This window comes from Rhinatrema bivittatum, unplaced genomic scaffold, assembly GCF_901001135.1.
Source record: "Rhinatrema bivittatum unplaced genomic scaffold, aRhiBiv1.1, whole genome shotgun sequence".
Classification (NCBI taxonomy): domain Eukaryota; kingdom Metazoa; phylum Chordata; class Amphibia; order Gymnophiona; family Rhinatrematidae; genus Rhinatrema; species Rhinatrema bivittatum.
In genome coordinates, this window is record NW_021820488.1 from 12,743 (window position 1) to 84,831 (window position 72,089).

The 72,089-nt window shown below is 42.7% G+C and overlaps 1 protein-coding gene across 2 annotated transcripts; it reads left to right on the top strand.

The window, feature by feature from the left end:
• Window positions 1–4,050: 4,050 nt before the first annotated feature.
• PTGFR (prostaglandin F receptor) lies at window positions 4,051–44,452 on the top strand. Of its 2 annotated transcripts, none has more exons than XM_029586096.1 (3): window positions 4,051–4,171; window positions 5,381–6,237; window positions 42,742–44,452. In XM_029586096.1, exons 2-3 carry the CDS (start codon window positions 5,413–5,415, stop codon window positions 43,006–43,008), a joined length of 1,092 nt encoding a protein of 363 aa, XP_029441956.1. In that variant the 5' UTR covers window positions 4,051–4,171; window positions 5,381–5,412; the 3' UTR covers window positions 43,009–44,452. The 2 variants fall into 2 exon arrangements, with proteins under 2 accessions (XP_029441956.1, XP_029441957.1); XM_029586097.1 differs by lacking the exon at window positions 42,742–44,452 and adding an exon at window positions 9,136–9,551.
• Window positions 44,453–72,089: the final 27,637 nt, after the last annotated feature.

Genomic DNA, 72,089 nt, shown 5'->3' on the forward strand with positions numbered 1-72,089 from the left:
GGCACAAGCGATCTGAAGACCTTCCACTTAAAATGAGAAAGGGCATCAGCTATAATATTCTCCACTCCAGGAACAAGCTTAGTTGTAATCTGCACATTCAACTTCAAGCACATACCTACCAATTGCGATGGAGAAGGTACAGAGAAGGGCAACCAAAATGATAAAGGGGATGGAACAGCTCCCCTATGAGGAAAGGCTGAAGAGGTTAGGGCTGTTCAGCTTGGAGAAGAGACAGCTGAGGGGGGATATGATAGAGGTCTTTAAGATCATGAGAGGTCTTGAACGAGTAGATGTGACTCGGTTATTTACACTTTCGAATAACAGAAGGTCTAGGGGGCATTCTATGAAGTTAGCAAGTAGCATATTTAAGACTAATTGGAGAAAATTCTTTTTCACTCAACGCACAATAAAGCTCTGGAATTTGTTGCCAGAGGATGTGGTTAGTGCAATTAGTGTAGCTGGGTTCAAAAAAGGTTTGGATAAGTTCTTGGAGGAGAAGTCCATTAACTGCTATTAATCAAGCTGACTTAGGGAATAGCCACTGCTATTAATTGCATCAGTAGCATGGGATCTTCTTAGTGTTTGGGTAATTACCAGGTTCTTGTGGCCTGGTTTGGCCTCTGTTGGAAACAGGATGCTGGGCTTGATGGACTCTTGGTCTGACCCAGCATGGCAATTTCTTATGTTCTTATGTAATTCCTGTAGCAAGGCCGAAACCATTAAACATTTTGCTGACAACCTATTTATCACCTGCACCACTCCCAAGTTAGTGCACCAAAACACAACTCGCTTATTGCTAAGCTCTGTACCCCAAATCACCAGTGCCGCAACTATGGGAAATAACTCCAGGAATGTGATATTCTTTGTAATACCTTCTACCACCCAGTCCTTGGGCCACGGCTCCTTGAAAGTACACTCCGAATCCTGAAGACCCTGCCACATCCAAAAACAATTCCAATTCTCTATTGCCCACTTCCTTATCTGGCATGATTCACACTCCATTAAATCTTTCCAAAAATACTTCCCACACTTTCAACTCCTCCTTGATGGCTCGCGTTATTCTGATGTAATGATGTGCTGCTTTGACTCCTGCTGTAGCCATAGACAGCCTCCCCATTGGAACGACTCTACCCGCAAAACGTAAAATCCCTATCAAGGACTGCATTTCCTGCAGGGTAATCTTCTTTGCCTGCCCCGCTTCACAGTCTAATGTCCTTAATTTACTAACCTTATCCTGAGGCAGTCTGGACACTGCCTCAGGATAAGGTTAGAAAAGTTAACTTTGTGGCCGGCCGTTCTGTTTTTTTCCAGTGCTATGGGCCCACCGATTTTGCGCGCTACATCTAAAAACCCTTCAAACTGTAATTTACACTGCTCCGACTTTCCCTTCCCAATAAACAGGAAATCATCTAAGTAGTGTAACATATTACTATCCCCTGTCCTATTCTCTACCTCCCACTGCAAGAAGGTACTAAAGGCTTCAAAGTATGTGCAAGATATAGCGCACCCCATCGGCAAACACCTATCCACGAAATACTTCCCTTCAAAAGAAAATCCCAACAATGGCAGGCTATCCGGATGAATTGGAAGTAGTCCAAACACTGACTCAATGTCTGCTTTAGCCAAGCGCGCCCCTTTTCCCGCTGTTTGAACTAATTCTAATGCATAATCAAAGGATGTATAACATACAGAACACTTACTCCTGGGAATAAAATCATTAACGGATTCACCTTTAGAGTATGACAAGTTCAAAATCAACCTGAATTTTCCTGGAACCTTTTTAGGTATAACCGCTAATGGGGATAAATGCATTTTTTGAAACGGAGGCTTGCTAAATGGTCCCGCTGCACGCCCTAGCTCTATCTCCTCCTGTAATTTCCTAGCTGCCACCTCCCTCAACCTTGCTACTGACCTAGCATTCCTAGCTCTACCCCCCTCCCCTGGTCCCGTATAAGGTATTTGAAAACCTTCTGAAAAACCCTTAGCCAATAAAGCTGCTGCCTTTTTGTTTGGCTATGCTCTTAACCCCTTAAGCACCTCCCCTAACACTATAGGCGAAAATGCCTTTTAAACCTCACCTCATTGCTTTCCACCTCTCCGAGGGGAAACCCCCTGACTAGCGGGGCATTTGATTGCTGGGTGCGCACCGTTGCAAGCTGCACAAGCGTGCCTAAACTTGCAATCCGGGCACATACAGGTAGTTTTATTATAATGCCAGCACACGTCTGTTCCGCTTCCTCCAGGTTTACCTGTCTTCCCTCCCCTTGATGTAGTTCTGGAGCTCCGAAAGGAGTTAGATCCTGTACTCATGCTGCTCGCCCCACCTCTGCTACCTACACTTTTTGGGGCACCCGTACCCTTGTTCGTCATCTGTGTAAGCCACAAGTTAATATCTTGCGTGCCCCATGACATGAGCCTGTTACTCTCCATCTTATCTCGGAACCTCTCATCATAGTTGAGCCGAGCTCAACCTTCATAATCCCTGAATGCCCCCAAAATACTGTCGGCGTACGTCAACAAAGGCCCGTACTGATGAGGTTCGTAATGACCTACCGCGCTGGCCAAGCGTAGAAACCCCCTCACCCAATTCAAAATCTTTTTGGTGAATTTCCTCCTTATCCTTCTTTTTGCTCTTCTTCTTATCCTTTCTCCCTCCCCTTCTCCCTTCTAACAATTTAAAAATATTCACATATTTACGGTTTTTAATCCTCCTATGCAATCTTTTTGGCACTTCCTCCCACAATTCTGTTAAGGAGGCTAGCGCTGGGTGACCCATATCCCGCCTAGGCCCCAAACTGACACCTGGCCTCCCTTCCGAGTCTAACTCACAAGAAGTCGATGACGCTGAAGAACTACTGTCTGTCTCTGTGCTGGATGTTTTGACCCTCTTCCTTCTCTTTCTTTTTTCCTTCCTCAACTTCCCTCCTAATGGTTGTAACTCACCCGCTTCCCCGCCATGATACAGAGCTTCCGGCCCTGCTGCTTCCTGGTAGCTTGGCTTCTGACTGCCCCTCTCTCGTCCTACCTCTGGCCACGAAAATGCTCTGTTTCCTCCATGCTTCAGTCTGCGAAGTTCCTGGGAACTCTCCTGAATCTTCATCTGCAGAAACAGCAGAAAAACCAGCAGAGCCCATGCACCGAAACCCCGAATTCCCTGACCATCCTTCCTCCCATGGCTGGGGCATAACATTTCTCCCTGCTATCTTCAGTGCCCTGACCCCTGTTTCCCTCCCATAACTTAAATTATCACGCGAATGGGCCTCTTCATCCTCTATCACTCCCGTCCGTCCAGTCCTTTTTCCTGCTCAACCCTCTGCTTCACGCACTACTCCAGTCCTCCTGCTGACCCTCTGGGGTAAACGTTTGCTGCTCCTTTCTTATCTCCCTCCCAGCGCAAGCACGCGTGGAACCACCTCTCCCCTTCCCTCCTAAAGCTGTTTTGCGTGAAGCGCCTCTAACACTGCTTACTATTAATCCACCCCTACTCAATGCGTCCTTCTCAGCTGTCACCATCCTACTTTTTCCCCTCTGAGGGGATTTACCGAGGCTTTTCCTTACCGATACTCCACGACCAGTGACCGGGAGCTCAGCTTGTACCTGAAAGCTCACCCGCCTTTCGCTATCAGCAAAAAACAGTCCCCGGTCTTCCCCGTCTGAAAGCAGGGGCTTTAATGGAACTCCGCCCCTGGGCAGGGGTAGACCTTAAATTGCTGCCCTTCGCAAACCCTGACGCTTCAAGCCCCCCCCCCCTCGTATCACTGGCACAGTATGGGCAGGCACCGAGGGGGGGGGGGGGAAATTGAGCATGTCCCCAGAGACGTTCAAAGAAATCTCTGGGATATCCATATCCTCATGGCTAACTGACTGGGAGAAGGGGGAGGGAGCTGCCTCAGCCGCTCTCACCAGAGACAGAGAAGGGTGGGGGGGGGGGGGGGGGGCGGGAAGGAACGAACTGACTTGCCTGCTGTGAGTCACTTAAGCCGTCAGGACTCCTCCCCTGAACTTGCTTTCCTGCTCCCTGCACGCAGCTGTCCGGCACTCGCTGATGGAGGCATTCTCTCCTTTGCCTTTCTTACTCATTTTCGACCCAGCGACTGCATGCGGAGGGAGGGGGGAGGGGGGGATCCAGGCTCCACTCTCTGCTCTCAACAACAGCCCTAAAGAGTCTCAGGTACCGGTCAAGTTAATTATATTTCTTTATAAGCCCGTTGCAAAGTACTGTTTCCAATAAGTGAAATGATGCCAAATTTGCATACCATGGCGTTTTGACTAGAGTACAATACATTTTGCTTGCACAATACTCCGAAAAGTAATTTTTACTGTTGAACGCCACAACTGCTGATTGAAAAAAAAAATGCAATTTTTCAAATAGAAATATCTTTTATCATACTTATGACTTGTTTTATTCAGTTCTAAATTATGTGGGCTTTATTTTTAAAGCAGGTTAAACCAATTGTTCAAGAGACAAGCAGTTGTATACACTTGAACATTTGTGCCCATGTGTTTCAAGTGCTACCTATTTTTAGTGCTGTGTGTACCCGTTTAAATGTAGAAATTGAGTACTTATCAACATTTCGTCAAATAGCTGCCGTAAGCATTCAACAAAGCCAGTTACTTCTAACAATAAAACCTGTATGATTCTTTGTGTTTTGCCAATCATCGCCTTAATCTTTTAGCCTTTGAAATTGGCAGCGTTCTCAGCACTTGCAATTCGAATGAAAAACTTTGATTCTGGATGTACAGAGATGCTTTGCTTTAGGCAAGTTAGTGAGGTACATGAAAATATTGCAACATTATCAGCTTAATAGAGTGCTAAACATAGAGATTACGACTACTATATAAATACTCAGACTGCTTGCTTTGCACAATTATTAACTAAGCAACACATAGTAACCTAGTAATGACTATCCAATCTGCCCAGCAAGTTTACACTGCACATTTATTTTTGTTATACTGATAATTGTTTTTCAGCACTGTTCTGAGAGAAATATTAATGTTGCTGTGTGTGATGGCTACTTTGCAAAGAAAAATATGTCTGTCTGAGCAGCTGAGTGATCTATAGTATTGATAAAAGAGAAAACAATTAAGTAATATCACAGTTTTTGTGCTAAGTATGATATTCATAACAGATACTTGCATTTTAAAAAGGTTGATATAAAACAGTACGATGCACTTTCAACCACCTGTATGTTCTTGTAATTTTTTTTTTTTAATCTTAAAGTGAAATATAAATGTGCAACTAGTAAATATTTATGGTCTTTGTGCACTTGGACTAGTGTTTTGCAGTGTTAATGCCTTTTTGCATATCTAAAATTGTTTCCAATACAGTATACAAATAGCTTCCAATTTTAATCTTTAAATTATTGTTGCTGTGTTACAGATGCTGTTGGTCTCCTAGACTGGTGAAATGTGATGAGTGGCCTATGTACCTTCCCAGCAATGTCGAGGAATACCACTGAATCACCAGAACTGCCTGGAACTGGGATTCTTTTCAATGCAACGTGCCACACAGAGCAGAAGGTTTCTGTAATTTTTACAGTTATCTTTATGACGGTGGGGACTCTGTCTAATAGTCTTGCAATTGCAATTCTTATGAAGGCGTATCAGAGATTTAGAAAAAAATCAAAGGGATCATTTCTGCTTTTTGCCAGTGGCTTGGTCATTACCGATCTCTTTGGCCATCTCATCAATGGGACCATAGCCGTGTTTGTGTATGCATCCGATAAAGACTGGATCCGATTTGATCAATCCAGAATTCTTTGCAGCATTTTTGGTACATGCATGGTATTCTTTGGTCTGTGTCCACTTTTTCTTGGCAGTGTGATGGCTGTTGAACGTTGCATTGGAGTCACCAAACCAATCTTTCATTCTACAAAAATGACATCAAAACATGTGAAGATAATGTTGGCATTGGTGTGGCTTTTTGCAGTTTTGATAGCTTTGCTGCCAATTCTTAGTCTTAGAGCTTATGAAATTCAAGCATCAAGGACGTGGTGCTTCCTTAAAACGGAAAAAATTGAAGACTGGACAGATCGTTTTTATCTGCTGCTTTTCTCCTTTCTTGGTTTATTAGCCCTCGCCACGTCTTTTGTGTGCAATGCAGTGACTGGGATTACCCTCTTCAGAGTCAAAATTAAAAATCAGCAACACAGACAAGGCAGATCTCATCACTTAGAAATGATCATTCAACTCTTGGCCATAATGTCGGTCTCTTGTATTTGTTGGAGTCCATTCCTGGTAAGATCATCTTGACATTTTTAAGGGCTGCCATTGCCTTGTTTTATTTTTGTGAAACTTCAAAAAGTTGTATTTTGTCACATTTATACTTATAGTTCAAATTATCAGTGCTACACATTGAGAGGAAAAAATCTGCACATTACTTGCAAGGTCATGAGCTTTACCTACTTTTATTTCCTAGCACATCCTTTCAAGCAACATCACTGTCAAAATGTTGGTCAAGATTAGAAGATAATTCAACCGGCAGTTAAAATCAATATCATCAAGAAACCATTTATTTTTGTGTGGATCCTGAGGAGATATTAATATTTAAAGTATTTGAAAGCTTCTCCTACTTAGCTATTCCCACCATTAGAAATTCAAGTAAGACAGACTGCTGCCATGCAGACCTTCGTTAGAATTAATATATAGGAGCACTGATAGATATCTGCTGCAAGCATGGGCACAGAAGGCTGAGAAGTGGCCAAGGCAAAGACACATTTTAAATATTAGGGGTGTGGTCATAATAAAAGGGACACATTTCTTTATTTCAAAAAGTATGAAAACCTATCAGGCTAAAAAACAAGAAGAAAAATACCACCTAAAAATGAGGGTAGGTAGGAAGGGGAGCCATTAACAGTTAAGTTAAGATCTATATGTGCAGATAAATCATTAGGCAGCAGCTTCCTAGTGAAAAGCAAATAGAAAACCAAGCGGCAATATTAAAAAAAAAAAAAAAAAGCGCTCCTAAATTTAGGCTTCTAAATTAGGTACTTAGCTGAATTTTCAGCTGAAAACTTAAATTTTGGCTCCTAAAAGTTAGTAGTCCTAAATGTAGGAGCCTATTTATTTTCCTAGATTTAGACTCCTAAATTTAGGTGCCTAATTCTGAAAATCAATGCTAAGCTCCTAATGTTTCCCTGCCCTAACTCTGCCCCTGCAGCTACCCACATTTTAGGTGCCTAATGCAACTAGGAGCCTACATTTAGGCACTCAGTTCCAGTACATTTTCAAAAGGGCTAATTTAGGACCCTAACTCCAAAGGTTAGGAGGTTAAACTCTTTGAAAATTGGCCCCCAAGCTACCTGTCAGGAAGACAGATACAGGAGAGGGTTCATGTGTTTGTTCTTTGTATGAAGAATTTTATAAGAGTTTTATTCACTAAAGGTCTGTGGGGCTGGTATATCAAATCCTAGTGCTGGCTATTCAAGATCTGCACCCAATAACGCTGGTGTTGACATTTGAGAACCAACATCTGACTGCAAAGCTACTTACTGACACTACACAGTGCTAGAATGGAGATAGCGTGCCCGCATTTTCATTATAGAACATATAAGAAGAGAGAGCAAGATTGGTACAATACATGTAAAAATTTTAAAAAGGGAGCTTTAAGTAGTAAACATTGCCCAGTAATATATATATATATATATATATATATATATATATATATATATATTTATATATATTTAGCACTGCAGGGGTACCTCTGCACTTTAAATTTTACCACTGTTTATAATCTTTGTGCTGAATTTGTAAAGCTTCCTCAACTTGGCCCTAAAAAAGCAAAACCGTTTTGCAGCTCTCAAGGGCTGCGTGACAAAACTGGCCACATTGGGGTAATAGTTGTATGTTCCCTAACTTCCTGTCCTCTCTGGTGGGGAAAATTCTCATTTTCCTTTCGAGGGACGAGCGCTACCATGAATAGAGCTTGAGCTGGGCTGATACCACAGACTACTCCAGGTCTGTGGAGTCCTTTAACTTCCGTAAAGAATAGCAGCAACTGCTACTAACTTTTTTTTTTCCCCTCTAGTACATAAGATTCATTCTTTTAATTTTTTTTCTTTGCCTTTATTTTCTAGAAGACCACTAAATGTATTTATTACAAATCATGTATGTTCTGCTGACTTGTAACGTTCTTAGGCCTGGATTTATCAAAATGCACTAAATATCGCATATAATAGGAAAAGGGGTGTGTTTTATGGTAATAGGCTGTTTATTGCAATTTGTGCTAATATGGACCATGTTTAATAGTTTTAAGCTCCTGGAGAGCCAGCCTAGCTATCAGGGCCCTCCTACAACCACTGGGAGAGCGAGAGCGAATGCCCTCATACTAGATAGGTGTTTATATCTCTATGGGAGGCCCACCTAGTTACTCGAGGTGAGGTTTAGGTATTAGTGTAGGGGTTAGGGACACTTTGACATTCAAAGTGAGACGTATGAACAGAACAGTGCTCTTTTCTGAAGATTTGATGACCTTCGCAGTGAGGAAACTCACCCAAAATGAGATTTGTGCAATGTTCTCTCAACCTAGCTTGATGGACTCTCTATCTGGGTAACAGCTGGCTCTCCAGGAGTTTAAAAAAAAGGAGCTTCACAAAACTGTGAGCCTTGGCCACAAATCCTCTCATTTGCATCGCACCATGCATTATGGTGCTTTTGCATGCGTTAAAGGCAATTTTTGCATGCGAAAACGCCATATAGCACTATGATAAATGACCCCCTTAGTGATTTACAAGTAAAAAAACCAAGCCCCTCAAAATACAACAATGTAACAAAAATTTCTCAGTTCATGCAGCATCGTATATTTCTTGAATGTAATGTTCCAAAACAGTGGGTCTTTGCTACAGTCTATACTAGCATTGACCCATCTTTTTTGGAGGATATTTCATTATGTGACCGGTTGGATTTGTTATCCATTTGATTATTTCTTGAATATACAATGCTTCTGGATTTGCAATCCCCAGATTTGCTGCTATTTTTTTTGTACTGTACATACTCCATTTTATATAATCTGATATCACACAATTGATAAGAGATCTAATGCTCAGGAAAGACATTTGTGCACTTTTAAACTAGTATTGCGGCTTTTTTTTGACTATTCTAGATGTTTGGAAGTTTTTATTTTTTTTATTTCTGCAGGGTCGGAGTGGAAATGACTGAGAAGGAGGAGTAACACAGTACAACCATTAATTTTCAGAGGATAGAATTTTATAGAGTAAAAATTGGACAGCGATACTCTGTAGGCTTCTACATGTTTCTCAGTGAAAAAATTTGTTAACTTCATGCAGAAATTCATCTTGCTTGCTGCTAATGTATATAATATGCTTAGAACCTTGTATGGTAGTCTTCTATCCACTGGCACTGTTTCTGCAGTGGCCACGAGGGAGAACACTCCTTTTTAGTGCGTGCCATTCACTGTACAGTGTGCGTATTTTACAAAATGTAAGCCGTTGTGCACAATCTTTATAAAACCATGAAGGGGCCGAAAACCATAGTTGCGGAGACAGAGGAGGCAGTGGGGCAGGCGGTCAATAAGGAGGCATATGCCATGGTTGCTGGAGATGGGGGTGTGGGAGGGGATGAGTGCTGGGGTCAGACTGGGGAGATGGGGAAGACACTGCTGGGTCAGGCTGGAGAGAGAATGGGGCGGGGACGGGATGCGTCAAATATCTACCATTGAATCTTCAAAAGTAATCGGCTAGTTTTTTTTATATTGTTTGTCGTGATGGTCTGCTCATTTAGAGCTAGCACTTTTCCAGGAAGGAGTGGGGGGGGGGGGGGGGGAGTTAGGGTTCAAATTTTGGCTGTGCTCCCTGGGACGGTTGAAGCTGGATCTCCAGAGTGCTTTGAAGGTGGCCTTCTCAGTTCCACGCCTGAGGCTATTGGAAGATAAAGAGGGAAGGTGGGTGGTACGAAATACTGCTCTTGCATGACTGTCTCAGATGCTGCTTATCACCCGTACGAATGATACATTTCTCAGAATCAGAGCAACTCAGGTCCTCGGAGAGAAGGCTTTAGAGCTCCACATAATTTTTATTTTTTTTTTAAGGCAGTGTTTATAACAATATATGTCCTTACACTTTGGGGTAGATTTTAAAAGCCCTGCGCGCGTAAATCCTGCTGGATTTACGCGCGCAGGGGCTATGCGCGCATCTTATAAAATCCGGTGTACTTTTTTAATATCTACCCCTTTGTGAATTCAGGCACAGGGATATGATAAATGCCAGTTGCAGGTTATGCAGGCTAGAAATCTAAGGTCTACAGAACTTCATTTAGCATTCATTTACAGTGGTACAGAATTTATGATAGACATTGGGCCTAGATCTCTCTTAATTTAATTGATCTAGAGCATAACTCATTTCTGCTTAAAATATTTAAAGAGATTCCTGTGCACTGAGACTTGTAACATTCTTTGTATCTTATGACCTCTTTTCCAGCCTTGGATTACCTGCTTAGAAGGGCAGGAAATGCCAGAATAGCCTTGATTAGCCAGTGTGGGTTTTTCTAAAGCAGACTCATAAAAAAGAGCTCGAAAAATCCATCAAAAATATACGCTAGTCATAGGAAAAGATGGAAATGTTATTTGAATTTTGAAAAAATGCTCCAATAAAACTAATTTTATAGCCTTTGTTGTCTATTTTTTATATTTCCAGACCACCTCTATGTCCTAAATGCACAGAAAAGAGATTTGAACTGAGCCATTCATGAGTAATGTTTTTTTTAGGAAACACTGCAGAAATAAGCACACTTACCTTTTTTGTCTAACTCAGTTTGAAACCAACTTTTAAAATTTGAAAAGTGAGGTGTCTTCAGTTATCTTAGTTTTATTTAAATTTGTGCTTGGCTAGTGTGAAATGAATTTGTGAGGCAAGGAATGTATTAGATGTGAAAATTTTCCAAGCTTCCACTTTGCCGGCATTAACCTTGCTTTGTTCGAATCCGATGCTATGGGTCACAGTTTGCCTTCCAGTTGCCACTTCCACCACCTTCTCTCTTTTCCTTCTTTTCCTTCTTTATGTTCTGGCTGTTTTATGGATCTGTTTCTTTATATTGCCTTCAGTTACTCTCCCTTTTGTTTTTGATGAGTGCTTTTTATTTGCGTGGCTTCTGTATAGCAGGTTGGTGTCTTATGATTGCAGTCTCTATTCTGAGCTGAGACTGCAGTGCTGTTAATGTCGCTCCACTGCCATTTGATGTCCTTTCCCTCTTTGCACCCCCCACCAAAAAAACAACCCCATGCACCACCTTTTGCCTAAACCCCCCCCCCCCCCCCCCCCCAGTCAACTGGGCCTCAGGGACCCAAGCATTTTATTTTATTTTTATTTTCATTTTTTTAAAAGATTGGGGTTGGCTCAGTCGTAATTGCCAGCATTTGGTTTACAACTGCTGGAAGTGCTCCAGTGCACAGAGCAGTCCTATTTTATGGCGTGATTTTTTTTCCCCCACAGGAACCCAATACATTTTTAAAAGCATTGACTCTGAGCAGGGGTTGTAAAATTCTCCAAGACCTATTCATCAGGGATGAAATGCACTTGTCGTGCACTCCTGCCTTCTGCTTTTCTCTCCCAACACACAGGCCGATATAGTAAGGGCGCGTAAGAAAAAGTGCGGCAGTGCCGGGCGCCCGCTCGTTTGCCGCGCGCACAGTTCGGATCACATACCGCTCGATACAGTATTTAAAAGGCATGCAAATGCAAGCCGCGTCCAACGCGCGTCCATGAAGCACAACAATCTATTTTACTGTATAGAGCGCTACACAGCCCCTATACAGTATCCTGGCTGCGCTGGTACCTATCATTTCAAATGTCATTTCAAATGACTAGAAGAAAATCTGATCCTAAGGGCAAAGCAAGAATATCTTGAGAGCCATCAGAGGAGCCTTAATTTAAGGTTATTGAATTTCCCCAAATCTGCTGTAGTATCTTCAAATCAAGTTCTAAGAAATACCTGTGAAAGTTATGGAATATCCTATGGAGAGTTTACTCCCTGTTATGAAATTTTATTTGACAAAAAAAAGTCTAAAGAGAAGAATGAAGATGATCCTTTGGGTTTACAGTTAGCTCTGAACACTTTGGTTATTGGATGTTGGCAACTTTTTTGGATGTTGATATTGTTCCAGCTATTTAATTAGTTTCTTAAGATTCTTGTATCTGATGAGAGCTAATCCCTTAAAAACCTTTCTTCATCGTAAAGGGTGAAAATAGAGGTCAGATAATATCAGGCGATGCCTATTTATGGTACTAACAATACATTTCTTGACAAGCTTTTAGGAAGTTCACTCCTTCACTGGATAGAAACAGAATGAGTTCTGAACTACTCCTTGTGTTCTGATCTGATCTGCTGAAGGTAGTATATTTCCCGAATACTAGTCAAATCTCTCTCTATATATATATATCTATATAGTGTGTGTGTATGTGTATATATAGTATATGTGTGTGTGTCTGTGTACACACACACACACACACAGTCCTTTGCTTAAGTATCTGGGCTCGCCTCAGCTTCCTGCAGGTGTTCCCAACAGGAATCGGGATGGCATTGATGATGTTGAGCCTCATTCCCTAGAAGATGGGGAAATTCCTCCAGGGCTAGAACCGCACGGAACCATGTTGCGGTTCTTTCCTAGAGATGAACTGCTGGCCCTGATTTACCAGACCTTGAAACAGCTGGGTATCTCTGGTTTGGATGCTATATCAGAGCCGAGGAAGAATCTCATTTCGGTTTCCTTAGGTAAAGCCTCTTGTTTTTTCCCTGTGATGGATGCCATTCAGGAATTGAGCTGGAATGGGATGCTCCAGAAGCAAATTTTAAAGGGGGTCAGACATTGGAAGTCCTGTACACCCTGGAGCCGGCTGTGAGAGAACATGTGGGAAAACACAAAGGGCTAGATTTTAAAAGCCCTGCGCTCGTAAATCCTCCCGGATTTACGCGCGCAGGGCAATCGCGCGCTGGCGCGCCTATTTTGCATAGGCCGCCGGCACACGCAAAGCCCCGGGACGCGTGTAAGTCCCTGGGCTTCGTAAAAGGGGCGGGAGGGGGCGTGTCAGGGGGGCGTGGTGACGGTTCGGGGGCAGGCCGGGAGGGCGGTCCCGAGTCCCCCGGCACTGCGGCCTGTGCCGGGGGATGTGAGGCGGCGCGGGCAAGTTACGCCTGCCCAACAAAGGTAGGGGGGGGATTTAGGTAGGGCCGGGGGGTGGGTTAGGTAGGGGAAAGGAGGGGAAGGTGGGGGGAAGCGGAAGGAAAGTTCCCTCCGAGGCCAGCTGCGCGGCTCAGCACACGCAGGCTGCCGATTTTGCGCAGCCTTCCGCACGCCGACCCCGGATTTTATAAGATACGCGTGGCTACGCGCATATCTTATAAAATCCGGCGTACTTTTGTTCGCACACGCGTACTTTTTAAAGATCTACTTCTGTGTGTATGCTCAGATATGTGCCGTTTCTAAGCGGATGGCTATCCCTGTAGAGGGAGGAGCAGCCTTGAAGGATGTACATGATAGAAGGATTGAGGCTATTCTTAAGCAAGCCTTTGAGGCAGAGGTGATGAATTTACAGATTGCCTCCCATTGCACCCTAGTAGTGAGATCTTGTTTGCCTCTCTTTCAGGAGTTTGAGTCTGGAGGAAATTCCAGATGATTATGGAACCTGCTGCCACCTTTTTAGCAGATGCAGGCTGTGATTTGGTCCGTACCTTGGCCAGAGGAGTGGCTTCGGTGATAGCAGCCAGACATCAACTCTGGTTGTGAAACTGGTCAGCTGACGCAGCTTCCAAAGCCAGTCTTATTAAGATGCCCTTTAAAGACTCACTGCTGTTTGGGAGTGAGTTGGAGAAAGTGGCCAGTAAGTGGGGCAAGTCTCTGGTTCTTCGGCTGCTGGAGGATAAGAAGAATTACAGCGCCCCTTTGGAATGAGGGGGTCGTCTCTGGGTTCCAGGTGGTTTCATCCCTACAGAGGGTTGACCTTTCAGCGGACTCAGCCTTTCAGTAGTTCCTTCGTCCCCGACTGCCCAAGAGAGGAGTGGGCTTGGGTGGCGAACCTTCCTGAGCTTCCCAATGAAGGTTTGCTGACCCACCTTCCACAACGAGAGAGGGGGACGTCACTCTCTTTTATCGGAGGTGGGTTGAGATCACGTCGGAGCAGTGGGCCCTGAAGGTGATACACGAAGGGTATGCACTGGAACTTTGCAGTATTCCTCGAGACGTGTTTATGGTGTCCCCTTGCCACTCCCCGCAGAAGAAGCAGGCAGTGGAATTCATGTTTCAAAGGCTCATCAGACTGAGGGCTGTGGTTCCGGTGCCTACGTCTCAAAGTAGGGGGCGATATTTCATTAATTTTGTTGTACCCAAAAAGGAGGGCTCCTTTCGTCCCATCCTGGATCTCAAGAGGGTCAACTGTCACTTGAAGGTGACTCCATTTCAAATGAAGACCTTACGCTGTGTAATTATGGTGGTGTAGTCAGGGGAGTTTCTGACTTCCTTGGATCTGTCAGAGGCTTACCTTCATAGTCCCATCCAATTGGAACACCAACGCTTTCTATGATTTTCAGTGATGGGGTGCCAGTATCAGTTTGAGTGCTGCCTCTTGGTCTAGCCACTGCTCCCAGAATATTTTCCAAGATTTTGGTGGTGGTAGCGTCAGCCTTGTGAAAAGAAGGAATCCTTGTGCACCTGTATTTGGATGACTGGCTGATTCACCCACCCACCCTTTTTTATATACCAACATTCGATCTCAATTGAGATATCACACCGGTTTTACATTCAGGTACTGTAGGTATTTCTCTATCCCCAGAGGGCTTACAATCTAAGTTTTTGTACCTGAGGCAATGTAGGGTTAAAGTGACTTGCCCAAGGTCACAAGGAGTGACAGTGGGACTTGAACCTTGGTCTCCTGGTTCATAGTCCACTGCTCTAACCACTAGGCTATTCCTCCTTGATTCAAGCCAAGTCTCAGGAAGAGAGTGGCCTGGTTACACACAAGGTGATCTCCTTATTGCAGGAGCTCAGTTGGGTGTTGAACCTGACCAAGAGCAATCTTCAACCATCCCAGTTATTGGCGTATCTGGTGGTTTGGTTTGACATAGGACAGGGCAGAGTTTTCCTACCGGAAGTTCTGATCCAGAGATTGATGTCTTAAGTTCGTCAGTTGATAAACACCATACGCCCAATGGTATGGTCCTACCTACAGGTACTCAGCTTGATGGCAGCTACCCTGAAAATAGTACCATGGGCAAGGGCGCATATGCATTCTCTTCATTGCTCCCTGCTATCTCGTTGGAACCCGCAGTCTCAGGATTATGCGGTTTGGATCCACTTGCCAATGGAAATCTGCTTCCCCCTCCAGTGGTGGTTGCAGGAGGAACATCTGAGAAAGGGAGTTCTCTTGTCCTCTTCGGCCTAGTTGGTACTCACGACAGATGCAAGTCTCTACGGTTGGGGGACTCACTGTCTGGAGTTAATGGCCCAGAGGTGCTGGAATGCCGAAGTGTCCCACTGGAACATCAATTGTCTGGAGGCCCGGGTGGTAGGGCTGGCATGCTTGCAATTCAGCCACAGGCTGCAAAATTGAGCAGGTCCTGTGATGTCTCACAACGCGACGACTGTGGCCTATATCGATTACCAGGGAGGAACAAGAGCCAGCAAGTGTTGCAGGAAATAGACCAGCTGATGGAATGAGTGGATGATTATTGGCAGATGATCTCGGCCTCTCACGTTGCAGGAAAAGACAATGTAAGAGCAGACTTTCTCAGCAGGGAGAGTCTGGACCCAGGAGAGAGGGTGTTGTCAGCCGAGGTGTTTCAGCTGATTGTGGATCACTGGGGCCTTCCGTTCCTAGGCTTGATGGCGATTTCTCGAAATGCAAAGGTTCCTTCATTCTACAGATGCAGGAGAGATCCGTGATCCCTGGGAATAGACGCTCTTGTATAGATCTGTCCAGAAGACAGATTGCTTTATGCCTTTCCTCTGTGGCCCTTGCTGGGCAGGATAATTTGCAAGATTGAAGGCCACAGGGGGCTAGTACTCCTGGTGGCACCAGACTGGCCCAGGTGTCCGATGTATGCGGATTTACGATGACTCCTGGTGGAGGCCCCCTTTCATCTTTTGCCGCTCATGGATCTGCTACAGCAAGGACCGGTTCTTCATGAGGATCCAACTCTATTCTGTCTTATGGTTTGGCCCTTGAGAAGAGTCGCCTGTTAAAGCGTGGTTATTCCTCTGCAATAATTGACACTTTTCTTCACACTCGCAAGTTCTCATTTTCTTGGCTTATGTGCGGGTTTGGAGAGTTTTGAGGCCAGGTATGAGGAGCAGAGTGTTCTTCCTCGTTCAGTTAAGATCCCTCTCATTCTGAAATTTTTGCAGGATGGATTGAATAAAGGCTTGGCCCTTAATTCCTTGAAGGTGCAGGTTTATGCACATGCCTGTTTCAGAGGCCTGGTGAATGGTGCTTCTTTATCACCTCAGCCTGATGTGGGCTGTTTTTTTTGAAGGGAGTGAAGCATCTTAGGCCTCCCTTGAGGTTACCAGTTCCATTGTAGAGTCTTAATTTGGTGCTGGACATTTTGGCGGGCCCTACGTTCCAACTACTGTATAGCTTTTCCTTAAGGTTGTTGACCTTGAAGACTGTTCCTGGTGGCTATATGTTCTGCACGTCGGATTTCTGAGCTGCAGGCCTTATCTTGCCAGGAGCCGTTCCTTTGGGTGACTCCAGGGGCATTACAGCTGTGTACTGTTCCATCCTTCTTGCCCAAAGTCATCTCGGACTTTCATTTGAATCAGTCCATCTTCTTGTCGTCCCTGGATAAGGTCGGGATGCGGAAGAGTTTCGCCTTCTGCGCTGCTTGGATGTTAAGCATCTTGTCGTGCAGTATCTGAAGGTCTCTTAGTTTTTTCGAAAGATGGATCACCTGTTTGTTCTCCATGGTGGGAGAAAGCAGGGCACTCCAGCTTCGTGGGCTACCATAGCTTGTTGGATTAAGGAGGTGGTCACGGCCACGTATGTGGATGCTGGAAAGCCATTATGGTTGGTTGAGTTACAGTTTTGTTTACCTGTTTTAATCATTTTTTGTTAGTCCACAGTTGCTTTTGAAGAGAATATTGGCAGGCTGATCTCATTGCAGGGCTATATATATACTGTGACGTCAGCTTGCTCTGTCTCCATCTGCTGGCAGGGGAGTATAAACCCACTGGTCTTGAGACCATCTGTCTACACTAACGAAAACAAAATTATCAGATAATTTCTCCATTATTTTTTTCCATGGACCATTTGTATATTTGGAAATTTAATAGATGGCAGAAACTGTATATATTTATCTACTCTCTTCTGCTTTTTGTATGCGAGCAGGCTAGGAAAGTTAAATTCAATTAAAATGAGCTCGTTTCCAAGATTATTATATAGAAATATAAGAAGTGCCTTGCTGGGTAAGACCAATGGTCCATTGAACCTAGCATCCTGTCATGAAAAGTGGCCAAACCAGGTCATTTGATCTATTAGATCAATACCCTGTGCCTAGGACTTTAAGAAAGCTTCGAAAAGCTACCTGTTCACTCAGGTGTATACCAAGACATTAGTAATTCCTAATTTTTTCCAGCCCTGCTACAGCCACTTCTGTCCAGTTTTATTACCCTTTTAATTTTTTTAGATTTTGCCCAGTTCAGTTTGTTTGTGTAATGTTTATAGTTCGCAGTGCTCAGATTGTATTTTGTCCTTTGTCGTATGTTTCTTATATGAATATGTTCTTGTCTTTATTGTGAATGTTTTATTGTAACCCGCCCCAAACATTGGAAGGCGCGGGCAACAAGTTCTTTTAAATAATCGGCTAATCCCTTCCCTGTTGCTTGGCTATTTGGTAATGGATCTGTCCTCCAGAAACTTGTCCAGACTTTTTTTTTTTTTTAAATCTAGCAAGACTACTAACGGAATCATATCCTCCGGCAACAAATACTGCAGCTTGCTTACATTTTGGCTGAAATATACTTTAAACTTATTTTTATTTTCTTTTGTTTTTTATGAATTGTTTTGCATTAATTGCATTGCAATCTGCTTTATATCGAAAAAGGCATAATAGAAATGTTTACGTTTTAAATCTGCTAGCAGTAAGTTTCATGCAGTGTCCTCTAATCCTAGTACTGTTTTAAAATGGCAACTGTTCCCTACCACTCATGATTTTTCATCTTTTGGTCCAAGGGCCATATTGGGGAGCGTGACTGAGGGAGGGGGGCACTGAGGGTTCTGAGGACCTCTGCTAAGGTCTAAGAAGTTTGTGGGGGGGGGGGGGGAGAGAGGAAAGTATAGAGTCAATAAAATGCTTCTCTCCACCAGTCTCGCGCTTTCTCTCAAAGTCCCCCCTCTTGTCCCTACTGTCACCCTCTCTCATCCTCTCTTCAGCTTCTGCCAGGTACTCCATCTGTCTGCTTCAGCTCGTCACCACCTCCCTCTAACCCAGACAGCTTCAGTCAGGCTCTTCATTGGCAGCTGTGGGGGGAGTCCACAGATACTGAAGTACCCACAGCACTACCGGCCCCAAATTTTCAAAGCAGAACTCTACAAGGGAGCTTCCCTTTTGAAACTTCGTTTGCAGACCTGGTGCAAAGAACCCGCAGGCCTGAAAGTCTCAAGGAGATTCTAAAAGTTGCCTCCCACCACCCCCAGAACTGAATACTTAAGGTGTGCTTGCACCAGAGATCTAGGAATAATGAATGAAACTGATAGTCTCCATTTTTTATATTCTTAACATTCTATTTGCTTTTTTGACCGCTGCTGCACACTGAGCTGAGGATTTCAATGGATTGTTGACAGTGATTCCAAAGTTCTTTTCTCAGGTGGAACCTAGCACTTTGTACATATAGGCCTGATTTTTTAAATCATTTATGTGCATAAACCTGGTTTTGTGCACATACATGGCTATTATGAAGTAGCCTATGACTCAGTGCATGTAAAAAAATACGTGCACAATACACAGACACTCAAAGAGGTTGAATTAACACTGATTTGGAACGTGACCATTAGCACCAGTCAGCAAAGTTTGAGCTCTGGCTGCCTTTTGCACATCTTTCATATACATTCCTACTTCGGTGATCTGCTCCTGTGCTCTTCAACATCACTTTCCATCCTCATAAATCTGACTAGTCTGTCTCTTTTCAGGTACATAGCTCCACACCTGATTTGACTGAGCTAGGTCCAGCCCTTCAAAAGTGTTTTGTTTTGGTTTTTTTTTAAATAAGGGAGGTGGGCAGTGACACACACTAAAACCAGCAATGCAACACACACACACACACACACACACACACAGAGATCTGGTGCAATCTAATAAGCCTCTCGGAAGTATATCTCACATTTATTTACCTCCTGCTTGGATCAGAAATGGCTGTAAACTCTTAAGGTGCTTCCTTGGGAAATTTTAAATATCAATAGGGAAATAGGTTTCTAGAAGGATGTGATTGTCCGAGAAGGGTAGGGGGCTGAGAGAGAATGTAAATGTAGCTGCAATGTTGTCCTAAGGATTGAGGCTAAAGTCGTCAAAAAAAAAAAAAAATAGCAAGAATCGTAAATTACTAATATAGAATCGGAAAAGCTTGCTTCTCTTTTTAAAAATAATCTAAACATGCGAGAAATATTAAATATCTTTGAGTTCTTTAAACATCCTAATCAGAGTGACAAAAGTACATAGACATGACCATCATACCCTTTCTGTGGTATATTTACACTGTTTTCGACATATGAGAGACATTGTGTCTCTTTGGGGACACTTCAGTATTTTATTGTATGTAAAAGACTTCTAGATCTGTTTTGGTTGCATAATGTTTATTGAAGAGTTTAGCAACAATATCAAGGTATTTTTGCTTTTTTAAATTTATGCTGCTTTCCACACCTTTTTACCTGTTCTTTTAAAGATAAATGGATGTTTGTTTTATAGTAGAGGGTTGTGTTTAACATTTTTCTTTCCGAGGATCTGTTACATTGCCCGAAGTAATTTATAAATACCAAATACCACATATGGTAAATGTAAAATCTCATGCAGATTCCCAGCAACAGTGAGAATTCTAATGTTGTTTACTGCTAGCAGGATTGCTAAACTTGTCTACTTGTACTATCAAGATTATAAAGATATAGACACAGAGAAAAGACTTCAGTTTAAGAGTAAACTCCTCCACAATGGTTTTGTACTCTGAACAATCATTTTTAACCAATAATAGGATTTCATTCGGCCTGACTCTCATTCTGATGTATTTTCTTGATGATCTTGATACCGTATCATTTCATTGAAAATACTCATTTTTGAAAACTTCCTAGGGTTTGTGGTGATATAAAAAGAAACCATGCATAATGTAGCACAGACAGATGAATTTTCACTGTAGATATCCTGAAAACCTATGATACAAATTTTTATACACTGGGTAATTTGCATATGTACATTTCATTTCATGCATAATCACTGTTGATCTGAAAACCCAAGTTCCTGTGAAGTCTCCAGGGCAAGTTTGGGAAGCCCTGATGTACCAGGCTATAACTTGTTAAGGAAGGACAGAGAGGACAGAAAAGCGGGAGGAGTAGCTCTTTATGTCAAAAACAGTATCCAAACAACTGAGCTGAAAGGAAGATGAGGTAAAGAAGAAGCACTATGGGCCATCCTAAAAAAAAAGATGGTGCATCCATTTTTACTGGAGTGGTTTACAGGCCTCGGAATCAAATGGAAGAACTAGACAGAGATCTGGTTGAAGACATCCAAAAGATAGGAAAGAAGGGAGAAGTGATGAGTGTTGGAGATTTTAATCTGCCAGACCTAGACTGGAGAATCCCTTCTGCAGAATCTAACAGAGGCAGAGAGATAGTGGATGGCCTGCAAGGGGCTCTGTTCAAACAAACCAGTAAGAAAAAGAAAGTGATAATCCTCTTGTACAGGTCCTTGATGAAGCTTCACCTGGAGTATTGTGTTCAGTTCTGGAGACCGTATCTCAAAAGGATCAGAGAAGGGTGACAAAAATGGTGGTGGTGGGTGGTCTCCATCAAATGAATTATGAGAAGAGGTTGAAGGACCTAAATATGGATACCCTGGAGGAAAGGAGATGCAGGGGAGATATGATAGAGACCTTCAGATACCTGAAAGGTTTTAATGATGTACAAACAACAAACCTTTTTCATTGGAAAGAAATCCAGTAGAACTAGGGGTCATGTAATAAAACTCCAGGTAGGACAACTCAGAACCAACATCAGGAAATATTTCTTCACAGAGAGGGTGGTGGATGCCTGGAATGCTTTTCTGGAGAAGGCGGTGAAGACAAAAACGGTGAAAGATTTCAAAGGGGCATGGGACAAACACTGTGGATCCCTAAAGGCTAAAGGATGAAAATGAAGAAAAGAGTGCATGGGGGTAACTTGTTGGTGTGGCGGTTACTACCCTTAACCAATAAGTCTTCATACTGTTGATTCAACTCTGTTATTGATCTCTGCTTTGATGGCAGGGGGAAAAGAGGAAAAAGGGAATTAGATTCAGACAGCAACCAACAAGGACATTGGATTTTATGGTCTGGGAAAACAAATAAGCATGGGGGTAGCTTGCTGATGCAGCTGTTACTACCCTTAATAAGCCTGATACTTTAGATGTAACTCCAACATTGCTCTGTGCTTCAAAGGCAAGAGGTAACGGGGAATTGAAGTCAGACAGCAACCAACAAGAGCCCTGACTTTGATGGTTGGGAAAACTGTTAAGTATGGGGGCGACCTGTATGGCACAGCAGATGCTACCATAAGCTTGCTGGGAAGACTGGATGGACCATTTGGTCCTTTTCTGCCGTCCTTTTCTCTGTTTCTATTAAGGGGGCAGGAACCCTGTGTGCATGGTGCCAGTGGAGTTTCAGTGGTGGTAGGAAAGGATTTAAATGACTCGCTGCTGTCTTTTGGATACTACATAATAGAGATGTGAATCGGATCCGATATCGGATCCGATTCACATCCGATATTGGATCCGATTCACATCTATAGAGATGTGAATCGGAACCAGAATCGGATCCGATATCGGATCCGATTCACATCCCTACTACATAAAAGGGGAGCCTACCTCCCTTTTAATCTCACCCCTTGATGGTGGTGTTTTAAAAGGATGCAAACTTGCAATGATAAAGGCTGGAAGGAAGGGCTGAGATGAAGTTGATGTTAAGGCATTATAGATCCCAGGACGAGGGACTTGTAAGGTAGGTTCTAATTCTAGCTTGGCTGAACGTATCTTTTAACAATTCAAGGAATGGAGAGTTTAAAATAAGTTTTTATTTATACTCGGGAACATTTATTGCTTTAGTTGGATGGGATGGTTATTTTCAGAACGGTGAAAACTTGTAAGTATAAAATTTCAATGTTACAAATAACTAATTCTCTATAAAGTCTTATTTTACAGAAAAGGCCTTCAAAGGACTTGCTACACAGGTAAGTTGGAAACAATTTCTGGGCAGCTCTAATAGCTCTCCTAAAATTGCCCTCTTGTTTGCTTTTTTTTTTCCCCCCAACTAAATATTCCTTTTCTTTTTACAGGAATATCTCAGGACTCAAGGAATCAAGGTAAGTATAGTTCTCCTTTTTTTTCTAAAAGTTATACACTATTATAATTGACTATTTTTCTTCTCTTTTTTTTTTTCAGTTTCCCCAATCATGGAGAGATTTTGTGTAATTCTGTAATCTGAAATCAATTACAAACATCTGTGTGTCACAGCTCAGGTAACACTTTGAAGCGATGACATTTTATGAAACTCTGAAGCCACAAAGCCTCAATCAGAAGTGCACGAAGGATGTGGCGCGCTCTGGGAATGTAAAAATGAAGAATGCTCGCTTGTTGCAGCTCTTCTCTAGCCCTCTTGCCTCTCCGTGCACCTGCTCGCCCTCCTCGCTACCTTTTAAGTTAAACAAAATCCTCCCTCTTGCCCTGCGCACAAATGATCTTTCACAACAGGGCACACAAATGCCTATTATAGAGTGTTTGTGTGTGTGTGTGTGTGTGTTACTCTTGTTACTGTGTGGTTAACTGAAATGAAATAAATAATTTTTCTGACCATGGCTATGGGCTGTTTCTTTATTTAATTCACTATTCATGTACTCTGTATGACACCTTTCAAGCGGGATAGTGTGACCAGTTGTACACTTGATTTTAAATGCAGGAATACTTTTTAGACTGATGAGCCATTACTTACCCTAATCAAGTGACTTTAGGGGCCAAAGAAAGAGCTAAAATTATTCAAAGCTTCCAAAAATTGTTTCCACATGAAATAATACAGTTGACCTCTCTGAATATTTTAATATGTAATTTACTTCAAAACTCACTCTAAAAGGATGGAGTAAAGGTTTTTCTCAGGTAAATAGGCATTGTAGCCAAGTGTCATTAAAAATTATGACGCATTGTACAAATGTCTGTTGAATTCAGAATCTGTGTGCTCTTGGTCTGAAAGTTATTCATTCTGAACAGCTGCAGCGGAAAAAAGAAGAGCGATCATATCACCCCAACACTGATTAATTTACACTGGCTACCAATAGATTTCAGGGTCAAATTCAAATCTATCTGCATCCTACACAAGTTGATCTATGGAGACCAGGCAGACTGGCTGAATGCTGCCATTAAACTACACGTTCCACAGAGAAACTTGCATTCCGCTAATAAAGGTTTACTCACTATACCATCGGTTCAATCAGCACGGTTGAACCAGGTAAGAGAGAGAGCCCTCTCATTGGCAGGTCCTAAACTCTGGATTATGCTCCCAACTGACATCAGAATGGAGGTTCATTTTAAACAGTTTAAGGAAGTATTGAAAACATGTTTTTTTAAGGAGGCTTATTCTAGCCAGTCTTAAGAAATTGTTTTTTATGCTTTGCTTTTACTGTTTTATGTACTTTTAGAGTCTGTGTTTATGTTTTTTAGGGGATGGTAGGAGGAGCCAGTAGCAGCTTGATGGGTTTTTTTCCCTCAGCCCCTCACTCCTCAGAACAGGCTCCGCTGGTTCATTCTCTCCCCATTATTCCTCCCCCCCCCCCAAACCACCAGAGAATCTGATGACCTCATGGCAAGCTCTTTCTGCAGGAAGGAGAAAGAGAGAACAAATCACAGCCAGTAAAAAGCAGGAGCTGCAGCATGATCACCTTCTGACAGACTGATAGCAGCAGAAGAACAGAAGACAAAGGAGAGGGTTATGTTTTATCCTCAGTCGTTTGGTTTTTTTTTTGTTTTCGGAGTGATGCTGGTAGTCAGGGGAAGTTCTCTGCCATGCTAATTGTGTCTCTGGGTGGGTTGGTCTCAGAGAAGGGGACCATGGACCCAGGGAGTGTATTGGAGGAGGAAGTGTAATGTTGGCTGCAGAACTTAACAGGATGATGCTCTACTGCTCTTGTGGGCCGATACAGTAAAGTGCGCTCCGGAAGAGCGCACTGTTAGCCCGCGTTTAGCTGCGCGTTTTTGACGCGCTATTTTTACCCCTTATACAGTAAGGGGAAATAGCATGTCGAAAACGCGCGGCTAACCCCCCTGAAACTAATAGCGCCCGCAAGATGCAAATGCATGTTGATGGGCCTATCAGTCATTCCCGCACGATACAGAAAGCAAAATGTGCAGCAAAGCCGCACATTTTAATTTCGGCCAGCACCGGAAAAGTGTACAGAAAAGCAGAAAAAACTGCTTTTCTGTACACCCTCCGACTTAATATCATAGCGATATTAAGTCGGAGGCCCCAAAAATAAATTTTTTAAAAAAAATTAAACAAAATGTAAAAATCTGCTCACGGCCCGGAAGACGGATGCTCAATGTTGCTGGCGTGCATTTTCTGAACCCGTGGCTGTCAGCGGGTTCGAGAACCGACACTGGTAAAATTGAGCATCGGCTGTCAAACCCGCTGATATCCGCCGCTTCTGTCAAAAAGGAGGCGCTAGGGACGCGCTAGTGTCCCTTGCGCCTCCTTTTACCGTGGGCCCTCATTTGCATGCGGGCCGATACTGAATCGCGCGCCCAGGACACTGGCCTGAGCGCACGTCGGGAGAGTGGGTGCTCGCCGGCTCTCCCACGCTTCTTTCTGTATCGGCCTGCTACTTGGTTAGCCAGTGCAGGAGAGAAGAAACTTGCTAAATGAACACATGAGCAGTAGTAGAAGTGCGTGTGTATGTGTCAGTTTCTACTACTGATGCCACTGCACAGCAACACGCTTTTAGCTATGTTTTACCCACATTGGAGACGTTTCACAGAGGATCGAGTGACTCTCTTTCCCATATGAGTTGGTAATATTGCAGTGGTAGCTCCAGGCTTCTCTCTCCTTCGGCAGCAAACTTAGGGGTCATTTATCAAAATACGATAAGGCATTTTTGCATGTGTTAAGGGTTTATTGCATGCGAAAAGCCCCGTTAACACATGCGATAGGCCCTTACCGCATGCGAAAATGTGTTTAACGCATGTGATAGCACCATATCGTATGGTGCGATGCAAATTCAGAAAATAGGAGAAGTTAGGGGTGGAGAGTGGGCTGGGTTAGCCTCTCTGTGAAGAGCTATTGCACAGCTGTAATGCTGATTTTAACAACACCTCTTTGCCTGGCTGTAATGTCATTCCCATAGGTAGGTATTTGTATCCCTATGGTAGGCCCACCTAGTAACTCGAGGTGGGGTTTAGGTAAGAGTGTAGGGGATTAGGGGCAACTTTGACATTCTACGTGACACCTACGAACAGAACAGCGGTCTCTTGTGAAGATTTGATGACCTTCGGAGTGAGGAAACTCACTCCAAAATGAGATTTGGGCAATGTTCTCTCAACCTAGCTTGATGTTACCCAGGTAGAGAGTCCATCAAGCTAGGTTGAGAGAACATTGCCCAAATCTCATCTTGGAGTGAGTTTCCTCACTCCGAAGGCCATCAAATCTTCACAAGAGACCGCTGTTCTGTTCGTATGTGTCATGTAGAATGTCAAAGTGGCCCCTAACCCCCTACACTCTTACCTAAACCCCACCTCGAGTTACTAGGTGGGCCTACCATAGGGATACAAATACCTACCTATGGGAAAGACATTATGGCCAGTCTCTCTCTCTCTCTCTCTCAAAAATGGTCCACCCAGTGGTCATATGCAGGAAATACAACAGGTCTGACACCTATCACAAATTCTGATAATGTTATTGCAATGTGCACTAACTTAGCTCTTCACATAGGTAATTAGTGCAGATTGCAATAAACTGAATTTTTGCATAAACCACGCCCCTTTTGCAATCGCATGCGGTACTTACCGCATTTTGATAAATGCAGGCCTTAGGCTCCTGTGCTCTGCAGCGTTGTATGTCTGCTTTTGTGCAGGGCCAGGAAGCTTGCTAGGAACTGCTTCCAGTGGACAGGGCCTGCTTCAATTGTATTTGCTAATATGGTGAACCAGTATATAAAATTTATTAAGTATACTGTCAAGAATCCCTATAACAAATTTTTAAGAGAGGAAGGTGATAGTTTCATATATGATAAAATAATACTATCACCTTCCTCTCCTAAAAATTTGTTATAGGGATTTTTGACAGTATAATTAATACATTTTATATACTGGTTCACCATGTTAGATAATGGGTTGTAGGTTTTGATTTTTGTGTTATATTTTGATTCACCTGCATTAGTGGTTTGGTTTGATTGATTTGGTATGTGAAATGCATTTGCAGCACCAGATAACATTTGGCTGCTGAAGGGGGGTGAGGAGGTGGGGATTAAACCTGGCAGTGGCTGGAGGTCTTGAAATGCTGCGCTTGCATCTCTTGAGCAGCTTTTAATCAGCCTAAAATTAGGGTGAATATCGGTTTTAACAGATTGCCATCTTTGGGGAAAAATCCAGGAATTTATGGGTAAAAATTGGGTTTAAACTGAAAACAAAGGACTCTAGATGTGCTTCATGCTGGCCCAGCGTAAGAGCTGCAGAAGCAGCCAGGAAGGGCATCTCGCTCCTGTTTGGTCCTGGGGACTGCACCGGAGACAGGATAGCTACAGGCTCCTCCCCTCGGGGCTGGGGGTGGCTTCAGAAGGCTGAGGCGCTCCACCAGACTTTTTGTTATATTTGTTAATGATAACGTCTTGCAAAGTGATATAATGGACTGCGTATAAGTCTTGAGTGTTCATGACTGGGGGTTGCGGGGTGGGTAGGTCCCGAGTACGCCTGTTAATTGCTACATCTTCTTGGGATTTTTTGTCCTAATGTATATTATTAATAATGAGTACAATAAAATTAAAATACTTCTTGTTATGGCCCCTTCTTTGTTAAAAATCTCTTTATATTCTGTAGTTTACACAGTATTCATGCTTGCAAGTAGCTTTGAGAAAGGTTAGCACAGCAGTGCCTTTAACAGATTCACGATGGCAAGATTGGCTAAGAAATTTTAATTATAATTTTACATATATATATCGCTTTTGAAAAGCTCATGGTGGAGCTCAGGTAGGAGGTGTGCTCTTCAGAAATTAGATTTTTTTTTAATACTATATATATATATATATATATTTCAAACAATGCAAAGCAAAATACTTTGTGTACAGCAACAAACTAGGGTAAAAACAGATTATAAAAGAAACTAATACAAAACTAATTCCCCTGTATCAATCAAAACAAAAACGTAAGAGGGAAAGAGAGAAGAAAAGGAGCAGATAGCGCATCAAAGAACCATCAATAGCACCACAAGCCTGCTCATATCTATATAGATCACACAAGGATTCTGAATGGAAGCTGGTGATGGGAGTCCAAAAAAGATTTCAATTGCTCTGGCATAAAAAAAATACATAACAATCATTATTATGTAACCCTTACCCATGGTGTTTAGTCTTATTTATTACCTGCTCTGGCTCACTGCTTCCTCCCAGCTCGACTCCTGATCCCTGGGGGAGGGGGATTCTTTCTAAGGGGGAGGGAGATTCTCATCTGTGGCCCAGACAATGCAAGAAATTCTGTGTCCCTTTTGTGTATTTGCAGCTGTGGCATGGTCTGGAGGGAGATGCTGTGAGAATAACCAAACAGGACCAGCAGCTGGGTGTTAAATAATAATGTACTGCTTGGGTTAAGGCAAATAAAAGTCCATCTTTAAATACTCGTGTGGTTATAGATGATGTCTTCACAGATAGTGTTTCCCTGTGGGTAGGTGTCCTTGCTGGTTGAGATTCCCATGGCGGTATAAACTGTGCACTAAAGCTCTCACAGCGGCCTAACCGGGATTCCTAGGTCAGGGGTCCCCTTCTAGCATAGAAAAAGCCCAACCGTATAGTCCAGCGTCTTCCCGAACACCCAGCCCTGTGTCCTGGTCCCAAATTAGTGGAGATCAGCATGGGGTCTCCTCACTCTTCCTTGACTCTATTAAGTTGCTCTGGAAGGGTGACTCCTTGGGTTGAAAAGCCTTTGGGTGGGAACCTGCTGATCCGGAGTGGCTTAAAACAAAAAAAAGTGTAGTTTGCTTCTTAGAAAACAGGATACATTTCGGCCATCAAAAATCTGTCACCGGTCTTGCCCACCCAGGGAGTAGAGTGGCACTCACGGATCTTCAGTCCTCTGGATTGAGAACCCTTTTGCCCCAAAGAGAAATCCAGCAAAAATCAACCTTACTTATTGAACTTCTGGCAAGTTGTGCACAGAGGCCAATCCCCTACAAAAAAAGGGGAAACCTGATGAGGCAGGAGGCCCCAGCAGGGAGGGAAAAAAATCCTACTTCTTGCTTCTCTGGTGTTTGCTCTAAAATGCAACTAGCCACACCTTAAACCACAAAATGTCTGGTTATAAAAGGCCTGAGTAACCAATCCCTGCTCTCCTAGGTGGGAGGAGGGCAAGAGGGCACGGATAGCCCAAATTGTTTTAGAAAAAGGGAAATGGAACTAAGGCATATAGTAACGGACTGGAGGGACCGATCACACAACACACTTGCAAGGGTATCTTAACAAAAAAGAACTACTGAAATCGAGCACACCCTGCCTCAAGAGTTAAAAAAAACAAAACCCTTCTCTACTGCAATATGCTAGATAGATCTAGATAGATCCTTATAGTTTCACCCAAAAAAGTAGTATTGATATGCCTAAAATAGTTTCCTGACAGTACTAAAGCCACCAGAGACAATTATTTCAGGTCAGAACATTCCAAGAATGAGGTTAAATTGTGCTCCAGATCGTAAGTTTGATAATAGAGGGAATGTCTGCGAAGAAATATTTCCTGGACATTTTGCATATTTCCTCTAAAGCTGATATAGGAAGTTCACTCATAATTTTAGGAAAATTTTACATTGTACATACTGTAAATAATGGTTATATAACCTTAAACAATTGTTAAACTTTCTATTTGTTACCATACCTTCTTGGTACCTGACTCTACTACTCTAGCCCTTTCCCCCAGTTTAGCTCCCTTACGTTACACGTAATTTCTATTTCTCCAAAGTTACCCCTGTTCAATGTAAACCGATGTGATATTCCCATGAATGTCGGTATAGAAAAGTTTTAAATAAACAAATAAATAAATAAAAATTGAGCGATCGCTAATCTAAATACCCGGAATGATTCTTGAGAGGTTCTAACCTTCCAGAAAGAACACATTGGTCCAGCATCATTCCAGCTCTGACTATATGGATAGTTTTGATCTCAGTTTCCAAATTACTAATCTTGTCAGTATTGCTGCGCCAACAAACTTCCGTACTCTGAAATCACAGGATCCAAACGTGTTGATAACAGCATTGGTCTTATTAACACAGGGCATTCAAGGGCTTGGCAAGACCAGCCCCCCAGTTCCCAAAGTGATTCCGAAAAAACTCGCCACCGAGCTGTTCTAAACTTCCAAGGATGACAATCCTGCACTTCCCCCTCTCCTCGTTTCCTCTATCAGGAGTCGGGTCATCACAGGCCTGAACACCAAGAGACCCCCAGGGAGTTCTCCAATGCCACCAAGGAATGCTGACTCGACAGAGACTCCAAGCTGATCCATCCCCCCTTCCTTCGGAGTTGCAAGCGTCAGAAGCAAAACAGCATAGGAGCTGTATCTTTCCCCCAGTGGCTCAAAGTGATTGCGAGAGCTGAAAGAAATCGTGTCTCTTGGTGAGCCCCACCCTCCGCTGGCGCTCACAATGGGGAGCTGCTCCCTCACAACAGCAGGCCCTGGAGACATGAACGAAGTTATAGATGGCTGACCTGGAAGGTGAGTGGTTATGGAGGGAAAATCCCTCACCTTCCCCTTTCATTTTGAAGGCACATTCAGGAAAATTGAAATTGCAGGAACAGGAGAGAAGCTCAGCCACAACGCATACCACCTCACCCAGCCATAGCTCCGCCCCCTCCAGAAATTAGATTTAAAAAAATAAAAAAGAAAAAAGAACAGCTTTTTTTGTGTTGGTTTTAACTTCCAACTGATTTATGCATTAAAAAAAAAAGTTTTCAGGGGCCAGCCTGGGCTGGTCATCTGACCCAGTCACTCAAGCTGGGGATGCTTCAGAGGTAGTTCGGGGAGTCCCTGTAATTGCAAAATGGTGATACTTAGAGTCAGATTTAAAGCCAAGAACTGCAGGATTAAAAAAAAAAAAAAAAAAGGGTAGCTGAGGACCGCAGAGTCTTGGCTGAGAGAGCTGTGAGGGAGATGTAAAATCCTCCAATAGTGGGCTATGGCTCATGGTACCAGTACAATAGAGGCTAGTTCCAACTGAATTGTAAACCCAAAGGAGCAGGCGAATCTGCTGGTGGGAAAACCTATTTCCTAGCACTGCTGTTTAAATGGGACAAAAATATATATGCCCCATTGGCTTGCTAGTACCTAAAATAGACATAATTACAAAAATGTATATAGTTTATAAGCAGAACAGTAGTTTCTAGTGCGATGGACTGTAAAATAAAACTGACTACGCAGCGCGAGAATTGTCAGAAAGGTAGAGGTTATGTTTTCATATCAAAAAAAGCAAAAGCTAGAGAAAAGGTCATGTCTCTAAATCAAGAAATCAAAACAAAGAAAATGCATATAGGAGTTTTCCTTCAATTTGAAATGTACATTCTTGGCTTAAATGTAGATTATGCAATAGATGAGCTTGAGTGTAAATATTATCCTTCTGGGAATAAAAATAGTCTGATGCTGGCTCAGTTAGTCAGTGTACACAAAACAGAAGTCAGGGTGTGGCAGGGAGGGAAATATTCGTGCCCAGCTGGCTGACATCTGTAAGGAGTTTGCGTCAGTGTGTTATGGAACCCCGAGAAACTAAATATCATTCCTAGGTATGAAGCTTTGTTTCAGGAAATTGAGTTTTCCTTAAGTTTCAACAGAATAATTTGGTATTAACTGAACTTATTTTTGTGGGTGAGGTGTTGGAGGCAATTAATCTTCTAAATTTTAAATCTCCGGGGAGGATTCATTGCCTATGAAGTTTTTTATTAAGAAAAAAAGAGTACTTTTATATCCACCCTTCTAGATTGGCTTCTGTGTATAGTGAATGCCTTTTTTATTCAAGAATGCTCTCGTTCTATGTATCAAGGTACGATTACATTAATACATAAGGAGGGCTATTTTCTAAGCCATTGACCAAGGTAAAATAGCCTGGCTAAAATGCCGCTCTTTCTCAGTCCAACCAAAAATATGAAAAGCGTAATTATAAATAAAAATACGTACATTTATTATCTGCCTCTGCTTACAGCTTGAGCTGATTAACACGTACAATAACCATGCAATCTCAAATAATCCAGAAAATGCACGCATGGTTAAAAAGAGGCGTTCCTGGGGTCGTGTTTCAGATTGGAGGAGAAAAGCTCTGCACATATATTTTCGATTTTCAAATGCATGCTTGCTGTTTTGGCTCTGATTGGCTTCCTGAACCAACAGCAGGTGCTGAGGATGTGTGTCATTTCTCTGCGCATGCTTTGTCTCGGTCAGTTTTTGAAAGGAAACTACATGGCCAGTTTCCTTTTTAAGGGCCGGATTTCTAAGCTACCGCGGCTTCCTGAACCCCGGCGCTAACGGGGGGGGGGGGGGGAGGGGAGAGAGCGGGCCGGCGAAAGCCGGCAGCGATCGCACCACCGCGGTGTTATCGCTGCCGTCTTTCGCACCCAATAGCGCCATCGTAAAAGGGGGTGCTATTGGGCGCGCTACTGGCAGCGATAAGGGTTCCTATCTTTTCGCCGCCGGGGATGTTTCCGCCACGTTCCGCCCCGACTCCTCCTCTTCCGGTGCCAACGCCGCCCCCGACTCCGCCTCTACGAAGCTATCGCGTGCGATATCAATAGAAAATGACCCCTACATTAGCTACAAAATGTTTGTTAAAAGCACAGTACGTTCTCATTTTGTGCCCTCCCCCACAAATGAGGCAGGAACCACAGCTACCTTTCTACCAGATAGTTACTTTTCCCTTTTGAAAATTAGTCACCAGGTATTCAGGTCCCAAAGCACCCACTATTTCTGCAGGGAACGTTTTCCATCCATTATCCAGCTAAATTTTAGCTAGATAAGAGGCTGAAATAGACAAATACCAAGAAATCGGGGGAGGCCTGGAATTGCCTCCTAAAACCTTTTATCACTGGGCTTTTCAACCACCCCAATGTACAATGGCAACTCTCGGGGGGGGGGGGGGGGGGGAGCGTGCAGTCCAAATTGGGTAGATATTGAAAGAGCTCTTTTTATCACTATTATAAGTATCTCAGAAAACTAGAGTGGAAGGCATAGTCTAGTGGTTCAGGGCTCTTGGCAGATTTGGAGTGAGGGATGTAATTACAGGGAAATGTTCCCAGGGAATTTAAAACAAAACAAAACAAAACAAAAAAAAAAAAACAAAACAGCTGTGATATGGAGGAATCAGGAAATAATTATACCAGAGAGTGCATTTTACTGGAAGGTACGGCATGAACTCTGTATTAGATATCTAAAACAAACATTTTAAGATGGAAAGTGGAAATTCTTCTCAAGTCTGCCGAAGGAATTTGGTCTGCCAAGACAATTTTGGAGATATATATAACGGAGGGGCTGTCTGCAGAAACAGAGATCTAGAGCAGTGGTTCTCAACAGGTGTGTTGGGACACACTAGTATGTCGCGAGGTCACGGAAGGTGTGTCGCAGACCCAGCAAAAGGCTGCTCTTTCCTCATCAGTCTGGACAGGAGTTGGCTGATTTCTCCTTTATTGGGTATGAGAGGAAGCTGCTTTTGCTTCTTTCTCCCTTTTCCTGACCCAGTGGGAGGTTATTCCCTTCTCTTTCACTCATATCAGAGCGAGATATCACCAACTCCTGTTCCTATGAGCCTGGTAGGACACCAACTTTATCTTGCTCTGCTTGACCTGGCAGTGAGGTTTCTGATGCTCTCTTTACCCCATGGGGCCTGTACATAAAAACAGAAGCAAGAGGAAGAGAGGTGTATGCTCTATAGATCCACTGCTGCCTTCCACTGCTGCTGCCTCATCTTCTTCCTCTCCTCAGCGTTTCTTGCTCTCATCTTCTGCTGGTAAAGTGGGAGGGAGACTCTCTGCATTGGACTGAAGGCTTATGCTGGCTGGGAACCAGGAGGAGGGGGGAAATGTGCTGGGCAGGAAGGCCTCTTGGGAGATAGGGAGTCAGGAGTCTGCTGGGTAAGAAAGGGTGGGGAAAAGGAGGTTGGGGTTGCTGGATAAAAGGTGGAAAAAAGAATGGCTGGGGGCTGCTGGGCAGGGAGGAGAGATGGAAGTGGAGGGAGAGATGGAGGTGTGGGGCCTGCTGGTTTGGGGGCGAAGGGAGGTCAGCGGATGCTGTGCAGGAAGGGGTGGGAAAGAAGTGGTCAGAGGTGAGCTGGGTAGGGAAGGGGAGAGGGAAGGGCAGGGAGAGTTGAGCAGGGGAGAGAGGAGGCATTGGGAAGAGGATGCAGAAGTGGGGGGTGGGGGTCAGAAATGTTGGACAGGGATATGAACATGTGAAGGGACGACTGAGTAGCTGGGAGAAGAGAGGGGGTGATGGGGGCATGGAGGGGAGTGACAGGGTACAAGAGCCATAATATGTCAGTTTTGAGAAGAGGCATTTCTTCTATCTTTGAACTTTGCTTAATGTAGGAGGAAATATATTTCTGTTTCTAGTTCTCCAGTTTTGCACTTCATGCAGAAAGTCTTCTTGGGGTTTCCATTCCAGTTTTTGTTTCTGCATTTGTAATTTGTGGTATTTTATTCTAAATTAGGTGAAGGTAGTTCTGTCTGTATTCTGTATGCGTGTGACTGAGAGGAGGTACTTTACTATAAGTAGGGATTTGTATCAGTCTTATTTGTTGTATTTTCTCAATATGCTATTGCATTGGTGATTTCGTGGAGTGAGTGCTGCTTCAGTATGGCAGGTTTGATAAACATGTACAGAGTGGGCTTGGTTTGGTTTTTTCCAGGTTTTGTATTATTTTACAATGCACCTGGTAGTAGAGGGAGTTGGTGTTGCTGTTATTGAGATGACACCAGAATCAGAATATCATTTTTGGATGGTATATGTCTTAGTTCTGCTCTGCACTCATTGTTAGGAAGTGGGAGATTCCTGTGGATGCAGAGGATATGCATATATTTAGTCCCATGATGGTCATGTGTTCAGTGTGTCACGCATGTGTGCGTCATCTCTCAGGTGTGTCCTGATAGAAAAAAGGTTGAGAACTACTGATCTAGAGCAGTGGTTCCCAACTTGTAATCCATAGACCCCCTAGTGGTCCACAAGACCATCACAGGGAGTCCACTGGAAGTGCAGCAGCCCTGAAAAAGAGTGGGCCCTGCCCGAAGGCCGTCGCTGCTGCTTGTGACTGACTACCAGATCCGCACTGCACAGTCTAGAAGAGAGAATGAGCCCAGTGCGATGCCCAGGAGAGGTGAAAGGCAAATCGCTGCAGTAGAGAGAGCCCAGTACCAGCTCGAGAGGAGCACAGAGAATTGCCACTGTTAGGAGCCTGATCCTGTGCCATGAAGTAGAGGGAAGGAGCATGGTGAATTGTGGCTACAAAGGGCCCGGCACTGTGTCAAAGAGGAAGAAAGCGTATAGTGAATCCCTGCTGTGGGGTTCTCTGTCCTGCACTGCCGCACAGGGCCCGCTCTCATGCTGAAGAGAGGAGTGAAGCCACACGCAGATTAAACAGGAGCTGCTGCACAGGGCCCGCTCTCACGCTGAGGTAAAGAGTGAAGCCACAGGCAGGTTTAACAGGAGCGGCCGCACAGAGCCCACTATCACGCTGAGGTAAAGAGTGAAGCCACAGGCAGGTTTAACAGGACCTGCCGCACAGGACTCGCTCTCACGCTGAGGAGGAGTGAAGCCACACGCAGATTTAACAGGACCTGCCGCACAGGACTCGCTCTCACGCTGAGGAGGAGTGAAGCCACCGCAGGTTTAACAGGAGCTGCCGCACAGGGCCCGCTCTCACGCTGAGGTAAAGAGTGAAGCCACACGCAGGTTTAACAGGAGCTGCTGCACAGGGCCCGCTCTCACGCTGAGGTAAAGAGTGAAGCCACCGCAGGTTTAACAGGAGCTGCCGCACAGGGCCCGCTCTCACGCTGAGGTAAAGAGTGAAGCCACCGCAGGTTTAACAGGAGCTGCTGCACAGGGCCCGCTCTCGCGTGGTGAGAGGAGTGAAGCCACACGCAGGTTTAGCAGGAGCTGCTGCACAGAACTGTGACTGCTTCAGCTGCTTTGCTCCCTGCTGGCCTGAGAGAGGGAGGGAGGGAGGGAAAAAGTAACTAGCACAGGAATTAAAGAAGAGGAGGGGGAAGGGGCCAGCACGGGAAAAGAACCATTTACCTGGGTAAATGGTTTTTGAAAATTCCCCTCATTTTTCTTCCTGATTATTGTTCTAAAGGTAGATTTTGGAAAATTTTGAAAATAAAATGGAGAAAAAAGGAAACCAGGTTCCTGCTATCACAGTATGAAATTTAAAAAAATATTTTTAAAAAGTTTTCTTTAATAGACCCCAGTTCAGAATCAGTTTCTTTTATCGCAAAAACAGTGAAATGCACAACTTAAAAACTCTGCAGCAGTCCTCTTGACCTGTTTCTTTCCCCTCGATGCCATGCATTACCTCCTTGTTTTATAATTCTCTTGCACTGAAACTTTCCATGCAGCCTGCCATCTGCTTCATTTCAATTGCTGCTGTGCCTAGGTCTTACAAATGGTACACACACAAACAATAGTAGCTGAAGTCCAGAAAAACCACGGGACAAGCGCAAGGAATCCTTAGCGGTGGGGAAGTCAAACTAAAAATGGCGATTAGTGTAGGGTCCAAAGGCGAGCTAGACAGAGGAGACAAGCCATGCAGTCAATTCCTGCCGTCCTGTTGTTTGACTTTGTTCAAATAACGGAGATAAGTGCACAACTCGGTCAGGTGCTCGGCTTTTTTATTTGATCGACGGCATTGCTTGTTGTTGGAAAGAGTCCAGGCTTTATTAGATGATGATGATGCAGTTTTGCATGAGCTGCAGCTGGTGAAAAGGATGGGGTAACGGACCTGAGTCACTAAGCTCCCCCTCACCCCCACCATTGGTCTACGGAGAAAAGCCCTTGATTGATCAGGCTCTTTATGGCTGTAGCAGGCCTCTTCAAAAACGAGGTCCACTGCTGAATAAATTGCAACCACAGATTGGCAAGTCATTTCTGCACAGAATAAGTGCTCGGCTGTTTACAATTATCTTACATTTTGTTCTTAAGATATACTTCTAAATCAAGTTGCTTTTCATCTGCCCATTGCATAAAGTTAGCTTGTACTGAGGACCTTCATTTTTGGGGGGTTTTTTTCCTGGGAAATTATCAGGGTTTATTATGACAAGAACAAAAATGGGAGAAAATCAGTTTAAAACAGATTACTTTCCCCCCTCCCCCCGGTAAATATATTCATAGTAACAAAGAAATGACGGTAGAAAAAAAAGACCAAATGGGCCATCCAGTCTGCCCAGCAAGTTGTTTTAGTAACTGCTGCTCCGTGCAGGTTACCCTCATGCCTTATATTAAGGGTACTAATATTAACTGCTAAACTTGTATACTGGAAAAATATATATAAAAAAAAATAGTGGTCTGTAAAGAAGCAGGACTTTGTGAGGAGGTGGGAAGTTGACTTAAACTCATTGTTCCTCTGTGAGAAGCTTGATTGTCAGTGATGTGCCGAAATGACCATCTCACATGATGGGAGTATTAGATTGGGTGTGGGAATAGTACTGATTTATTGTGAAAGTATAAGATATGTAAGGGGATGGTGGTTCTATGTGGGATTAAATGGAAAAAGATTTATCTCTTATCCTGTTGTTGGCAACCTGGTGGTTTGAAGAAAAATCTCCATCAGGTTTTAAAGTGTATGTATCATTTATTTAGATTTTTTTTACATTCTGCTTTTCACGGCATATTACATTCAGGTACCGTAGGTATTTCCCTTTCCCCAGAGATCTTACGAGCTAAGTTTGTACCTGAGGCAATGGAGGGTAAAGTGACTTGCCCACAGTCACAAGGAGCTACTCCTCATAAGAATCTAAGGTTTGAAATGCAATAACATTTTTTGAACGTAAAGTACATCCCTAATGTATAAGTACCTCAGTAAATAACACACTCTATACATATTTATTTGATGATATTATGGTATTGATTTAGCAGGCAGCCTGACACATGCTGGATCTTTTGATTTTTTTTTAAAGTCGGTGAATCGGGTATGATAAAGTATGTTGAAGCTTAGCCATGCTGCTGTATCCCCAAAGAGCACAGTAATAGCAGATGCAAAGTACAATTAGTCTATGACCTAACAATGTTATTTTTTCTCTGTTAATCCTGTGTTTCTACCCTGCTGCTATAGAAACTTTTTCATAAAAGATCAGTCTCCTGCAGCTGGTTTTATTAACCTCTGAGGATTTGTTCTGCTAAGGAGGAGGCATGCCTTGAACTTCCAGTTCTATCCGCAATTAGCCTGACGAACAGCAGATTGGAGTGTTACTAAAGGCTAATTCGTTGATAGTTGCTATCTGAGTACTGTGTTTGAAACTCTACAGAAGAGTTATATCCACCTCTATAGAGAGCTGTATCCTGCTTGTCTGAGCACAGGAACATCCTGTAGTACTTGATGTATTTGGAGGTGAAATCTGTGAAAAAACTGGAGTCCATCGCACGATGTGCTCCTGATGAGAGCTGAGCTGGATGGAGTGAGGGGGAAAAGGTTGCCTTGCAGGGAAGGCTGAAAAACATAGGAGGAATAAGTTCATTAAAATGTTAAATGTGAAAAACACAGTTTGTTAAATGTTCCCAAAGTAAAATTGTTGAAGCATAACTCCAATCGCTTTACTGGTAGTTCTCCTGATCATAGGCTCTGCCACTGCAGGCTAAGCTAAGATCACTAAATGTGCAGTTTAAAAGCTTCTCTATGCGGGCCAAAGCCGGGAGATATGCGAGTATCTCGGGGCAGCGGGCGAAGCGCGGATTTTAAGAGGCACCCGAGTATGCGCGTATCTCCTGGAACGCACACGAATCGGGACTTCAAAAAAAAGGGGCGGGACATGTGCATTCCGGGTCGGTATCCTGACGTACGCACGTAAGTTATGCGCTACAGCATCCCAGCATGCACGTGCATGCGTAAATTATTTAACTTCTGCTATGGAGGGCATGTGATTTTTAAAATAAAAAAAAGTCAGGGCTAGTCAGTGCGGGTTGATGGATCAGGGCTAATAGGGTAAAAGGGAAGCCACCTAACTCGGGGTGTTAGGAAGTCCTATACTTTACCGGGGCGAACTGGGAATGAATTGGGGAAATGGTTCATTGTGTGGGCGTGCAAGCCTAGCACAATCCCGCCCGCTTACGCGGGAGAGGTGGCATTTGCGCGAGCCCATATAAAATTACGCATACATACGCGAGCACAGCCAGTTTTATAACATACGCACGTTATAAAATGGCCGCATCTATTCGCGTGAGCCGGCATATGTGCATACATGTATGCCTGTGCAGCTGTTTGAAAGTCACTGCCTTAGTTATTTCTGGCAGTATCTGTATGCAGAGCATGGCGAGGCAATCTGGCACCTATGGCTAAGTGAAAAAATGCACCCTCACCTTGTATACAACACCATGAACTGGGAGACTTAATTATTTTTAATTTGAAGCATAATATTATTATCCATAATCTATAAGAAGACATGAGCAGGAGTGCGGAGAGAAAGAGGCTGGCTTTTTTTTTTTTTAGCTGCATTAGTTGATGGCACCTATGGCCCAGGCCATATTGACCGTAGGGTAGCATTGGCTCTGTCTAAATATTCCAGTGCCATTTGGTACAATCCACTCAAAACTCAGTCTTGCTTAGCATCTGATAGCCTGTTAAGAAAAACAAACCAAAACCTATTCTATGTATGCTATGAGCAATTAGATAGCTATATTTATTTTATTATGAATTTAAACATTGCTTACTGGCTAAGCACTTATAACTCTTAGAGAGGTTGACTTGTCGGTGCTTGTCTCCGAAGTAACTGTAATTTTTCAGTTTTTATAGCACATTAATAAAAATACTGAAGCTATTTTTTTTTATCATAATCTCATTAATTTTAAAGAAAATCCACAGGCTTCTTGTTATCCATTGTGACCATGTTTATTTCAGGAAGAAATGTTCCATGATATTCCATCATGAGTGCTATGCTAATCCAAGGGCACTTTATTAATTATACTTCTATTACCTAAGGCTAAATTGGTGAAAATCAGGTGTCTTCTTGTTTCATCCTAGAATACAGGAATAAGATACTCCTTGAAGCACTAGTGTCCAAAAATGTTCTATTATTCCTTATTTGCATTAGCACGTGTTCTAGAACATGAACATTTCCATGCCCTTCAAGTATCCAGCTTCCAATCTGGTCAGTATTCAGCTTGCATCTATGATAATTCCAGGTGTACTGGCCATATATGCAAAGTCTCAATTGAGGAACGTGATGTCTTGGTCAATTTCTTGCACCCCCAAGGTCCTGCCAGGTCATTTTACTGGCTGCCCCATAGAGACACTTGTTGGGTTCCAGAAAATCACATTATTGCTATCCTTGATGCACCCATAACAGCTTCATCAGGCAGGCAGTACATTTATTCACAAAGCCACTTTGTCATGCATTGATGGGACATTCAAAAGCATAGGCAAGGCAGGAAAAAAAGACTATTGGGTAGATTTTAAAAATGCACATGTAAAAAAAAAACAAACGGGGGGTTATGCGCATGGCATGGCCGAGCTTTGTGCGTGCCGCACACATTTTCAAAGGGGCCTGGCCATGCACGTAACCTCCGTTATGCACTGAAGTGCCAGGCCCCGTAGCACAGCGTATTCACAGGGCTGTAGAGATAAAGAAGAGCACAAAGTGCAGTGAAAGAGGAGCACATTAGTATGTTAACTGGTACAGAATTATACATTTCATTTAATATCTCTTTTCTGCCTTTTGTGCCGGGTCAGCCACTTCAAGGTGGATTACAGAGTGGTTGGTTAGGTGAAAAATGAAAGCATTGCATTACGAGCACGTTTGTATGCGTCGGAATAAGAGGTAATTTAGACATAAACTTCTCAAATAACTAGGAGATTTGTCTGTATGTTCTAGTCCGTGAGTGACATGGATTGTTTATGATTGGTGTTGATTTGCATGTAGTGTAAGGTCAGTTTTGAATAATTTATAAAAGACAAACTTCTTGGATAATGGGTCAGCATTGAGAAGGTTGATATGTTTGAAAAGGCTTTTGGGTGTGTTTTTAGTTGGCTCCAGAAGTCCAAATAGTCCTCATTTCCTTGTAGGTGTGGTGAAAGAGTGCTCACAGTTCTGGTTCTGCTGCTTTTGAAAGTTCTGAACTTAAGGTTTGTTATGTTTTTTCCAGTCAGAGGTTTTGAGGGGTGGGCAGCAGCTGCTGTGTTTGTCTCGAGCAAAGGTTTTTTTTTTTTTTGTGAATGGTACTCTTACTTTTCAGTCAGATTCAGTGCCTTGCATGCGAGGGTTAGGACCTTAAATTTGATGCATAGGGAAATGGGAAGCCAGTATAGGGAAGATAAGAAGAGGGAGGCAGGTTCCCATGTTCTGCCACCAGTGATTGTTCTGGCAGCAGCATTTTGGATTATTCTGCAGTTTGTCTTTTTGGGTAGGCCCTGTATGGATAGCGTTACAGTAGTTAAGTCTGTGAGTTGAGGTTGCCTGGGAAAGGAACATAATTGTTCCACCATTCAGAAGTGCCAGAATCTTTTGTCACTGCCGTTTATTAGGCTCTCCATGGTCAGTAGGAATGTAGGATGGCTCCTTAGCTCTTCACTTTTGTGTTGTGAATATAGGGTGACATTGTCCAAGATAAGTGTGTGAGTTTCGGGGGGGGGGGGGGGGGGGGGTGAGGGTGCACCTTATCACATTACGGTGAGTTGCCCACCCATAGGATCTCTGTTTTGTCTTGGTTTATCAGAAGTTGATTGTTGATCATCCAGATTGTTACATTCTTCAGGGATTTTTCTCAAGTGTCAAATGTTGGCATGAGGATTTGATTGTCGTCAGCATAGATATATACCATGAGTCCGAGTTGTTTTCACAATACAAGGGTCATAAAGTATACATTGAATAAAATGGTTGATAGCAGCAAACCTTGGGGTGTGCTCCATTTCAGAGGCTAAGCTTTGGAAATATTTGCATTCCAGATTAGGGGTGTGCATACCATTGTTTTTCATCCCTGTTTGTTTTCGGATCTGGGGAGGGCCATTTCAGTCCACTCCCCGGATCGGAAAACTTTTATAGTGCTATTTCGTGAAAAAAAACCAAAACAAACCCCCACCCCCACCCCAACACTTCAGATTTAATTAATTACAATCCGCCACCCTCCCGACCCCCCCCAGAACTTGCCTAAAGTCCCTGGTGGTCCAGCGGGGTCCCGGGAGTGATCTCCCGCTCTCGGGCCGTCAGCTGCCAGTAAACAAAATGGCGCTGGTGGCCCTTTGCCCTTACCATGTGACAGAGCTATCAGTGCCATTGGATGGCCTCTGTCACATGGTAGGAGCAATGGATGGCTGGCACCATCTTAAAAAATGAGGAAACAAAACGGGGATGAAAATAAATTGTATGCACACCCCTAATCTGGAATGCAAATATTTCCAAACCTTAGTCTCTGAAATGGAGCACACCCCAAGGTTTGCTGCTATCAACCATTTTATTCAATGTATACTTTATGACCTTTGAGGTATCCTGAGAGGGTTTTATTTTATTTTTTTTTTTTTTAATATAGGCCTGACATGGGCTGACTATAACAAGTCCTTACTTGACATTGGTAGTGTCCTTACTAGAGGCAGGGCCATCCTCAGGGGATGGTGAATAGGAGCAACCACCCTGGGCCCAGCACTTTCAAGAAACACACACCACCATGGTAGCCCCATCCCCGGCACTATAATTTCAGTGTTCCAGGGCTGATTCACCCTGGGCTTTGCACCCTCCTAAGATCAGTTCTGGATGGAGAGAAGCAGCCACATTTTTATAGGTAGAATAGGATTGGTTCTGATAGGTCTTTGAGGAGGTGTGCAGGGCATGGATCTGATGAGGATTCTCCATTTTCTAATTGTTCCTTGAGTTTTATTTTTGAGTCTTCAAGGTCTATGTTAAAGAATGGAATAATGGAAATTTAGGGAGCACAGTTTTATATGGTGGGGAATACGATTGAAGTCTGAGAATGAGTTTTGGGGACGTGCAATGTATGGTTTTCTGTTTTTATTGCTTTCAATTTTTATTTGTTATTTGTGTATGTTTATGATTGTTGATTTGTAATCTGCATTGAACATTTTTGGATTACGTGGAATAAAAGATGTAATATATAAATGTTATCTTTGGATAATGTTTAAAAGATGCCTTTTTAACTTTTTTACAGGTTACAATGGCTAATATTGGAATAAATGGAGACGACTCCTTGGAAACCTGCAAATCTATTCTGTATTCTCTGCGAATGGCAACATGGAATCAGATTTTAGATCCCTGGGTGTATATCCTTCTCAGGAAAGCAGTACTTAGAAAACTGTATAGACTTGCCAGAAGGTGTTGTGGTGCACAGGTCATTAACCTGCATACCTGGGAACTCAGCTCTCTCAAAAATTCATTGAAGGTTGCAGCAGTATCAGACTCGCCAAACTGCACGTGAAAACAATCCCACAAGCTTAAAACACCCAGAATACCAATACACATGAAAAAATATAATGAAATAATATCATCATATATTTACAGAATACTGTTGGATTTGTTTGTTTGCCTCTTATAAACTGATGGTTTTGTAATTTTTAATTGTTTAGACCATGTGAGCTTAGTTTGAAAACTTAAGCATGCAAAACCAACAAAGAAAAACCCTTTTATTAGCATTAAAGAGTTGGACAGACTGGGAAAGGCAAACGGTTTTATTGATGATTGGGTGGAAAACCAGTGTTAGGTATATTTAAATGTATATATATTGTATAGTATGTATAAAGGTGACAAATTTATATACCTATATGTATATATGAAAAATGTGTTTCATATTTATGTTGAATGGAATTCCACATAATAATCCATGTGAATACCAAGTAAGGTGTTTATAATTGGGAGTATTATCAACAAACACTCATAGTGTCTACTTTTCTAGTTATAAAATATTTTCATCTTTTAATCTTAGTGATTTATGTTGGAAACATGTTAGTGCTAATTATGCACATTTATTTGGTTTTGACATAAATATTTATAAATCCCTGGATTTTGCCATTGGAGTAAAGGAGTGGCCTGGAGGTTGGTGCAGGAAGGCCAGTGTTCAAATCCTTTCTCCACAGATGCTGCTTGTGACCTTGTACAAGTCACTTAATCCTCCATTGCCTTAGATACAAACAGATGGTGTGCCCTCTGGAGCAGGGATATACCTATTGCACCTGACTTGTACCTCACCTTGAGCATAGGTTTTGAAAGGTGAGTAAGTAAATCCAGATGCATAAAGGGGACAGTCATTTTGACAGGGACAAAAAAACTGCAGCTGGATTCAGAGATGCTGCTCAACAGATGCTATGAATGGTCCCGTTCCAAACCAGATGCATTCGAATACAACCGAAAGAGCAAGAGTTTCTTTACCGTTTAAGTTATAAAAGCAACAGAAGACTCACATCATATCAATGGGCTAGAAGCAATCAACTGTTTCAGTTGGAACCAAAAAAAGTACTGGAAGAGAGGAATGAATTTGAGTGATTCCAGAGAAAAATATTGGGCTTTGGCCATGAAAGATGTTGCCCCACTTTGTGACAGATGTACTAAAGAGTTTCTGTCACTCTAAGCTTATAGGGAAGATGTTTAGTAATGTTTGGCTACAGGAAATGAGTAGTAGACGAGGCCCATTTTATCTTAAAAACAGATGTCACTGTTCCCAAAGAGTCATTTGGTATTTCATTTTTAGTGTGCAAAGCCGTGCAGGGATGGAAAACGATTCATTTGTCCAACAGTTAAGTAATTTATCAGTGTATAATTAAACTGGATGTGATGATGCTAACCATTTTATTTTAGAAAAAAAAAAAAAAGATATTTTTGTAATTGAGTCACGGTTAGCACCAAAGATCATGGCATGAAGCATGTGAGCAACAAAATGTAATTGTGCCAATAGTTATTTGGTCTGCTTTTACGCCTAATCACTAAAGCAGCAGCACTGCCCAGGACCTCAGAAGGCTAACATGACGGTCCCGCTCTTAAATGGTAACTTTGAAACAGGCGCACAAGTGCGCGCGTCTGGCCCCGCATCCAGAGATGTGTCCATTTGCTAACATACGCGGGTATATGCGTGATGTTACAAAATAGCCTTGGCACGCATACACGTGCGTGCAGTTTTAAGCGGACGCGCATGTGCCTGCAAATGCTGCTTCTAGCAGGTGAGCGGGGGAATTTCACAAGTGATGTGCACCGACACTATTTGCCATTTTCCCAGTTGGTTCCCTGTTCGCCCAGTTTTGGCGTAGGACTTGCAAACCCCATTAGATTATTATCCACCCTTCCCCCGTTTGAGCCCTGACCGTTAAAACTCTGCTGCCTTGCCTATCTTTTTTTTTTTGTTTTAGTACACGCCATCCACAGCAGAAGTGAGCTTACGTGGCAGGGGGCCCCGGAGCGTGCAGGGAGGTGCACGTATTTACACGTACATCTCTTGGCCAGGCCCCCGACACGCCCAGATCGCACCCTCGCTCCACCCCCATTCAGATATTTTTTTTACTTGTGCGCGCATACGGGCCTACCCGGGCGGCTTACAAAATCCACCGGATGTGCGTCAGTCCACCTTGTGTGCAAATCTCCCAGTTTTGGTGTGTGCCGAGCTTTTAAAATTCATCCATTAGTCTTATACCTAAGTAATGGTGTGCAAGGGCCTGATTTACTAAGGGTGGGGTGGGGTGGGGAGGCTTAGTGAATCAGGCCCTACGTCTAACTCGAATCAGATAGGATTCAACCTGGTTTAAGTTCTGTGGCCTTTTCGGTTTTGCCTCAGATTTGCTTGGGTTTTTTTTGGGTTTTTTTTTGTAACCATCTGATCCAAAGTCGATTTGAAAACCTTTTGTATTTTTCAAATATTTGAAGCCAACTATTTTTTTTTTTTCGAAATGACGTAATAAACCGGGTTGATGAACCTTCAGAGCTTTTCCAGATCTGTCAAATTGTTTTTGAGGAACTTGCTTTTTTTTTTTTTTTTCCCCCAAGAGGTTTGCACATCTCTAATTCTGATTCATCGTAAATCTTATTCTCTCTACACATTTGGGATGATAAAAACCATGCCCCCCACCTGTTCTTCTGCAGTCCTTCATCTATTTAAGCATTATTCATGCATCGGCTGTAATAAGGACGACACTAGATCAGATATCAACATAGCAGCACATGTCCCGACCTACCAGACTTAGAATTGTAGTGGCGGAAATGACTTCAGTAGGAAGAGCTTTCAGTTTTCTACCGTCTCCCCTCCGAAGCAAGACAAAATGCATGAGAAGGGTCGGCGTGATTTATTCCAGTTGCTGATTGGAACTTTAAAAAAAAAAAAGCATTTGATGCTTTGCTGCTTTCTGATATAACGTTTACATTACATTACAGTGCCAAAACATAAGAAAATGAACAGCTTAACTCATCTTGCTATTTCTTAAGCTTAGGAAATGAATGAAATTGCTGAAGCACAATATCTGGCAATTAAAGATGACAAATCCATTGTGTGAACAATTGTATCCTGTGCTTAATGACTGACTGTATCATATATGTGTTTACTCCTGTTCTCAGGATGATGTACTAGATGTAATCCATGGTGTTTCAATAAAGTTGTGAGTATCAGTGTAACTGATTTTGACATCAATTATAGTTTTTTTTAAACACCTTCATGTGGTCCGTGACCTACTGGTTCTATTAAATGCAGTTTGTCAGCAAATCAGATTACTGGATGGTTGACCATTATTTACCCCAAAATACAAAGCCTCTCCTAATTAGCAGCAGGCAGTTAACAGAAGCACAATTGGCTTTGCCATAAAATTCTAGCCACCAAAAACATTAGTAAAAAGTTTTACTCTTTTGGAGAAGCTGGCTGCTGATAGGCTAAAACTCTCCTGTATTAATTAAAATGCTGCTTTTCAAATTGTTTCAAAGAGGAACTGCTATTCTTCACTTAATTCATTTATTTAACATAGTAATGGTCCATCCAGTCTGCCCAACAAGTTTCTTACGGTAATAATTGCCTCTCCATGCAGGTTACCCCTGTGTTTCTGTTAAAGGTATAGCTGAGGCTCCTTGTAGGTTACCCCCAAGCCTTATGTTAAAGGTAGTAATATTTGCAATCAAAACCAAGCAGCTATCAAACCCATAACAAAATTACTGCTAGCCAAAATGTTTATGGGGTGAGCAGTCTTCGTGATAATTCATACAGTGCTTTTGCTTTTGGACTTGGCCACAGAAGCAGTCCTGGGCTTTTTCCCTAATGTCTGCGTGTCAGTACCTCGGACCATTTAAGTCGGGGCCCAGCGTTAGCTGTCGTCTGAATCCAAGTCCCCTTTTTGCTCCCGCCGACGAAGCCGAGAGCAGTGTTGCGGTTGTGTCAAAAGCATCAAGGTTAAATCGTATTTAGGGACACACACATTTGTCTTGACACTCTGGGAGAGGAGGAAAGTAATAGCAGCAATATGAGGCAACAGAACAAAGTTAAATCCATAAAACATAGGGACGATAACTTTCAAAGGGGCTCACAGGTACTCGAGTGTATTATAAAACATCCTTGGCCTACGCACGTGTGTGCCTCATTTTGCAAGCAGAGCCCAAGTGCACAAATTGGGTTTTAGCTGCGTAAGTCAGGGGATGCTATAACCTGCGCACGTCCAGACCAAGACCAGTTTCACCAGTTCTTCCACCAGTTCACCCAGTGTAGAGCTAGGCCTTCCAACCCCCTCTGGTTTAATAACCTGCACTCCCCCCAAGTTACCCCGGACCTTTTAAACCCCCTCAAGAAGGGCTTTTTTTTTTGTATGTTTTTTTTTTAAACTTACACCTCCACCATTGCAGAAGTAAAGTTACTCAGCGCTAGATCTGTGTGCGTGCCCAGGTGCACAAGCATTTGGGCGCACATCTCTCGGCCCTGCCCCAGATCACCTATGCCCCATCCACACAACTCCCCGTTTTGATTCTGAGTGAGATGTGCATTGCCAGGGAGATAACGCACGTAGGTGGTCTTTAAAATGCAGCGAGCGCTGTGTGTTCTGAAAAATAAAATAATTTTCAGTGAGAGCCAGTTTTGCTAGTTGAAATGTGAATTTCAATTTGCTGGAAATGTGAATTTCAACTAGCAAAACTGGCTCTCACTGAAAATTATTTTATTTTTCAGAACACATTCTATAAACAGATACAAGGTACAGCAATGGGGGCCACTATGGCCCCCAGTATAGCTAATTTATACGTTGCAGAGTTTGAAAATCAATTTTTATACTCTGCACCGGAATTTGCCAATGTGAATAATTGGCATCGTTACATTGATGACATTTTTTTCCTTTGGAATTCCGATGAAGCATCTCTTAAGACATTTTTACAATGGTTAAATTCACTGGACAGTCATCTCCAATTTACACTACATTATGATTTCCAGCAAATTGAATTTTTGGACATTTTGATTTTTAAAGAAGGTTCACATCTCAACTCCACGATTTATGTCAAACCATGTGCCAAAAACACTTATTTGCATTTTTCTAGTTTCCATCCGTTTCATTTAAGGAAAAATTTGCCCATCGGACAGTTCCTGAGGTTGAGAAGATTGTGTTCACACAAATCTGATTTTATTATACAGGCACAAATTGTGATCAATAAATTTATTCAACGAGGTTACCCCATGAAATACCTTAAAAAAGCATATAAACGTGCATTTAATGCAGAAAGAGAATGGCTCCTATTGGACAATAAAGAATCAGCTGAATCTTCACTTACATGTGTATTACCTTATTCTATTCTTACATCACAAATTTCCCAATTAATTCTTTATCATTGGCAGACATTAAAAATGCATTCGATTTTCACAAGGCAACCAATAATTGCTTATAATAGAGGTAAAAATTTAAAAGATATATTAGTTCATTCTTATCTATCAGAACCCATTCCATCACTCAACATTGAGAATAAGGGCCATTGGACTTGTAACAACTGCTCTTTCTGTGCTCAAGCGCTCACAGGATTACATTGGACAGATCCCAATAATAACGTTTATTCTGCCTATCAATATACAGATTGCACATCGTGTAATGTCATCTATATCCTGCAATGTCCTTGTCCACTTATATATGTTGGCAGAACAAAACGATCTATCAAAGTTCGATTGACAGAACATCGCAGTTGCCTGAATACAGCGAAGTTACAAGCTCCTATAGTGGCCCATTGCATTAAACATCATCATGAATTTTGTGATATCAAGTGGAGAGTTATAGAATTGGTATACAACAATCCAAGAGGGGGTAAGTCCCTTCTCAACTATAGAGAACAGTTCTGGATTTTTAAATTAAATTCAGTGCACCCTAATGGTCTGAACCTCGCTATCGAATGGTACACACTAACCTAACAAGCATGACGTCATTGAGTGATCATGACGATACCCTTGCATAAATTAGACCAGGTTTCCGGTGCCTGTACAGGAAATGAAACCGAAATGCCATCACTGATACCTTGAATTCTGAATCTTTGAAGAACTACAAATACAACGCTGAAGAATAGCCCTTGACAAAGAACGAGGAGCGTTTGAAACATGGCACCATGTCGGGCGTACTGATGGCTTCAGTGACTTTATTAAGTTAAGTGACACGAATCTCACTAAGCAAAGCAAAGAAAAATTTCAAAAAATTAACAAATGACCGATGATTAAATATAAGGCTATCCATCTTTACAAACTTGTATACGAGATGAAGCCTATTATGACAGGTCATTATTAACTTAAACGTCTGTTCTACATATTATTGTACTGGTGAAGGTTTGATCAACGACTGATTGAAATATTTGCCATATTCACTGGATTGCACTTTCATATATCTAACTTTGATCAGATCATGTTGAAATACTGCATTACACAGCTGAAGTTTTTTAAATAAATGAAAAAAGCTCCACTCTTGCTGAAGGGTGTTAATCTTGAGGACAGATGAATTACTCTTTTTCTCCAGTGTAAGAATTGCTCCTGCTATGTATTGGTATAGTTCCTATTCAGCATACTGAGAAGTCTGAAACAAAGCATTCATACATCTGCCCCTTGGGGTTTCATTCTTCATATGAATTGTGGGGTTTTCCCTCCTGAATATTTGTCTCCTTTAACATCTTCCTGGATATAGTTAACACTTCCTTCCCCTGTTCTTTGGAGGGAGTCATTTTTAAACAAGCCAGGGCTCTTGCAGTTATTAATGTTTGATCGTTACTTTGCTTTTTATTTGTGCATATTGATTGCTTGAATTTTAACGATGTAAAGCTGATTTGAACCTGGATTTAGTGCCGCATATAAGTATAATAAAATTGAATTTTAGGCCTCCGACTGCATTGTACTCGCATGCCTGCAAGTTAGTTTTCAAACTCCCTGCAGAATTTCCACGTGGGAAAGTTTGGGCTTGTGCAAAATGTTTGGTAATTGCTAATTGGTTATACTTCCTTTCAACCCTCATCCACTGTGAAGCACATGCAGGGCCAGATTTTCAAAGAGGTCCAGGGGCTTTCCTGGGGGGGGGGGCGTGTCACGATCCGCGCATCATCGGGGGGGCGTGTTGAGAGGGTGTGACGCGGTCAGCGCGTCATCCGTGGGCGGCGCCACAGGCATGGTTTCGGCCTGGGGGCGTTCCGGGGGCGTGGCCGCGGTCTCCGGACCAGCCCCCGGACCGGAACATGGAGCGCGGCAGCCGGCCTGGCGCGCGCAAAGTTATGCCTGCTTCGAGCAGGCAGAACTTTCGTGATAGAGGAGGGGGGGGTTAGATAGGGCCGGGGGGGGGGTGGGTTAGGGAGGAGAAGGTGGGGGGAGGGCGAAGGAAAGTTCCCTCCAAGGCTGCTCCAATTTCGGAGCGGCCTCGCAGGGAACGGAGGCAGGCTGCGCGGCTCGGCGCTCACAGGCTGCCGATTTTGGGCAGCCATGCGCGCGCCGACTCCAGATTTTAATGGATACGCACGTATCTATTGAAATCCCACATACTCTTCTTCGCGCCTGGTGCGCGAAGAAAAGTACGCGTGTGCGCAGATTTATAAAATCTGCCCCGCAGAGTGGGGTACATTTTAAAACATAGCGCGCGCACGAACAAAAGTATGCTGGATTTTATAAGATACCTGAGTAGCCGTGCGTATCTTGTAAAATCCGGGGTTGGTGCGCAAATCGGAGCGGCCTCGGAGGGAACTTTCCTTTCACCTCCCCCCCACCTTCCCCTCCCGTCCCCTACCTAACCCACCCCCCCGGCCCTATCTAAACCCCCCTACCTTTGTCGTACAAGTTACGCCTGCTTGAAGCAGGCGTAACTTTGCGCACGCCATGTTTCAATCCGGGGGCTGGTCTGGAGGCTGCGGCCACACCCCCGGAACGCCCCCGGGCCGAAACCACGCCCGTGGCACCGCCCCCGGATGACACGCCGACCGCGTCATGCCCCAGATATGCCCCCGATGACGCGCCGACCGCGTCACGACCCCCGACACGCCCACCCCAAGAAAGTCCCGGGACTTACGCGAGTCCCGGGGCTTTGCGCGCGCCAGATGTCTATGCAATATAGGCTCGGCGCGCGCAGGGGCGTTTTAAAAGGGCTCCGCCCGTACCTTATGCGCGTAACCTTTTTAAAATCCGGCCCAGTATACTTGTGAAAGTGTGCATGGGGGTTTCCAAATGTAATTTCCCGTGAACACTTTCTCTCTCCTAACCTGGAACCCTGCCTCCCAACCTTCAGGAAGAGACTTAAGACTTGGCTCTTTAAACAAGCTTTCCCGGACTCCAGCTAATGTCCCTCAATTTCAAGTTCTATTACACAATCAGCTCAATTAATTGTTCGTTGTAAATATTTCAAATGCTTTTAACCTCTTCTTTTTTCCTTCCGCTCCCAGTTTAAGCATCCCTGTTCTTTGTAACTGCTTTCTTCCGCACTACAGTTCATGGTTTTTTTTTCTTTTTATGTACCACTATTTTATTGTAAACCAGCATGATGTGAATTTTTCATGAATGCCGGTATATAAAAACCTTAAATAAAAAAAAAACAAAAAACAAAAACCTAATTCTGCCCCTTTTTATCAGTATGGAGTGGGGGAGGGGAATATTATCAAACAGGCTTTTTATGCTTTTAACGTTTGCATAAAGTTTAGAAAATTCACCTCCCTATTTTTACATTTTTGCTCTGCTTCATCCCAGTTTACGATGACCATCTCCTTCCATTTGAAATTAGCACAGTCTCCAGTTTTCTGCTGCAGATTTTGCAAAATTCTCCTGCAGTTGTGCGGCAGATTTGCATAGCCGTGAAAGAGGCTGTCGCATCTCGCAGAATGCAAAAATGTCTTTTTTAAAATTGAAAACCTTTCACATTGTTTTTAAAACAATAATCAAACTAATAGATGCAAATACAACGAAATTCAACTATTGTTTTGAATTGAAATAGTCAACCATCCTTTATCTTCTTGTGAAAGTTGTTGACTTTCCAAGTATATGAGCTAATATATGCTGAATATTCCCTCAGCAGCAGCAGCTTGCCATGCTGTTAATTACACAGAAAAATGTGTGTATATATTGGACGAATGGTAATGGACACAAAAAGGAGGTTGAAGTTTGAAACTTGGCAACAGTAGTGGCAGTCAGCAAGGCTTCTGTGAATTAAAATGAATGCTCTTTCTACCAGCTGTGGGACTCCAGCAGTTGCAGACTTCCAAAATCTATTCACGTCTTTGTGGCTTGTGTTTGGTTAGCCATGTATGCAGATGCAAGAATTTTTGTATAAAAATGGCTGTAGAAGAATTTCCTCACTTGATCAAAATAATCTATGGTTTGATTTTAGAGGTCTTTCAGGGATCAAACATTCTGATTAATTTCTCAGTCCTCTCCAAGCTCCCCTCCCTTCAGGACAGGAGCTGAGATAGCAGGAGGGGAGGGGCTGGATTAGAGAGCACGGCCCCCCCAGCCTCAGCCTCACTCCCTCCTCTCCTGTTTGCTGCAGGAGAGCTTGCCATGGGTGTGACTGGAGCAGGAAGAGAGAACAAGAGCTGAAATTGAAGGCAGACACCCTGTAGCTTTCTTCAGAGGGAATGAATTAGGAGGTGGAAGAGCTTCAGGTTTTACAACCAGCAGCACACTTAAGATGGCAACAGACTAATTACGAGGCATCCTGCAGGGCTGCAGAATCTCCAGAGCCTGGGGGCACTCACAGCACCTCAGCAAGGGAATTTCAAAGAAGCAGGACTAAGGTCTTCCTCCAAAAGCTGGGTCCCATCACATCTCCACCTTTACAGACCGAAAGGCTTGCTTGATGCACTAGGCACTCTCACAGGCCAGATGTACTAAGCATTGTTTCCTCGTATTTTTTCCTAGTACATCTGGTCGATAGAGCACATCAAAATGACAAATTACCATTTATGCATGCACTATTCAATAGAGCCGCTCGCTGCTGGCAAAATACAAGGAGTTTATGAGCCTAGGTAATACTGATGAATGTAGAAAAGGTGAAACAAATCCACACATACATGCAATGATCAGCTGAGTAACTGGGGTTCAATTAGCTTTTCATTTTGAGAGTAAAAAAAAAATATTAAAAAAAGTTTATGTAGTCTGGAAGTACAGTAAATAACTGCCATAGTTGTAAAAGAAGGAAAAATAGAATCAGTTTCTAGCACCCTCCAGTTCATTTTTGGAGGTTTTTAAATGTTAGCTGTAGCCTTCTTTGGTAAAGCAGTTGGGGGAGTCATTTTATTCAGTTTTGTTTAATCGCACAGTCTGAGTCGATCGTAAAAAGAAAAAAAAAATTGGTTTTCAATTGAATTGGAAATGGCATCTATTAAACCTTCACAAAGATTAATTTTAATGGCACATATTTAACATTTTAATGATTCCCAAGAAAGCGGTGATGTGTGATTTTGAAAGCAAGTTCTAAAAGATGTGGCAAGGAGAATGCTCACATCCATTTTGGGGTTTTTTGTTTTTTTTATATGCTTGTCTGACACTGATTAGAAAGTCGTTACAGAATTGTTAGTTGGTGTTTTGTTCGCAGTTCTGCCCCTTATTTGCAGAAAGTGTCTGACGGTTTATGCGTACTTACAAGGTAGGGCTTTTCTGATTTGTGTGTCCATTTTTCTTTAGCTGAGAGTGATTGTTCCCTTGATAAAGATCAATTGGTTAAAATGCAGCATACTTCCATGCTTTGGGCTGGATTTATGCCCTTATGTTTAAGAAGCTGCCGGCCATAAGCCGGAAGCTTGCTGGTAATATGTGACCGGGATTAGAATTATACCTTGATTGTTGTGGGAGACGGCTGTGATGATTACATTATTATTCTCCTGTAAAAGGCCGTCTTCAGCACTTTCTTTGGTTCTCTCCCTCGGTTGCTCTTTAACATTACTCACCACCTACAAACACTGTGGGGTCCCTTCTTTTCTTTTGTTGTTGAATTACGGAAGAATACCGTCCACATTATTAAAGATGAAATGAAAGTTGCAGAAAAATATCATGAGGAAAATAGCAAACGACTTTTCTGTCATTCTTATACTTAACATGAAAATAAAGGGAAATATAATGAGATAAGATACTGTTAACGAGCGCATTGGACTATATGATCCTTTTCCCACAAACTATTTTCGAACATAGTATAAGGAGCTATTCTGGTTATCTATTGTTTTATGGATTATGGCACTTATCTATCTTACTTTTATGGAAAAGAAATACACTCTTAAATTATGCTGCATAGATCCTCAGACTGGAAGAAAGAATGTGTAAACGTTCATCAGTAATCATTTTACTGTCCATGAAGGAGACAATTTTCGAGACCGTGGGGGACAGGTGCAAAGTCTGTGTGTACTTTTTGTCTATGGAATTTTATCCAGGTCTCAAAAGGAAAGTATAATAAAAAGGCTTTCTTTCCCTTTGGCATTTTTCAATTTAAAAGGTGCCTGCAGAGAGACTTGCACTTGCTTCTTCTGTGGCTACTTTTCCAGCTGAAATAATGTGCAACATTTTTAAAATGCAAAACGATGCACATCATTTACTCCCCAGCTTATCCCTGTCCTGAGAACACCTTCATGTAAATGTGGGTAAAAGTGGGCACACCGTGGAACAATGCAAGTACTTTTAGCTATATACATTACTCTCGGTGGCTCATGGGTTATCCCTGCAGACCGCCACACTCACCCTCGAACCAGCGGGGCAGGCACACAGAGTCCCGGCACGGGGACCGATATCCTGCATGCTGTGCCGCTGCTCTCGCCGTATGTTCGATCGACTCTGGGCCGTCGCGGCGCTCTCAGGCATTGTGTGTGTGTGGGGGTTTCCCGCACCGGGGTCCCCGATGTGCTGGGCACTGTCCGCTGTTCCTGCTGAAGCAGGCCGCTGTCCTCTTCCCTGCTTCCTGAGCCTGCCTAGATGCGCGTGTGTAACAACTCAGCCCTCTTAAAGTGCCAGCAGCGGGAATCCTGCACCGGCCCTTGTCATTCACATCATTAGCCTGAGACTATTTAATTAAGACTGGTTCTTGCCTTCATTCTTTGTCTTGGCAATAGATCTTCTCTCTCCAGAGCAGTGGATTGCCATTCCTGAGTTCCTTCTGTGTTCCTCGCCTTCCTCCTTCCTTCCTTCCTTCAGACTGATCTCGGCTTTGACTTCAGACTGGACATCAACCTTCACTCTTGCCGCCTGCCTCGACTATTGCCTGGACCTTGACCACGAGCTTTGCTGCATGCCTTGAATGTATCTTGACCTCGAGCTTCGTGGCCTATTCCTGACTCCGGCCTAGCACTGGGTAGTTGATCCCCAGTACCCGAGGGCTCAACTACCCAGGTAAATATCTTTTTAAAATCCCCCTACAAAAGGGAAATGCATAAAGAAGGCCCACACTAGAGCACTCAGCAGCCTGTTCAGTTTGAACCTTCCCATTCAGCCAGAGCTATTAACCAAATTGTGATTGAAGTTTTCTTTCACTTCTAATTTTTAAACAATACTGCCATGTTGTCCCTCTCCTTCTCGATGGCTGGCAGTCTGCCATCCCATTGCCTACTTTGTCATAAGTATGGCATTTTTTTTCCTAGTCCAGTAGGAAACAGAAAATGTGACTATTAAAACTTTTTGTCCTGTGTGGACTGAATAAATAAGATAGGGCGCTTTGATACACAAATATTTAAAGAACTGCCAAACTAGGGCAGACCACAAGTCCATCTCTTTCAGCAATGCATCATTGGTGGATTGCACTATCGGGCTTTCAGGCGCCCCATAGTGGGTTCTTCTGGCCATGGTGGACCTGCTCTCTTTAAAAGCATAGGGGCTCATAGACCACTGGGCGGGCAGAGAAGGAGGAGGAGGAGGTAGCAGCCCTGTCATCACTCATATATGGGCACAACCCATCCTTGGAGGGGACCATCCCCTGTCCCTCCTCTCCCTGTAGCATCATAGTTACCTAACACACTTTTCCTGTGTAGGAACAAAATGTATAAGAAATGGGACTTATCTAGTATGCTCCTGGTCATGTAAGTCTGGTCAGTGACCAGACTTACATGATCAACACAAACATCTTGTTTTTGCAAACTTTCAGGTTATGATACCATTTATTGGAACAGCAAAAGAAATATCCAAAGATAATGTGAATTAGATTTTGAGGTCATGCAGGGTCCATTTTTCTGCTGGGCTAACTTTGGAAAATTATTAATTACACCGATCCACCAAAAGTGTAATGATAACTGGCAAATGATCCAGTTCTTTCCAAGACCAGTACGGCAATGAGAACTCTGCGTTACTCTAAGTCCATGTTCCCCAACCAGTGTGCCTTCGGAGCTGATCAGATGTGCCAGAGAAAGGTCACCACTGCTTGATGGTCAGATCCATGTGAGCAACTGGGCTCTGCTTTCAGCATCTTGCAGCTACAAAAGACACCAGTGGTGGCTCTTAAATAAGTAGGAGCTCCTTTCTGAGAACATGTGTAATCATGCATACCTCTTCGTCCTAGTTACAGCATGAGCCCCGGAGTGTGGTAATTGATGGGCACACACAGCACATTGTCATCTTCCCCCTCCTGAGCTTCCTCCTATGAGTCTTTCCAGTCTGTTTCTTATCCCCAGGCTGGGTGAAGTGGGGAGTGCATGCACTGAGTGCACTAGATGTGTCTTAAAAGTGTCAGGTGCCACAGCAATTGAGGAGCTCTGGTAGCCAAAGTAACTAACTCAGCTGGCTGCCCACATCACAATGACTTCTCCCTTCTGCACTTGGATATAGAGGAACCTGGTCCGGTCTGATGGTTTCATGTGTATCTGTACCCCTTTCTTCTTATATATAGAAACATAGAAATGACGGCAGAAGAAGACCAAACTGCCCATCCAGTCTGCTTTCGCACTTGTTTTTTTCTTATACTTATCTGTTACTCTTGGCCCTTAGTAACCTTTTGGTTCTATTTCCTTTCCACCCCCGCCATTAATGTAGAGAGCAGTGTTGGACTGCATCTAAGTGAAATATCTAGCTTAATTAGTTAGGGGTAGTAACCGCTGCAATAAGCAAGCTACTCCCACACTTATTTGTTTACCCAGCTTGTGCAATTCAGTCCTTGTTGGTTGTCTGAATATAAATACACTTTTCTTCATTCCCCCCTGCTGTTGAAGCAGTGAACTGCGCTGCATATGTATTTCAAGTGAAGTATCAGGCTTAGTTGATTTGGAGTAGTAACCACCGTAACAAGCAAGCTACTACCCGCTTTTTTGTGAATGCAAATCCTTTTTTCCACATTTCCTCTTGCTGTTGAAGCATAGAGCAATGTTGAAGTCGCATTAACCGTGTGTATGTTTATTGAATAAGGGTATTATCTCCAAGTAGTAGCCATCATTCCCGCAAGCCACCCTCTCTTCATTCATATCCTCTAGAATTTATGGATCCACCGTGTTTATCCCACGCCCCTTTGGTCTTCACCACTTCCTCCGGAAGGGCATTCCAGGCATCCACCACCCTCTCCGTGAAGAAATACTTCCTGACATTGGTTCTGAGTCTTCCTCCCTGGAGCTTCAAATCGTGACCCCGGTTCTGTTGATTTTTTTCCAATGGAAAAGGTTTGTTATCTTTGGATCATTAAAACCTTTCAAGTATCAAAGTCTGTATCATATCACCTCTGCTCCTCCTTTCCTCCAGGGTGTACATATTTAGATTCTTCAGTCTCTCCTCACAAGTCATTCGATGAAGACCATCCACCTTTTTGGTCGCCCTTCTCTGGACCACCTCCATCCTGTCTCTGTCCCTTCGGAGATACGGTCTCCAGAACTGAACACAGTACTCCAGGTGAGGCCTCATCAAGGACCTGTACAAGGGGATAATCACTTCCCTTTTCTTACTCGATATTCCTCTCTCTATGCAGCCCAGCATTCTTCTGGCTTTAGCTATCGCCTTGTCACATTGTTTTGCCGATTTCAGATCGTTAGACACTATTCTTTGTTTTTAAAATTTGTAAGAGTGACCGGTGGGGCTTTCAGTGTTTCTCTAGCTCTTCTTATGGCCATATAAGTCGTCTCCATATCTGCACTGCCTGCTGCGTCAAGACTAGTGTGCCCCACAATATTTTTGTTAAAGTAGGTGTGCCTTGGCTTGAAATGGTTGGGAAACACTGTAGGCCCTAGGTAAGAGGCACAAAAAGGGGTTGAATTAATTTAGCACAAGTTTGGCACTATTACTCAAAGTTTTAATCATCAAGACCAGGGTTGAATCCTTGACATTTGCTAATACTGCTCACAAGTTTCAAACTTGTGTTAATTCAGCCCTCTTTCAGGCCAATACAATATCGGCTCGAGTAAAACGGGCACTCATAATTGAGCACCAGCTATCCTAACATGCACCCAGCCACCTCTCCTGGGCATGCGATGCATTATTTAAATGAGGAGTCATGCTAAAAAGAACACGCTAGGGATAAATTGTGCGAACCTAGTGCATCCATGGCATCAGGCGACCAGGAGAAGTGACTGTGCTCAATTAATGGGTGTCCATTTCCCTAACCTAACCACGAGCAACATTTTTTTTACATGGTGCTTCCTGTGGTTCCTTCTACTTAGTATCGGGATGATACAAAGTAGGAGGAACCACAGAAAAGCAGAATTTGTTATGGGGTTTTTTTTAGACGGCTCGGAGTGTGTAAAGACTTATTACCAGCCCTGGACTCCACTTACCAGCCCTGGACTCCACTTTTATGATTTTATATACCTTTTACTATACCTCCCCTCACAATATTTATCTTATTGGTGAAAACCTTTTGCATAATTTATGCCACAAATGACTCGTTAGAATATACACTTAGAATTTCTTTGCACTGAGTAGGTTTGTTCTTGAAGCTGTTTGCTATGTACGAGGTTAGGTCTGCACAAATGTTGGTGGGTCAAAGGGGGTGAGTAATTTAAATTATACATTCTTTTTACTTGTATGTAACTTGGAAGCAAGGGGAAGTTTCCATTTTGCTCAGGTCAAAGAATGACTGGGGCTTTGCTAAAATCACCATTATCCTGGCCACTGAATCTTGGAGTGACAAGCCCCACACAGACTGAGTTTTAATGTGCCCTGATGTTAACAATGGTACAATGTCTATTTGATGAAACTTTCTAAATAATAGTACCCTTTACTGATGGAAACTTTGAACCTGATAGACAAGTGAAAAATGTTTGCAAAGTTATTATCTTGGATTAAATTAATGATATGGGACAGTAGGTCTTTTAGCATATTTTGCTATCCTTACTAACAGATGATGACAAGCCTGGCTACTATTTTATCTGGGAATGTTTTAAAATGAAACTAATATTCTTTTCAAAATTGACTTCAGCAAGCTCTCTTGACTACCAGATTGAGGTTTTCAGATGTCCTTTTAATGGTGTCTTTCCCTTGATTTCAACCTATACATTTTCACTGATGGGCTTTTATTGGTGCCAAATTACTGAATTACTATTATTTTCTTAGCAATTGTGGTTGCTGCCAATACAAATTTGTACGTGAAAGAAATGGGTACTGTAACTTCTCAGCTGTGCATCAGGTTCTCAATATAATTATAAAGCAATGGAACCGTTGCACTAACAGAGGAGCATCAGCATTATAAAATATCCTGCAGCCTTATCATTTTGCAGACTTTCTGACTGCTCAGCACCACTGCTGTTAACTAGCTCTTTGTGATCTTTACAGAAGTGATACGCTGGATTGGAATGGGTTTCCAAGGTATAAAGCAAGGAGCACAATAAGACAAAATTAGCCTTGCCTTATAATATACTTGCTTCAATGAGAGATATTTCTCCCATTTAGAGGTGGCTCCTGAGAAATGGGAAATTTAGAATGACTCAGCTGCACGTTTGCACTGGAAAAGATGACACTCAGCTTTACGGACATACACTATTCTATTAGTAATGCTATTATGTCTATGATAAGGTTCTAGTAGCTATAGACAGGTCAATTTACAAAGCAATCCAGCTCTGTTAAATTGGATTAATGTGCCTAGATGGCCTTGTCCAAATACCGCGCTCCTCAGCCTAGCAAAAAGCACACGAGGACATCCACAACATATGGACTTTAAGCTGGATTGGAGGTTGACACAGTAGAGGTAAAAATATAGATTTCATTATGTCTAATTAAGATTTATCGCACTATTTGACTTTTTGAATTCAGTTGCTATTTTCTTCTTTAGATCTCTTGTTTTCTCTCTTTTCACAAACAGGATGTTCATGTTTCTCTCCTTTGCCTGCTTTTCACTTCCTACAGACCTAATGATTTATAGTTTATTTGTTAAATGAAATATAGCAACATTATACTTTTTTTTGGTATTCACACATTAGCCCATAAACAGACCATCTGGGCAATTGTTTAACTAAATGTCTGCTTGATTCCAGTTCTATTTCCATAGATGACATCAGCTAATCTGATTAAAAAAAAGAACAATTACAGCAACCTAAATTACATTTTATGTCAATATAAATGAATTAGAAAATAAGCATTAAATATCACATTTCATGGATACAGAAAATAATAAAAAATAATTATTGATGTGTATTTCTGTCAGCTAGAATGCAATTTGGTCAATGTATCTCTAGTGATAGTTTATGATCTTCTTCTTAATAACTACACTAGAGAACAATAATATAGACAAACATTTTCTATGATTATATTTTTGTATATATACCAGTGTGAAGCTACCACGGACATCGGTATACAAAAATAAATATATCATTATTTCATTAATTCCTACATTTTTTAAAGAACATATTACATATACCATAATTAATGGACCACACAAATATGGAATGAAGAGGGGCAGTGCAGAAGAATATTTATGTAGCTTGTTTCCTACATCTCTTTCTTGATTTAGGTGATAAAGGAATGCTGAGAGAGGCAAGTTGAGAACTTTGAAGACCATTATTCACCCTCCTATCCCTTTTCTGTATTCCATATATCTTGAACTGGTAACCATCGGTGATATTACAAATTTCCCAGATTATGTTTGGTGGTGTTCCTTTGAACAGTCCCAGTAATACTTTCCTCGATGTTTTTTTTTTTTGAACCAGCACTTATTGTAAGCAGGCCATTTCTTTTGCATCCACACTGCACTATCTCCTAATCCTTGGTTTTGTGAGAATGAAAAGAAACTCAATCTCTTTCCCACTGGAAATAATCCTAAAGTTCAAATTCTACATTTTCTGACCTTCTCTTTGGCTTTGCTTCCAGTTCTCATCGTGTGATAGCCAACTCTCTATCAACTTCAAGCTTGAATAAGTGATTTATTCAAAACAGAAGGCTACCTATTTCATCAACAGCACAATGAGCCTCAAAATATGAGTAGTTTGATTACTCGTCAATAAAAACAAAACTGGCTGATCTGGCAAAATACAAACAACCTTGCTCTCGCACTGTAGCAAAACAGCAGTTCAGTTGATTTCCTCAACAATAACAGCAGTACATTTAATTAACTGGAATCAGATCCTAAAAAAATTCAAGAACAGTTCAAACAGAATGATCAAGCGCCATATTATTTTTTCTATTTGCTCAATTCTAGAACATAACCTTGAAGTAAATTTGAATATGAATCTCCTCTAATGATATACCATAAACTTAATCCTATCAATAAGGGGACCTTTAGTCCTTGCAGTGGATTAGCTTACCTCAAAGAAGATGTTTGCATAAATTAAAATGAAGAGTTTAAATTATGAAGACAAATAACTTGTATGTATCATGTTGGAACTCCTTTTACCATAAAGAATTTGAGATTTAAGAAACTGAAGAGCCATAGGACATCTGAGAGTTGATGAAATAAAATGCAACAAATCTGAAAGGTTACTGCAGGTAACATCACAAAATTACTGCATACACAGTAAAGTGGCCAATATTAACCTCAAAACATCCAGCCCCCATGGTTTCTTGCATAGCTTGCCAGAAAGATCTGATTATGCAAGTACCTACATTTCTGCGAGGGCTTCTATTTATTCTTGTACTTGCATCCTGCCAGACAGGCTCAGCTGCTACTGTAATGATAAACTCTATCATTACAGTAACACATAGAAACATGGGTGCTCATGTAGCTGGGTCTGTCTTGCAGGGGACTTAGGAGGCTGGATGTTTGAGAAGCAGCCATGCTAGTTTTGACTTTTAAAAAGCCTTGTGATGAGATCAGTGGCATATTGTGGGTCTCTGATGCCCAGGGACCAAAGCTTGCATTTGCACACACCCCATTCTGGGGCAGAGGGTGCCGGCCAGGTGTTCACAACCAATTTTCCCTCTACTCATAAGCACTGCCACATAGGAGGATGTGAAGTGTTCCAACCCCCTTCTCTCCCCCCCCCCCCCCCCCCCCGTGCCAGCACCTTTTTCCTACCTCATAACAACACGACATACTGGGTCAGACTGAGGGTCCATCAAGCCCAGCATCCTGTTTCCAAGAGTGGCCAATCCAGGTCACAAGTACCTGGCAAGTAAGAACATAAGAACATAAGAAAATGCCATACTGGGTCAGACCAAGGGTCCATCAAGCCCAGCATCCTGCTTCCAACAGTGGCCAATCCAGGCCACAAGAACCTGGCAAGTACCCAAAAACTAAGTCTATTCCATGTTATCATTGCTAATGGCAGTGGCTATTCTCTAGGTGAACTTAATAGCAGGTAAGTAGATCCTATGCTACTAATGACAGTAACAGCAGTGGCTATTCCCTAAGAGAACTTGATTAATAGCAGTTAATGGACTTCTCCTCCAGGAACTTATCCAAACCTTTTTTAAACCAACTATATTAACTGCCTTTATCACATCCTCTGGCAATGAATTCCAGAGCTTAATTGTGTGTTAAATGAAAAAGAATTTGATTTGTTTTAAATGTACTACTTGCTAACTTCATAGAGGGCCACCTAGTCCTTGTATTATTTGAAAGAGTAAATAACTAATTCACATTTACCTGTTCTAGTCCTCTCATGATTTTAAAGACCTTTATCATATCCTTCCTTAGCTGTCTCTTCTCCAGGCTGAACAGTCCTAACCTCTTTAGCCTTTCCTCATGGGGGAGCCATTCCATCCCCTTTATCATTTTGATCGCCCTTCTCTGTACCTTTTCTAGAGCTACCATATCTTTTATGAGATGCAGTGACCAGAAATGCACACAGTACTCAAGGAGTGGGTTCACCATAGAATGATACAGAGGCATTAAGACATTTTCTGTTTTATTCACCATTCCCTTCCTAATAATTCCTAATATTCTGTTTGCTTTTTTGACTGCTGTAGCACACTGAGCCGACAATTTCAATGTATTGTCCACTATGACCCCAGATCTTTTTCCTGGTTGGTAACTCTTAATGTGGAACCTAACATCGTGTAACTACAGCATGGGTTATTTTCCCCTATATGTATCACCTTGCACTTGTCCACATTAAATTTCTTCTGCCATTTGGATGCCCAATCTTCCAGTCTTGCAAGGTCCTCCTACAATTTATCACAATCTGCTTGTGATTTAACTACTCTGAATAATTTTGCATCATCTGCAAATTTAATTACCTCACTCATTTCCTTTTCAGATCATTTATAAATATATTAAAAAGCACCGGCCCAAGTACAGATCCTTGAGGCCAGGGGCGGATTGTGGGAAAATAGTGGCCTGGGGGATTTTTCTCCATACTGGCCCATGGGTACCCAATTACATATACAATATAATTTACATATATATGTACACACCCCTATATTTCGGCATGGTCCTCCCGTATCAACACAGTACTATTTGCCAAAACTCAAAGAATAACAACCCCACCTATGAAAAAGAATACCACAAATATTACACCAGAATCTAAAATATCAATACACCTCCTATCAGGAAAACAGAACAGGCCAAGGTATTTCAGATCCCTACAGAGAAACCACATGCTAAAAGAATGCTTCATCTCAGTCTTTGCAAGCAGAAAACAAACTCTCACCAAATACAGAATAAAGCCACATAAAGTATAAATAGAAATGTGCAGACAAAAACTAAACTGTAAAACGTATCACACCAGACTCTATATAGTGCAACAATGGAAAAACAAAAATGTCACCATTCCTCATGAAACAATCAATAAAATCAAGATATATAAAGCATGAATCATAATTATAAAATCATACTAATAAAATAATTTCAAAACAGCTGATGAATAGAATATCCAATAATTAAAGACTCAAGCAAATTTTGAAACCAAACACTAATAAAATATTTCAAACAGCAGACACATCACATACTACCCAATAATTAAAATGGCAGTCAATCAAGAAAAATGAACTTAAAAAGCCACCTTTACTTACCCTCTCCAGCAGTTCTCCTACTCCTTTCCCTTGCAGGCCACACCAGAAGCAGCAGTAGCTGTTGAAGCTGTCCTCATCTTCCTTAGGGACCACAACCAGTCTCTTCTCTCTCTCTCTCTGTCTCACACACACACACATACCAGTCATACCCTCAAGACCAGTTTCTGTCTCTCACCCACCAATCATCTCCCCAACCAGTCTCTCTCTCTCTCTCTCTCTCTCATACACACACACAAACAAGCACACACATACCAGTCATCTCCCTGATCAGTCTCACACAAAAACACTTCACCTCTCTGGCCAGTCTCTCTCAATCACACAATGCTCTCGCTCCCTCTTACACACAGGATTTAAATCACACACATGCTCTCTCTATTTCACTTACACACAAGCTGTCAATCACACACATGTTCTATCTCACTTACAAATAGGCTCAATCACACACATGCCCTCTCTCTCACAGCCACAAGCCAGTGAAAAACATGCTCCATCTCTCTCTCGCACACACACATTGACTCACACAAGCACCCTCCCTGCCTCACATATACACCGCACACATACAGAAGCACCCTCCCTGCCTCACACAGAAGCACCATTCCTTTCTCACGTACACACAAACACACACAGAAGCACCATTCCTTTCTCACATACACACAAACACACACAGAGGCACCATTCCTTTCTTACATATACACAAACACACACACACACAAGCACCATTCCTTTCTCACACACACACACACAAAAGCACCATTCCTTTCTCACATACACACAGAAACACCCTTCCGATCTAAGGCCCCCAGCTGAACAGCTGGTCTCTGGCAGCAGATAGCAGCACCAGTGTTTACTTCTTCAGCCCCCGCCGGCCTCGATTTTAATTTCTTCGGCCACCGTCAGCTTGGTCTCCGGCAGGGGCTGGCTGGGCAGCGCCTATCTTCATTTTTTCGGCCCCCACTGGCTTGGTCTCTGGCGGGGGCTGGCTGGGCAGCGCCCATCTTCATTTTGCCAGCCCCCGCCAGAGACCAAGCCAGCAGGGGCTGAAAAAAATGAAGATGGGCGCCGCCCAGCCAGCCCCCACTTGAGGTTGGCTGGGAGGTGCCCATCTTCTTTTCTTCAGCCTCCGCCGGCCTCGATTTTAATTTCTTCAGCCCCTTCTGGCTTGGTCTCCGGTGGGGGCTGGCTGGGAAGCTCCCATCTTCTTTTCTTCAGCCTCCGCCGGCCTCGATTTTAATTTCTTCGATTCCTAGAACGAGGATACCCAGTCTGGTGCGTAAAATCAGCATACCGCAGAGCTCTCTACTCTAACAGAAATTATTTATTTTTGAAAAAAACACCAGAGGAATCAAACCCACAACTGTTGGTTCTCAGACATACAGTGGCATCCTCAGCTATCAGCAGAGCCATATGAAAGCACTGGGAAGTTTTACAGGAAATTCATCCTTTATTTCAAAAAACTGTTCGTATTGCATTCTCCGGGGGAAACAACATTAAAGAACATGTTGTGCACTCAAGCATATATAACCCACCGGCAACGATGGAAAACATGAAAACTTGTGCGAAGTGTTTGCATTGCCCTTTGAAATCCACACAAACTACCATCAAACTTGCATCGGGACAAATAATTTCTGCCCACTAATCTACGTGGGCATGACAACGTGGACATGAAAACTTGTGCGAAGTGTTTGCATTGCCCTTTGAAATCCACACAAACTACCATCAAACTTGCATCGGGACAAATAATTTCTGCCCACTAATCTACGTGGGCATGACAAAACGATTGATACGTACCCGGCTCACTGAGCACAAATGCTGCCTAAATACCAGCAGATTAGAAGAACCACTTGTTGCTCACTTTAAAGAACTTGGCCATGTTTACACTGACATTAAATGGACGGTGTTAGAAATTGTATCGGCACACTGGAGAAGGGGAGACAGAGTAAAACGCATTCGACAATGTGAACAGAAGTAGATTTTTTGACTCCAATCAGTAGCTCCAAATGGCCTCAATAAAGAAATTGAGTGGATACACTTCATATGAGTAGTATCCCATCACTGCACATCCGCTGACCGGTGTAGCGGATGTGCAGTGATGGGACTTGCTTTGCACAAACGCTGACAAGAGGAAATGGCGGTAAGGTCTGGTAAGCCAAGACTCTCTTGAAACATAACATTTTTTCCCAAGGATATGCACTATACTGTTAAAAATATTTTCTGTGAATAAATATTTTAAATCTTCTTTAGAGAAATTATAATCTAACTCCCAATAAAATTCCATAAAGTCGTGTGGAAGATACACCAGCAACCGGAATACATTTTGCATAGTCCCTGAAGCAGCAGCCCACGAAACGTGGACACTTTGGACTAAACTCCGGACTCTGGATTCTGAAGTGCGATAGTGCTCATCCGGGCAAAACCTTCGGACCCTGGACTTTGAAGTGCAATAGCGCTCATCTAAGGGAAGTACCGTTTTTTACTAAAAATTCAAAAAAAACTAAAAAAATCTCTTTGCATATGGTTATGGACCGATGATTAAATAAAAACCCGCAAGCGGTAAAAATTACAAGTCTGAAATACTTGCAAACCGCGGGAAATATGAAGGTCCAACATATATATACAAGTGATTAACATAGTTCTTTCACTAAAAATTATAAAAATATGTTGATACAACGTGATTGTCTATAAGTGGTAATTTAAATCTCCCATTATTACTGCACTGCCAAATTGGTTAGCTTCCCTGATTTCTCTTAGCATTTCAACGTCCGTCTCATCATTTTGGCTAAGTGGATGGTAGTATACTCCTATCACCATACCCTTACCTAACACACATGGGATTTCTACTTATATAGATTCTACTGTGCATTTAGTCTTTTGTATAATCTTTATCCTGTTGGACTCTATGCCCTCCCAGACATAAAGCGCTATACCCCCACCAGGTTGATCCTCCTTATCATTGCAAGATAATTTGTACCCTGATAAAGCTCTGTCCCATTGGTTATCCTCCTTCCACCAGGTCTCTGAGATGCCAATTATGTCTCTCATCATTCACTGCTATACACTCTAACTCTCCCATCTTACTTCTTAGACTTCTGGCATTGGCATACAGACATTTCAAAGTGCGAGAGGACAATGCGTCATCTGGAGAGCAGGTCCTTGCTACAGGATCACGTTCTGCTACACAAGGGTGATACTCTCCAACTGGGAGACCTTTCTGACCCAGGGCAGCACCAGGGCTGCAGACTGGATTTGGGACTTGTCTACTACGTCCCTGAAGGTCTCATCAATATACCTCTCTGTCTGCCTCAGCTCCTCCAGGTCTGCCACTCTAGCCTCCAGAGATTGGACTCATTCTCTGAGAACCAGGAGCTCTTTGCACCGGGTGCACACATACAACCTTTCACCAGCGTGTAAAAAATCATTTATGTGACACTTGATGCAAAAGCCTGGAAACACATTGCATGGGAGGACTTGTGGATTCTTAAAACAGGGATTATCCAACAATTGGAGTTGACATGAATGAGTTTGTGAATTAGGGATGCTTTCTTAAACTGAATTCTAGATCTCACTGGTAACCAATGCAACTGAAACAGTACAAGGGCATTATGCTCTCGTATTGGGGTGCCAGACAGAATACAAGCTGCCTCAGTTTGAACTAGGATACTTACATTTTAGCTTATTACTACGGTCATGAGGCCATCTTATGTAAAGTATTGGAAATAATAGTTAACTTCTTTGTTAAAGGACTTTTGCATGCAACTGTGATATTTTAATGCTATTACAGGCAACGGGGATTTTAGCACTTTTTGTGTTAAAATCATATGCTAATCATAAATTATTTTTGTGCATAAAAAAGTACATTAAATCAAATGTAAGTATGTTAATTAAATTCGATTTCCAATTTATAGTACAATTTATTCCATAGGCATCTAAATGCGCTTGGTGTGAGGGTAAAAATGTTTTTGCTCCAGCCACCAGTGGGGGAGAGTGTATGTGTGTGTGTGTGTGTGTGTGTGTTGGAGGAATATGGAGTGCGTTTGTATGGGGGCATTGCGCATGTGTGTGTTTTCCTGTATATGTGTTCTAGCTGCTAAGGGAAAGTCTGTGTATTGGGAGTGTGGGAAGATGTGTTTGTGGAGTGTGTGGGTACATCATTCACTGCTAGGATGTGTGTTGTGTGTGCACCAGTCATCAGGAGAATGTGTGCGTGGTTCAGCTGCTGATGAGTGAGTGTGTGTGTGTGTGCTCCATCTACTAGGAGAACATGTGTGTGTGTTGGAGGGAGTGTGGGGAATGTGTGTGTATGTGCTCCTGCTGCCAGCTCTTTCTGCCCACGAAATTTATTGCACATAATTTCCTGGCAGCTGGAGATTACATGTGTAATTTCCTGCCAGTGGAATTTTATGCATGTAAATTGCCCACACATGTACAGATGAAAAAGACCATACATGGACACCATCGTCAGAAACGTAAGGCATTCCTACAGTATTTTACTGTAAAGAGCACCTAAAAATGGTGTCAGCTGACCTTATTGAATAAACAGCTCTTACAATTATATTTCAATAAATTTATTCTGATAAATATATTTATAACACAACTTGAGCAAAAAAACCCAAACCCTTAATGTGCAAAATATTTTTATATGGTGCTAGGACAATTCATAATGCCCATGCTTCTACATTAGTTTATAAGCCTTGGTCAATAATAATCATTATAGTCCTATCCAGCGTCCTACTGCATCTGATTTTTAAACAATTCTTTCCAAGTATGTGCAGGTAAAATTAAAGAGATAATCACCTTTTTATTAGCAACCAATTGGTTTTCAAAACAAAGATGTTACATTCCTACTTTGCAAGAACACCATACAGATAAGGGATAAGTGACAAAAGCCAAGATTAGATTTGTGCCTTAGTCTACCCTCACTGGCCCAATGAACAAAGGTTAGATTGCAGTAGTGCTTGCGCATAAATACCATTTAGCTGCACGTAAAATTTGATTATATGCATGTGATGAATTCATGCACATAAAATCAAATTTTATATGTGCAAAAAATGTGCACGCACAAACTACTGAAACAAATGCAAATGAATGTTCCTCCCTAACATGCAACATGTTTGATATTTTGTTTATTCTTGTTTTGCTTTTTAATTCAGGAATTTTAGCAGACTGCAACACCTGTTATTCATCAAACATAAAACAAGGCTGTAATGCATAAGCTTTTGAAACCACCTCTGTTTCTTCTCTAGACCTTTCTCCTCCCGAGTTTAAATGAAAGATAAGCAATACTGGAGAAGTCTGTGGTTTACAATTAGGGGAATTCATAGGGATCAGTTGACTAGAATGACAAGCATATAAGTAAAAAAAGAAACGGTATTGTGTTAACTGGCCAATCTCTAAATTTGCTAGAAGAAAACCAATAAAATAGTTGGGAGGGGTAATATCTTTATTAGCATAAAATCCTTTCTTGGGGGTGATGATTCAAGCTGGCACTCTCAGCATTTACTTCTCAAATTGTCTCATCAAGGGTTTCAGGAACTTGGAGAACAGAAGCTTGTGGGACTAGAACTGTTCCCTTTCCCAGTACCATCAGAGACTGAGGTATAGTTGGTCACTGCTTTTTTGCTGTTCTAGAAGTCTTTTCCTCAAGGAAAAGGTGGACTCCTACCTTTATCTGGTACTGTGAATCTCCAGCTAGTACTGTGGCACATCATTTATTTCTGCCATTCCTGCATAGATTCTGAGAATAACAAGAAGTATCTTATTGTACAATAAAGTCGTTTTTGTTTTCTCTTTTCAGGAAAAAGTGCACAGTTAGGTTAAGAGAATGGGACTGCTGGGAGCAGGCTGCTTTCTATAGTGCTCTCTCTCACTCTCATCCTAATTTTCTCTCCACAATTTATAGTTACTAGTTCTTTGCTGCCTTTCACAATGTCATTTTCGCCATCTCCTTCCCTTTAAACCCAACTCTCCCTACTGTAAAAAGACGGGGAAAGTTGGTATTTACATGCCAAGGGCTGCAGAGCAGCTGAAATTAGTAAGCATAAGAGGCAGTGACATGCAGTGTTACCACAAACTGGAAATGATCTGATCGAGGTTTGTGATGTACAGTTTGCATTTCCAGCCAGCCCTGTCTTTCTGCCTAGAAAGTAATCACTGCATTTGTAAAGCAAATCTGTGCCCTTTTTCTGCATCAGGATAATACACAGAATTATCTGGGTGGAGGTACTCACAGCAACTAAAAACTCGTAGCCTGAATTAGCTGTAAGGGCACTTAGGGGGGAAAAGAAGAGCATGCGAAGGCGAGCAATAAAGTAAGCCCTTTAGCTAAGGAATGTTAGAAACAGTAGGTTACATAGTCAAGCTATGAGCAAGGATCTTAACAGGAATTCATTAGGCAATCTGGAATTTAGGCCCAGCCAGATATCTCCCACATGCATGGCAATTGTGAAATGATATAGTGAAATGCCCTTGTAAACTCCAGCGACAGTGTTGTTAGTTGACTGTGAAATTTATCCAGGGTATTTTCCTCTTGCTTATAATTATTTTAGATAATTTGCTATGTACAGTTATATATGGTTTAGTGTATTTTGTAAACAAGAAGAGCTTGCTGGCAAAATGATGTTGGAGCTGTCCTCTTCCTGCTGTCTTAGCCAAGGATGATCCTAAAACTTCAGGGGCCCTGGGCAAAAGTCAAAGTTGGGGCTGCCCCTCCACCCTTTTCATTCCCTCTCAATCCACTCTGAACAAGAATAAAGTGCCCAATTTTCACAAGACAATGTCCCGTCGATAATGTCCTGCAGTTTGAATTATGAGGGCCTCATCACATTTCCTCCTACCATCCCCCTACCCCTGCAACAAAGATGACGTCACCATTAATAGTGGTGGGGGGATGAAAGGTCCCAACACAACACTTCCCACCACACAAAAAAAAATGTTTCCTATCTGTGGCTGTCTTCCAGTCCCTCCCTCAGGTGGGAGAGGCTCCCAAGCATGCGGGTAGGGAGTGGTTGTGTGAGCTCCCAGATAGGCAGGCAGGCAGCAGACCCCAGCTTCAGTGTTCATGATGATGATGATGGGGAAGGGCTTCCGGACAAGCAGGCCTGGACTTCAATAGCTGCAGGGACAGGGGGGACTCCCCAGGTAGGCAGGCAAACAGTGGAGAATCCCAGGCAAGAAGGTCAGAATAGTGGTGGTGGCAGGGAACTCCCTACTAGGAGCTCTAAGGCAAAACAGTAATGGCAGCAGAAGGGAACAGGGGATCCGGAAAAGAGGTAATAGCGGCAGCAGCTTGCAAGCCCAAGGCAGCAGAGATGCATGGACCAGTACAATCACCTGCTACATGCACCTTCCACATCTTGCGGCAGGTGCACCTTCTGCACTTGTACCCTTCTCTTGTCACCAGTGTTAGCCTGTTCACTGCAGGCGGAAGTGAGTGCACTGGAGAAGGGAAGGGAATACTGCCATGGCTATTACTACTCACTGCAGCTGGAGAGAGTACGCCAGAAGAGGGAAGGATCTATCACCCCTATATACCTCCCTTTCCATGGCTTGCAGATCCCAGGGATACATGCACCATGGGCTGAGATATCAGGATGTATTTCATGGATTCTTTATAGGATAGCACCACCATCTGCTGTTGCCCCCACCCTCCACTCTAGTATGGGGCCCTGAGCAATTGCCCAGGCTGTCCCATAGGTAAGTTTGCCACTGGTGGTTTGCCCTATTGGGCACTTGGGCATCATACAGTGGGCCATCTGCCAGGCGCCTTAGTGCTGGCCTGTGTCTGTAGACTGCCTGGAAGG

Bases quoted from the DNA above. Each gene is read 5' to 3' on its own strand.
- PTGFR (XM_029586096.1), top strand. From the start codon at position 5,413: ATGAGTGGCCTATGTACCTTCCCAGCAATGTCGAGGAATACCACTGAA. The intron at 6,238-42,741 runs GTAAGATCATCT...ACTTTTTTACAG, and splicing joins TTTGTTGGAGTCCATTCCTG to GTTACAATGGCTAATATTGG.